Source organism: Phoca vitulina, unplaced genomic scaffold, assembly GCF_004348235.1.
Source record: "Phoca vitulina isolate PV1807 unplaced genomic scaffold, GSC_HSeal_1.0 scaffold63, whole genome shotgun sequence".
NCBI lineage: Eukaryota > Metazoa > Chordata > Mammalia > Carnivora > Phocidae > Phoca > Phoca vitulina.
In genome coordinates, this window is record NW_022589766.1 from 2,895,769 (window position 1) to 2,952,839 (window position 57,071).

General features: G+C 44.3%; 4 protein-coding genes across 7 annotated transcripts; 1 reads left to right on the forward strand and 3 right to left on the reverse strand.

Annotated features, from left to right (window-relative positions):
* Positions 1-4,533: 4,533 nt before the first annotated feature.
* Positions 4,534-21,868, reverse strand: WDCP (WD repeat and coiled coil containing). 2 transcript variants are annotated; one of them, XM_032391621.1, is made up of 4 exons: positions 21,789-21,868; positions 8,735-10,583; positions 6,200-6,317; positions 4,534-4,853 (listed from the first exon to the last, which is right to left on the reverse strand). In XM_032391621.1, the coding sequence occupies exons 2-4, from the start codon at positions 10,562-10,564 to the stop codon at positions 4,726-4,728; spliced, it is 2,076 nt and encodes a 691-aa protein (XP_032247512.1). In that variant the 5' UTR covers positions 10,565-10,583; positions 21,789-21,868; the 3' UTR covers positions 4,534-4,725. The 2 variants fall into 2 exon arrangements, with proteins under 2 accessions (XP_032247512.1, XP_032247513.1); XM_032391622.1 differs by lacking the exon at positions 6,200-6,317 and having other exon boundaries at positions 4,727-4,853.
* Positions 21,869-23,507: 1,639 nt separating this feature from the next.
* FKBP1B (FKBP prolyl isomerase 1B) lies at positions 23,508-34,736 on the forward strand. Of its 2 annotated transcripts, none has more exons than XM_032391667.1 (4): positions 23,508-23,696; positions 27,378-27,425; positions 32,926-33,038; positions 34,088-34,736. In XM_032391667.1, the coding sequence occupies exons 1-4, from the start codon at positions 23,660-23,662 to the stop codon at positions 34,130-34,132; spliced, it is 243 nt and encodes an 80-aa protein (XP_032247558.1). In that variant the 5' UTR covers positions 23,508-23,659; the 3' UTR covers positions 34,133-34,736. The 2 variants fall into 2 exon arrangements, with proteins under 2 accessions (XP_032247558.1, XP_032247557.1); XM_032391666.1 differs by having other exon boundaries at positions 34,133-34,736.
* A 3,688-nt stretch (positions 34,737-38,424) lies between these two features.
* Positions 38,425-49,728, reverse strand: SF3B6 (splicing factor 3b subunit 6). The gene is made up of 4 exons (XM_032391649.1): positions 49,454-49,728; positions 46,154-46,272; positions 38,845-38,983; positions 38,425-38,680 (listed from the first exon to the last, which is right to left on the reverse strand). Exons 1-4 carry the CDS (start codon positions 49,481-49,483, stop codon positions 38,591-38,593), a joined length of 378 nt encoding a protein of 125 aa, XP_032247540.1. The 5' UTR covers positions 49,484-49,728; the 3' UTR covers positions 38,425-38,590.
* A 168-nt stretch (positions 49,729-49,896) lies between these two features.
* Positions 49,897-56,861, reverse strand: TP53I3 (tumor protein p53 inducible protein 3). Of its 2 annotated transcripts, none has more exons than XM_032391594.1 (6): positions 56,515-56,861; positions 56,084-56,235; positions 54,441-54,708; positions 52,795-53,007; positions 51,304-51,500; positions 49,897-50,531 (listed from the first exon to the last, which is right to left on the reverse strand). In XM_032391594.1, coding segments are annotated over exons 1-6 (1,014 nt in total). In that variant the 5' UTR covers positions 56,516-56,861; the 3' UTR covers positions 49,897-50,348. The 2 variants fall into 2 exon arrangements, with proteins under 2 accessions (XP_032247485.1, XP_032247486.1); XM_032391595.1 differs by having other exon boundaries at positions 56,084-56,385.
* Between the last annotated feature and the right edge of the window lie 210 nt (positions 56,862-57,071).

Below are 57,071 nucleotides of genomic sequence, written 5' to 3' on the forward strand. Positions count from 1 at the left end.
AGCAAGAATCCGAAACAAAATATTAGTAAACGGAGTCTGGCAATGTCTAAAAAATAAGCGCATCATGAACACACTGGGTTTATTCTAAGAATGCCAAGTTTGTTTCACACGAGAAAAATCTGTCGAATGAAACTTACCACATTAACAGATTAAAGGAGGAAAAAAATTGTGTTCTCAATAGATACAGAATCATTTGATAAAAAGCTAATACCATTTCATGATAAAAGTACTAAGCAAACCAAGAGGAAAAGGAAATTTTTAAACCTGAGAAAGGATATCTACCAAAAACCTATAGTGAACATCATTCTTAATGGTGATATAGTCCCTTTAAAATCAGGAATAAGGATACCCACCATCACTGCTTCTAGTCAACACTTCATCAGCAGATCTAGCTAGTGTAGTAATAGTATAATAATTAGAAAGGAAGAAACAAAATTGCCATTATTTGTAAATAATACGATTACCTACACAGAAAACCCAAAAAATCTACAAATAAATTATTAGAATAAGGGAGTATAGCCAGATAATTGGATATAAAATTAACAAAAAGAAATTACATTTGTATATGCCAGCAACAGTTATAAAACATAATTTTTAAACAGTAGCAACAAAAAATATAAAATACCTAGAAATAAATGAACAGGTTGTGGAAAGACTTTGGCTTTTGGCCATGATGGAATAGTAGAGACCAGACCTAGCCTCTCAGCTGAAGCAATAAAAAAGAAATGGAGAGAATATATGAAACCACAGTTTTCAAGATGCTGGACATGAAGCAACAAAGGAGGAATCTCTGGAAGATGGGAAACAAATGAGGTGAAGCTTACGATTTACCCCAGCTTATTGCCTTGAGAGTTTCCAGATGACACTGAAGAGAACCATTTGGAGCCCAGAGGACTCTCAGCTGAGAAGATGAGTTTGGGGAGACCAAAGTGGCTAGAGTTTGCAGGACAGAATATTGAACAGGAGTGAGCTACACAGAGAGAAAACTCAGAGGGTTCCCCTCAAGTACCCAACAGAATGTTGATTAAAGAAATAAATGTGAGGGGTGCCTGGGTGGCTCAGTTGTTAAGTGTCTGTCTTCGGCTCGGGTCATGATCCCAGGGTCCTGGGATCAAGCCCCACGTCGGGCTCCCTGCTCAGTGGGAAGCCTGCTTCTCCCTCTCCCACTCCCTCTGCTTGTGTTCCTTCTCTTGCTGTGTCGCTCTCTGTCAAATAAATAAAATCTTAAAAAAAAAAAAAAAAGAAAGAAATGTGAAAGGCAAACCTTTCATAAAAGGAAAGATAGATAAATGTGACTTCCTTAAAATGAACAGTTTGTTCAACAAAACACACCCTAAAGAGAAAAGACAAGACACAAAATGGGTGAAGATATTAGCCACACATAGTAACAACATCTAGAATATAAAAAGAATCCCTAGAACTCAAGAAGAAAAAGACAACCGGATAGAAATTGGGGCAAAAGAAACAAACAGGGGTTTTGCAAAAGAGAAAACTCAAATGTCCAATAAACAGATGAAAGATGCTCAATTTCACTGGTGGTCTGGAAGTAAAAATTAGGATCACAATGAGAAACAATTTAAAACTACTCCATTGTCTTAAGTTAAGAAGCCTTGAACATGTAGAACAATAGGAGCTCTGATACATCGCTGCTGGGAGTGAAGACTGATGTGACCACCTGGGAAAATAATTTGAATTTACACACCCCTTGTGCTCCAGCAATTCCACATCTATGTCAAAGACCCCAGAGAGGAGACATGGGTGGCTCAGTCAGTTAAGCGTCTGACTCTTGATTTTGGCTCAGGTCAGGATCTCAAAGGTCCGCCCTGCATGGGGCTCCGCGCTCAGCATGGAGTCTGCTTGAGATTCTCTCTCCTTGTGCAACCTCCCTCGTTCACACGGGGCTCCCTCTCCCTCAAAATAAATAAAATCTTTAAAAAAAAAAAAAAAAAGACCCCAGTGAGACTTTTCAAATACTTGCATCAGGACATACTTAACAAGAATATTCAAGGCAATATTGTGTATAATTGCAAAAATAAAACCAGGGAACGGTGCAAATGTGCACAGCAGGAAAATGGATATATTATGGTAACTCAAAACAGTGAAAATAATAGAACAAACACCTAACAAGCATGGTTCTTAGAAACAATAGTGAGTGAAAAACATTAAGCTGCAGAGGACTATATACAATATAACACCATTGTATAAAGCTCAAAAACAAGGGGAAATAAACACTATGTTGTTTAGGCCAATGTGTATAGGTGGTTGTGGTAAAAAGAGAAAGGAATGAATGATCATTACAACAATCAAGAGATCAGTTACCTCTGGGGTGCAGTTATCTCTATAGAGAAGGATCCAGAATGGTTTCTAGTAATGTTCTGGTTCTTAAGTTAGGTGGTAGGTGGCTCATTTTATTATTAAGCCTTCCTGGGCACCTGGGTGGCTCAGCCAGTTAAGCGGCTACCTTCAGCTCAGGTCATGATCCTGGGGTCCTGGGATTGAGCCCTGCGTCCAGCTCCCTGCTCAGCAGGGAACCTGCTTCTCCCTCTCCCTCCGCGCTGCTTCTCCCTCTCCCTCCGCTACTCCCCCTGCTTGTGCTCTCTAATAAATAAAAAAAAATTTTTTTTTAATTAAGCCTTCCTATGCTTTATATGTATTGTGTGTATCAAATAATAAATACCCATACGAAATTTAGAAAAATTTGGGCACCAAACGGGATTTGTAAAGAAAGTCTTTCCTTATGCAAAATATTCTCAACAGAACATTAAACAATAATTAAAAGATTATAGCTCTTCTGTCCCTGTATCCAAAGCCAGCAAATACTGGATTAACTTCTATTGCTCCAATGACTATAATAATAGCAGGGGCCAAGGAAACGTTCTTTCGTAGGAGAGTTGTCATGGAATCAGATTTGTTGTAAAGAAATACATAATTTATGTGCCAGACCGTCCACCAGAAGAAATACAAAGACAATGTCCACAAACATGAAATCAAGAACTTCTCTTTATGCCAGCAATAATCACAGAGAAAATACCATCAAAACATTCACAATGGCCACAACAAGCTTTAGGGACTTTATGGACTCATTCACAGGAATCTGACCAGGGAAATGGTGGATATAACCTGTACCTTGACGCACCCGCCCTGAGATTACTACGGGGTCCCCAGGCCCCCCAGGCGTCCTAATAGTGTGCTTTCATCCCACCCAGACACTTCCTCTGCAAATGGAGCCAGGCCTCAGGCTGTCCTCGGCCACAGCTCTCAGGCACCTGATGACAGACCAGCAGCCTCCACTTCCATTATTCCAGCAGCCGCCTAATGCATTTGAACCACAAAATGGGCCCTTGCCTCTTTCCTACCCCAGCTCCATCTTCATAAACGGTAACAGATAGACAGGAGTCCCCAAGGGCACGAAACCTTTCTTTTCAGATAATTTTCAAGGAAAGGGGGGAAAAGATGCCTATGTGCTAATGGAACCTCTCTGGCTGAAACACACTCATCAATTTGTCAGGCTGCCGTCACTGAAATTTATGATCCTGTTTGAGAAGTGGTGTGTCCATCTGAGGTTGCATTCAGGGCTCTTTCCACTTTACTAAGTTGGCACTTCAGCCCATAATTATAATAAGCTGGTACTTTTTACCTACCTCAGATTCAGTGAAATTTCCAATTTTCTGAACTACTTTCTCTCAGAGACTCTTTGCTGGTCTCTAAGACTTGAATGGAGGGAAAAGAGAAACATCAAAATGAAAGTGACAATTTAACTAAGGGAGCTGACTACTGGGAGAAAAGTAGGATATTTTTATGATCCCAAAACTGGAAAAAGAAAAAAAAAAAAAAGGCATTTCAGGGAGAAAATCAGGAGTAGCCACAGCATGAAATCATGCCTTAGATGTCACCTGGGCTTGGCATCGCACTATTAGCATAAGCACATGTTCCAGTGGGGTCCAGAGGGGTCAAAGCACTTGAAATTTCATTTGCAATTTGCCCAGGGCTAGTTTTTCGGACCTTAATTGGCCAGAATTTTTTAAGGAAGCAAGAGAGTCAGGTTTAAATCCTGGCAGGTCCAGCCAACATCAGAACTACTTCCTGTTCTGCCCTGGGGACAGAAGTCAATCGATTTTTTGTCTTCTTTTGAGCTCTGCTGATTCCTGCTGGTTTGGGGTAAGAAGGATATGTCGGAGCGTATGTTCTCCAGTACCTCTTACTCTCATCTCTAAGCCAAGGAAATGATCTGTAACAATGCTGAAGTACCTTTTAAGTGCTGCTCTAACACAGCTTTAACAGTTTTGGGTAAGGGACAGAAAGCCTCAGAGAAACCATAAAACACAATCCATATGGCACCAGAATACTGTTTTGTTCTGGGAATTCTGCCCTTAGACCAAACCACACAGCCATGAATACGTAAACAACCACTTTTTGAGCCATCTAACAAAGACTGAGTTCTGCCAGAGAGCAGGGAGCCGCAGCCCAGGGCGGTGGGGGTGGGGGGGGGGGGGGGGGGGGGGGGGGACAAGGAGGAAAAGCGGCCGAGCCAACCACAGCAGGAGCTTCACCTCTGAGCGACTGTGCAAATCCCAGCTGAGGAGAGTCCACGGTGGAAAAGAAATATTGTCTGAATGGCCTCATCTGAAAGGGTATCAGGCCATACTGCCTAAATGGGTAGATCAGCCGGTGGCGTCTACACTCTTGACAGTCAGGTCTCTCAAGACTTCAAGAGAAGGAGCAGGATTAAGACTCTGAGACAGAGTCCGTGAAGACATTTGCGCTGCCATCTCTGATGGTTATTTCCTGGGTGGCCGTGAATGTTAACGGGATGAAGCCTTCGCTATCAGCACAGAGAAGGATCCAGTGCGAGTCTGCAAAGTGAAATAAACACATAGAAAATTTAGGATATCTCATCTTATTCTATGAAGAAAAAGAAGGCAGATTTTTTTTTGAGGGTAAGAATAGAGTAGTTGATAATATTGAACTGATCATTGTTAAGACCGTGCAGACAACTGGGGAGACAGAAGGACTGAGTACTACTGAGGGTGACGTTATATGGCAGGAGCGGGTATTGATGGCATTGACGACGTAGGCATAGCTAGGGGACATCCATCTTTACCCAAGCGAGGCATTTATCACTCAGTGCTATGCATCTGATTGTGTATATAGTGCACATGTGTTAGGGGTTGTGTGTGGAGTGTCCCTATCTACTCGCTCTTAAGCATTTCTCCAGAAACTATGTGAAGGTGGGAACAGCTACTCTCTGGAGGAACCTTTACTCTTTAGATCATTACCAACCTCTAGACACCTAAGGACGCTTAGCTGACTACTGTTAGACTAGAATGGTCCAGATAATCCTGAATGGTTTATTCTGCAGTAACCTAGGGCCAGTGGCCTTAACACATGCCCGGACCTTCTCTGGTTCTTTCAAATCTACTGTGCCTCACCTTTGACCCTGTAATTTCACTTCTGAAAAATCTATACTTTCCACGAACAACATGTAAAATATGCAGAGAGGTTTTTATCAGTGCTATGTATGCTGCTGAAACTGGAAACCACTGGAAGGTCAAAGAAAATATGGTGAAGTGAAATATGGTACACCCGGAATGGAATAGTAACTCCACCCAGGACAGATGACAATTATGAAATCATATCACAGATGCATGTGTCAAAACAAAAAAATGCTGGTGCTAGAAACAGATCTCATGTTCAACATGGTGGCTACCATTAGAAGAATGAGGCATAAAAAACCCACCACGCTGTGCGTTTGAAGAGTAGGCACAGCTCAGTTCACTGGCATTTAGGGATACCCTTCTCATCCCATGTTTGCTGCATATTAAAATGACCAACTCCTTTAAGAAATATTCTGCAATGCTGCTATGATCTTTATGTTTAGTGCAATAGGTATATATGTGGTTTTAATGTCATTCCTTTGCAGCTGTTATATATTGCTTTGTAACTCTTCCAGGTTTTTCCTGTGTACATTTAGGTCTTCCAGCTAGGCTGTAAGTTCCTCAAGGGCAGAACCCCTATTTCCCATGTGTTTCGGTACCCATGATAGACTTGGGTATACAGTAGGCAATGAACAATTCTTGTTAACTTTCTCGTGAATCACTGAATGGTTTGTATACTTCACCTTTATTATCAATGAAAGTTACAAAATAGATGGTAGAGGGAGGGAGTGTGGGGTAGAACCAATTTCTTGAATTCTACCTACCATGGAGCATTTCGACAAGAGAGAGGCCGAAAGTCTGCTGGACTGTACTGAGCCTTAGTTTGCCATTGCAGAGCAGTACGGCTCTTTTTTCAACAACAGGACCTACATAATAAGATTTCTTCAAATATAAAAATAAAAGTTGTTAAACTGATTGCAGAAGCAACAGAGTTAACATTTCTTTTTTTTTTTTTTTTAAAGATTTTATTTATTTATTTGACAGAGAGAGACATAGCGAGAGAGGGAACACAAGCAAGGAGAATCGGAGAGGGAGAAGCAGGCTTCCCGCTGAGCAGGGAGCCTGATGCGGGGCTTGATCCCAGGACCCTGGGATCATGACCTGAGCCGAAGGCTGACGCTTAACGACTGAGCCACCCAGGTGCCCCCAGAGTTAACATTTCTTAAGAACAGAATGTGTAAGTAGTTTTTTAGAATCCTATTTACTATCATTATAACTAAACCAGCTGTGGGGCGCCTGGGTGGCTCAGTCAGTTGGGCATCTGCCTTCGGCTCGGGTTGTGATCCCAGGGTCCTGGGACTGAGCTCCACATGGGCTCCTTGCTCAACTGGGAGTCTGCTTCTCCCTCTCCCTCTGCTCCTGGCCCCGCTAGTGCTCTCTCTCTCTCTCACTCTCCCTCTCTCAAATAAACAAATAAAATCTTTAAAAGGAAAAAAAAAAACTAGAACAGTTGTAAATAAGGAGCTTTTGGCTACATTATTTAACACAACAAAAGGATTAGATCTCAAAATATTTATGGGTTAAATACCATGACATTCCTACTTAAAATATTTTAGGAATTTAAAAAAAAAAAAAGAAGCAATTATGGCAAAATGTTAACAACTGTTAAATCCAGATGACAGATATTAAAAGGATTTCATTATGTAGTCTTTATGTTTACAATTTTTCATAATAAAGAGTATGTTTGAAATTTTTCACAATAAAAAAATTTTAATTCAGTTTTAAACTATTCTTTGGTTCATTTAAAAACCTACATCCTGAGTTGGTCAAACAGTAGTATTTTTTTTTAAGATTTTATTTTTATTTATTTGAGAGGGAGAGAGAGAGAGAAAGCAAGCAAGAGCACAACAGCAGGGGGAGGGAGAAGCAGATCCCCTGATGAGCAGGGAGCTGGATGCGGGGCTTGATCCCAGGATCCCAGGATCATGACCTGAACCGAAGGCAGCCGCTTAACTGACTGAACCACCCAGGCACCCCTATTAATTTCTATAATCTACAAAAACCTCTTATAAACTGATAACTCGGGGCGCCTGGGTGGCTCAGTCGTTGAGCGTCTGCCTTCGGCTCGGGTCATGATCCCAGGGTCCTGGGATCGAGCCCTACATCGGGCTCCCTGCTCTGCAGGAAGCCTGCTTCTCCCTCTCCTGCTCCCCCTGCTTGTGTTCCCTCTCTCGCTGTCTCTGTCAAATAAATAAAATCTTAAAAAAATAAATAAATAAAAATAAAATAAAATCACTCTTAAAAAAATAAACTGATAACTCAATAGGAAAAAAATGAGCAATAGGCAATTCATATTCAATTGGCCAAAAACCATGAAGACATACTAATAGTAAAGGAAATACAAATGAATAAAAGTGAAAAGCACTTCACACTTATCAGATTGGTGGGGCTGTGAGGAAAAGGACAGTCTCCTAGGTTGAGTAGGGGTATGTGATGATGCATTAAGTAAAAAATCTTTGAGAGGCAATCTGGCAACTCTGTGAAAAGTAGAAACATATATATATATATATACTCTTCAAATTAGCACTTCCACTTCTGGGAACCAACCCAACAGAAATAAAAGTAGGAATACAAACAGCTACATATAAGGGTACCACTCAGGACTGGGAGTGACTGAAGAGAAGTGAAGAGCTAAAGGCAACGTGAATGTCCACCAAGGGCCCAGCTACATAAACGGTGTACTCTCAGCACAGAGAGTGCACCCTATGACCCCATTTTTGTAAAACACCACCACCCCTGCATCTATAGACCTATGTATACAAAGAAGTGTGTAAGATTACAGGAGTATGAACTAAAATAATGGAGGGAGCCACGTTAAGCCGTGAATTAAAGTGAGTTATGGAGGGGGGCAGGGCCATGTTCAACGGGGAATGAAAATGTTCATGATAAAAACAGATCAGCTATGATCCCATTCATGTAATATGATATATTTGCACACGCATTAAATCTTTCTAAATCGACCTAACCTTTCTCTCTGCAATGCATAAGGAAAAGTTTCCCACAGTGAAATAGCACAATAAGGAGAATTCTTTTTTTTTTTTTAAATATAAATTGCCAGGATGAGTACAATCATTCATATTTTACACCATGCAAGTGACACAATCCCAGCGTACGCTGGTATGCGTGCCCATCTGGCTGGCAGCCAACCAACCTAGAGGTAGAACTCGCCCGTAACATAACACGCAGCTCATGAAGTTCAGCTACAACACCATCTTGCTCATCAATGAGCTTTTCTCGTCAGTACCCACTGGCTGCAGGAGCTTTCACGTACACGGGCAGCTCCTCAAAGGAGAAGTTACCTGATAAGCGACGTGCACATAGGGCGGGTCCTGAGAGAGTGGATACCCAGGAGAGGACTTCTCCTTTTGTAGAACGTCTGTGAGTTCAGAGAGACGTCGCTGCACTTCAGTCAGGGTCCTAGATAAAATTTCCATTTCCTTAGACAGCCGGGAAATTTCCTTTTCCCTTTGTAAGTTCTTGCTTGGAGGCCAATCAGGAGGTTCAGGAGTTGGGGTGTGGTGGGGTGTGCTGCTGGATCTGGCCAGCGTTACCGAGCGGTTAATGGGCTCAGCATCTAGAGCGTCAAGGGCGATGGGGCCGTCACAGACACTGGTGGGAGGACTTTGGATTTCTTTAATAAGGGTTTTTCCAGGTCTCCCGCTTTGCCCACTGCCATTAGCTGTTAAGAGCCCTCTGTTTGGGTGACAAAAATCTGGGGAAAGACTTTCAATTAGCTTTTTTCTATCTGTTTTATTTAATAGAGTACTGAGAGTAGAGCCTCCACTCTGGTTTTCACTTGCTGTTACTGGAGACTCTTCTTCCAATGTTACTTCTCTAACAATCAAACGAATGATATACTGATCAGTCTTCGAAGAAGGAAGAAATGCTGAATCAGTGGATTTTTGTTTTCCTACCAAAATCAGTAATAACTTATCTGTCAAGAAGCATATGCCTTTCGGCTTTTCACTTCTCTCTAACTGAATCTGCCGGATATTTGGCACACACGATGGAATGACAGAATAGATAAAAATGACATGGTACGTATTGGAAGCCACCGCCAGCACCTGTGCTTTAGGATTAAATGCTATTAGATCGGGAGCCAGAATCCCGGGAATGGTGACTTTTCTGGTCTGGGTGACCTCTTTCTCAAAGGTCACAAGGACCAAATGTGAAGAATCCAGGCCGGTTCCTGTCAAGTAGTCCTTTTTTCTTAGACGAATAAGAGAACTACCCTCAGATTTGGCGGTACTGGAATGTATATGAGTTAGATCCAGAGAATCTGAAAAGGAAGAAGAAAAGGGAGAAACTGAGGTTTCAAAGTGTGTTTTGGAAGCAACCGCCCCTTGATCCCCGGTGGGTGCTTCATCAGTAGCCGGTGAAGCACACAGACGAGTGTCTTCCCCACCAGCAGGAACATCAAAGGCTTCGGATGCATTTAAGCCACAAATCTTAGCTAGTGGAAGCTCAGTCGCCACAGCAACCTGTGAGTCCGCGGTGGCTCCCATGGAGCGCACGTAGCTGTCCACAGCAAACACCGGGTAGAAGGAGCACCTGCAAAGAGTCTTCTGAGCACTGTCCCAAATATAGGAATGCAGGCTGCTGCCAACTGCCACCACCAGCCTCCGGCCATCCTGGGTCCAACAGGCACAGTGAATGAGGCCCCCCGTGTCGACGTCTGCTTTCACCGGGGGACCGTCACCATGGACGCTTGGGAGGACGGACACATCCTGTGCCGTCAACACAGCCAGGACAGGACTCTTTGGATGCCACACACAGCCCTGGGGAAGGACAGGAAGTGATTCTCTAATCTCACAGGTCTGCGACATCAGCCATCTGCTTGTCTCCGTAGTGCTGGGACAGAGCCGCCACACAGTGACATGCTTCTTGTGCTGGATGGCGAGCACGGTGGGCACGTCGGCCACAGCAGGGGGGGCCCAGGACACTCCGTACACATGTTCAAACTGTCCAATGACCTTGGAGTCCCCAAACCTGGCCTCTCCACCGTGAAGCTGTAAATCAGTCAGGACTACCTGACGCCCATCAGTCCAGACAAGGCCATGAACTGGGTGTATTGCCTGATACAACGCATTCAGCCCTGTCCTGAGAAGTCTTCCTTTTCCCAACTCCATCCTTTTGGATACAGGTTGTCTGAAATCAGTAAAAAGGAAAGATTTACCAGGAGAATATAATCAGACAAATCCAAAATGTAGGACATTTTACAAGACAATTGGCTTAGGCCTTTCACAGGTCAGTATTTCAAGGGGATAAAAGGATGAAGGAATTTGACAGATTAAAAGACACTACTGAGCCATAACAAGCAAATGCAATATATAAACTTTGATTGGCTCTTGAATTGAGGAAATAAAATTTTTTTTGAAGATTTATTTATTTGTCAGAGAGAGAGAGAGCGAGCACAAGCAAGGGGAGTAGCAGGCAGAGGGAGAAGCAGGCTCCCTGCTGAGCAAGGAGCCCGAGGTGGGGCTCGATCCCAGGACCCTGGGATTATGACCTGAGCCGAGGGCAGACGCTTAACCGACTGAGCCACCCAGGTATCCCAAGGAAATAAAATTTTCTATTAAAAAAAAAAAAGATATTTTTAGAATTGGAGAAATTTGAATATGCAACAGATATTAGAAGATATTGTAGAGTTATTCATTTTCTTAAGTGTGAACATGGTATTGTGGTTATGTAGGAGAATGTCCTTACCATTAAAATATGATGCTGAAGTATTTGGGGTAAAGTGTCATGATGCCTACAGTTTGCTTTCAAACGGTTTAGCAAAAAACAAAACCATGAAACCCTATACATTTGATATAGAAATGCAGAGAGATCAAACAGATGTAGCAAAATGTTAATAATTCTTGAATATAGATTGAGGCTATATTGGGTATGGTACTTTCAACTTAAAAACGTTTTCAAATTAGGGGTGCCTGGGTGGCTCAGTCGTTAAGCGTCTGCCTTCGGCTCAGGTCATGATCCCAGGGTCCTGGGAAGGAGCCCTGCATTGGGCTCCATGCTATGCGGGGAACCTGCTTCTCCCTCTCCCACTCCCCCTGCTTGTGTTCCCTCTCTTGCTGTGTCTCTCTCCGGCAAATAAATAAAATCTTTAAAGAAAAAAAGTGTTCAAATTAAAAAACTGAGGGGTGCCTGGGTGGCTTAGTCGGTTGAGCGTTCAAATCTTGATTTCGGCTCAGGTCATGGTCTCGGGGTCGTGAGACGGAGCCCCGCGTTGTTGGGCTCTGAGCTCAGCAGGGAGTCTGAGGATTCTCTCTCTCTCTCCCTTTCCCTCTGCATCTCCCACCACTCACATTTTCTCTCTCTCTCTAAAAAAAAAAAAACAAAGCAAAACTGAGAAAGACTTCTTTCACCATCTAATTTCTATTCTTTTTTTTTTTTTTAGATTTTTTTTTTAATTTGAGAGAGAGAATGAGAGAGAGAGGGAGAGCACAGGAGGGGGGAAGTGTTAGAGGGAGAAGCAGACTCCCTGCTAAGCAGGGAACCCGATGTGGGACTCGATCCCAGGACTCCAGGATCATGACCTGAGCCAAAGGCAGTCGCTTAACCAACTGAGCCACCCAGGCGCCCTCTAATTTCTATTCTTTCACTGCCAAACTGCATTAATTGATATTCACATCCCTGACTTTATTAGCACTTATTTCCTCAACTCCCTTCAAGAAGGTTTTTACCTCCACAGTGAAATGACACTCAACAAAGTCACTGTTGTCCTTCCTACTTCCTCATATTCAAATAGCACTTAATAATTTTCAGATTCCCTATCATTTGCTCCTTGCAACAATCTTTCACAATAATGCAAAGTTAGGAAAGTATTATCTTGCATTTTCTCATAATTTTTTTCCAGGCATTTAAATTACTAAAGTAGTACATGCTCACTGCAATGAAATTCAGACAAACCAGAAATGTCTAAAATAAAATGAAACGTTTCTTCCTCCCCTATGCCAACACCGCCCCTCCCCAATCTCAAATCCTTGATAAAAGCACTGTTAACGATTTGGTGTGTAGCCTTTGAAACCATTAAAGAAACCTACCAAAAAATAAAAAAATAAAAAAAATAAATAATAATAAAAATAAAGTAAGAAGAATTTTATTATGTGCTAAGTTTTTTTCCTTTTATTTATTTTTAAAGATTTTTTTATTTATTCACATTTGAGATAGACAGAGTGAGCAAGAGCATGAGCAGGGGGGAGGGTTAGAGGGAGAAGGAGACGCCCCCACTGAGCAGGGTGCCCGATGCAGGGGTAGATCCCAGGACCTGATCATTACCCAAGCCAAAGGGAGATGCCCACCCGATTGAGCCAACCACGTGCCCCAGTTTGTTTTTCTTTTAAACAAAAAGTGGGGGTATAAGTCAAAGTTCCTGGGTACTAACAACAGAGACCACTCTGGCTAATTTAAGCAAAAAAAGGCGGCTTGAGAACCAGGCTCAGAAAACAAGCAGGAACCAAGTGTGGCTAGGCAGAATAAACCATGGCCATCACTCTCTCCCCCACACATTAGCACCTGAGAATCTAACTTCACTGCCCCTTCTTTGATGGCAATTGCTTAAGATGCCGAATGGGGGTCCAGGGGGAAACCTCCCACTGGCTAAGCCTAGCTTCCATGCCCTGCTCTAGCTGCCAGGATGGAGAGAGGGTCTCCCCACAAAGGCTTCTGTGATAGGGTGATGGGACTCTGCCTCCCACCAAGACTCACACAAAGGGCAGTTGCCCCCAAATTAGGGAAGGGGTTTTCAAAAAATGACAATTACCACAAGGATCATATGTTACATACTATTCACTAATTTATTTTAAATCATGGGTACCTTTCCAAGTCAATAAAAATAGAGCTCCCTCAATCTTTTAAGTAGCTGCAAGGCATGCCATATTGTATCCAATGATTCCCCTGTAGGTGGGAATTCAGCTTTTCAATTTTTATTTAGATATGGATAGAGTCCAAAAGTTTGGTACTCAGTTCTCACCACTGTTTTCCCTTTTCCTTCCTTCCAATGTCACCTACTCTCGTGTTGTTATCATCTCTGTTTATTACTGTCAGGCCTCCATCTCTTCTCCTGGCTTCCTTGCTGAGCTGCAGTGCTATTCGTCTATCTGTTAGGCTTCACATTATGGCTGATATTAGCCCTGCCCACACTCATTTCAAACCGGATGTGCATACAAGAAAAAAAAAAGGTTTTTTTGCTCTCAACAGCAGCTCCTTAATGGATATCACCATTCTCACATTCACTCAGGCTAAAAACTCGGGACTCCATTTGACTGCTCTCCTGTACTCTCAGTTAGTCGTCAAATCCTACTAATTCTTAGAACTGTTTCTGAATCCAGTCCTTGTCATTCCCACCAGCACCCTCCTGAATCAATCACTGGCACCTCTAACCTAGATGACTGCAATAATCTCCTCCTACTTGGTTTCCCTACCTCTGGCTTTCTTCAGTCCATCTTGTGCCAAACCAATCCTAAAATGTCCTTTTAAGTATATCATTTATCAGCTTAAAAATTGGCAGATATTAAAAAAAAAACTGGCAGACGTTACCTACGGCCTAGAGCTGCGCTGTTCAATACAGTAGCTACGAACCGCGTGTGTTTTGTAAATTTAATTAAAATTTTAAAAAACCCAGTTGCTCAGTCGCACTAGCCCTTTTTAAAGTGGTCCACAGTTACATGTGGCTAGTGGCTCTCATATCATACAGGGCAGAAAAGAACATTTCCATCAGTGAGGAAAATTCTGCTGGACAGCACTGGCTGAAGTCTGAATTCCTCAGCTGGGCATTCAAACCCCTGCCCAGTGTGGACCTACCTATCCCTCCAGTCTTACTTCTGTTTATTCGTCTTCACAGTTACAATGGCTGGCCCATTCAAAACACATAATAAATGACAGGTGAAGTGAAGGCCCAGCTTAAATACCATCTCCCCCAAGAGGTCTTCCTTAATCATCCTGCTAAAGCTGATACTTTCCTCCTCTTAACGCCTATAGCCCTTATAGTCTAAAGCACTCGTGTGACATCTTCAGTTTATTACCTGCAATTACCAGTCCCTCTTTCATGCACTACCTCAAATTTCACAACTCACACACAAAGTCCTTGCGAGTAGAAACCAGACTTAACTTTTTTGCCTGTCAGTTCCTAGCACATTTCATTAAGTGCTGGCAAGTACTTTCAGATGGATTGCTCCATATCCATTATATCCTAAAAGGAGTCTCCAATTGGGTCATGGTATTGCCAGGGGTTGTGTTGTGATCACATTTTTGTTTGTTGCTTTAGGCTCTTATGATACTGTCAGTAAACCTCTTTGAACTGTATTTGGACGTTCTTTCTAAGTCTGTTAAATAATCCAGGCTCTTCAATAACAACTAAAACGATGGGGGATATATATTAAGAGATATTTCCCTCCCCTACAGGGCCATATAGTCCTAATGCAGCCATACACTAGCATTTCTCATTTTTTGTGATTTAAAAAAAAGAATGGTTAAGCAACCATACATATTAGCACAAGTTCCCAGGTCTTAAAGAACTCATAGTCCCAGTTCTTAAAGAACTCATACTGTCATTTAAATCATGAGGACAATCAAACAATATATTTATATAATTTTTTTAAAGATTTTATTTATTTATTTGACACAGAGAGACACAGGGAGAGAGGGAACACAAGCAGGGGGAGTGGGAGAGGGAGAAGCAGGCTTCCCGCCGAGCAGGGAGCCCGATGTGGGGCTCGATTCCAGGACCCTGGGATCATGACCTGAGCCGAAGACAGACACTTAACGACTGAGCCACCCAGGCGCCCCTTTATGATATAATTTTAACATTCTATAAAACTAATGTAGGATTTTGCAACAATCAAATGTTTCCTTCCTGGGGTAGTTCCAGGGGGGAGAAACATCTTTATTTCTGGTGATTATTATAATGTAGAGTCTATATCAGTGCCACGGTATGAAAATTTTTCCTTGAATCATCTTATGCACAGAACCTGGTTTACTGTTGCTTTAGTGAACTTCAAGTTCAGATGCACCAAAAGTTGGCTTTGCCTTAGTATTCAGCCAAAATCTACTATTTGGCTTGGATTTCAGCCTTTGGAAAACTGAACAGCCTAATGCTAGCATCCCTGAACAGTGTGTCCACACATATCTAAGATAATGAGGTCAGATGAGAATAAGGCAGTAATGAGAATAAGCTGGATATTCTAACTTATCTAAATGATAAGTATTCATTTTCAAATATAGACAAACATGACAAGCATTCTTTATTTAAAAGGCAAAAAATTGCCTCAGGTACATCCTATTTCAAAATTCTACCAGTGAGTTGATATATATATATATATATATATATATATATATATATCTCAGCTTGAGATCATTGAGTGTGTATATATATATATATATATATATATATATTGGCTGCAGGAATAAAATGTTGCAATAATAAATGACTGTGACAGATTAGTTTTAGGACAAAGACAAGAACTTTCACACAGTTGACTTACTGAGAAATAGACTAGCATAATATAAATATTAAAAAAGAGTACATTAGGTAACTTAAAGAAAAACATTTTTTTGATCAACAGATGTCTATGAAATTTATTTTTTTAGATTTATTCATTTACAGAGAGAGCACATGAGTGGGGGGAGGGGCAGAGGGAGAGGGAGAGAGAGAGAGAACTTCAAGCAGACTCTCTCCTGAGCGCAGAGCCCAACACAGGGCTCTATCCCATGACCCATGAGATCAGGACCTGAGCTGAAATCAAGTCAGACACTTAACCAACTGAGTCACCCAGGTACCCCGATGTTTATGAAATTTAAATAAAAGTATAAAGCACAGTGATAGAAATTAATTCTAATTCTAATCTTGGTAAAATTGTTCATTATGTTAGTATTCATTAAACAAAAATATTTAAGAACTGTGTTTAAGGGCGCCTGGGTGGCTCAGTCCTTAAGCGTCTGCCTTCGGCTCAGGTCATGATCCCAGGGTCCTGGGATCGAGCCCCGCGTCGGTCTCCCTGCTCCGCGGGAAGCCTGCTTCTCCCTCTCCCACTCCCCCTGCTTGTGTTCCCTCTCTTGCTGTGTCTCTCTCTGTCAAATAAATAAAATCTTTAAAAAAAAAAAAAAAGATTTTTTTAAAAAGATTTTATTTATTTGAAGAGAGAGAGACAGTGAGAGAGCGAACACAAGCAGGGGGAGTAGGAGAGGGAGAAGCAGGCTTCCTGCTGAGCATGGAGCCAGATTTGGGGCTCGAACCCAGGACCCTGGGATCATGACCTGAGCTGAAGATAGACACTTAATGCCCAGGCACCCCCCCCTTTTTCTTAAGATTTTTTAAAGTAATCTCTATATCCGATGAGGGGCTTGAGCTCATAACCCCAAGATCAAGAGTCACAAGCTCTACCCACTGAGCCAGCCAGGCACCCCTAACTTTTAGTCTTTAAATTCTATTTAGCTATGGGTCATTTAAGTAAACATCCTAACTGGGAATTATTCACAAGTTGTGAGAATGAATTAAAGGCAGACAGTGAACTCGTCACCAGTTTTCATGAGGTGGAAAATCTCCAAAATTCCTGATAAATCATTTTCAGTCCAGACATAATAATGAAAAAGAATGAAGGAAAAAGTGTTAAATAAAAATGAGGTACCCAAAATACCTTGCAGCTGAAAGGAAGTGGCTTTTTAGCACTGAAAGTGTGTAGTTTGGTGACCACAAGTACAATCCAGGAACACCAGTATTGCTGAGAAATTATTTTTCCTGTAAAATAAGTTCAAACCTTTGAAATGTAATGATGACTATAATGTTGTTTTTTTAATAATGTTTTAATAATAAATTCTTAATAACAGAAATGAAATTTCAGATTTTTCTTTTGTCTCACAGGTTCATTTTATGATTGCCTCTGTGGAATACTAGTTTTTACACTTGGCCATTTATGCGCCCAAAATGTATTTTTTGGGCACCCCTAGTTCAAACTTCCCTGATCACAAACAAGATACTAAAAATCAGTAATTTAGGCAAAATAATAGCAATGCTCATGGTAGCAGTTCTTGGTTCAAAGTTTCAAGACACTAACAGGAATCAAGTAAACAAAAAATGTGCACTCTGACTACTAATCCTGTGTCTAAGTTACTGTAATCACAATTTTTGGGTGTAGCCTTGCTATGATGCTATGATGAATTGGGGAGAGCCAATAAAATATGCAAGATGCACTTAAAGCCTGAAATGAATCAACTCATCATGGATTCATCATGGAGTTGATCAATACAGTAGATGGCTGCCCCAAATCCTTTTTGTAAATACATTATATAACAACTGTATATAATATCATAAATGTGCATAAAGATTAAAATCTTATAAAATTAAATGCCAAAATCTAATTCCAAAACACACTGTTATTTGACAGAGTGATCATTTTTATTGCAATTCAGGATCCAACACATCTTAAAAGAATCTCCTTTTTAAGGTTTTCAAATAGTTTTCTTTCATCTATATTCTTCCTTTAGAAGAAAAAAAAAAAAAGAACCCAAACATGGGTATTTGTATATATTTACATAAAGATGCAAACAAAAATCGGGAATGATACACACCAAAACTGTTCAAGATAGATAACTAAAATGGAGTGGGGTGATGTAAGATGGGACTCTTTTATTTGTGTTTTTGAAAAAACTGTTTTATAATAAGCATGTATTCAAATAGACTTTTTGTGATTGGAAGAAGGAAATAAAGATTTAAATGTAAAAAATACTTCATAAAGAGCTCTGGGGCACCTGGGTGGCTCAGTCGGTTAAGCAACTGCCTTCGGCTCAGGTCATGATCCCAGAGTCCTGGAATCCAGCCCCGCATCGGGCTCCCTGCTCGGTAGGAAGCCTGCTTCTCCCTCTCCCTCTGCTGTTCCTTCTGCTTCTGCTCTCTCGCTTCTGCTCTCTCAAATAAATAAATAAAATCTTAAAAAAAAAAAAAAAGCTCTTTTGAACCAAACACCTGAATTTTAAAATGGCCAAAGGATATCAATAGGCAATTTACAAAATAATACAATGATTAATAAACATCTTTAGAGTGACATTCAATCTTACTAGTTATCAAAGAATTGTCTGAACTTGCAGTGTCCATTCCTTCACCACTTTTCTTTTTTAAAGTAATCTCTACACCCAGCCTGAGGCTTGAACTCACCACCGAGATCAAGAGTGGAACACTCCACCAACCAAACCAGCCAAGCACCTTCTCACCACTCGCTTCTTAACCCACTCCAAATTGACCCTATTACCACCTTTTTGAAATAGCTTTCACCAACTCACCAGTGCCATCGATGTCAATGAACCCAATGGATATTTTTCAACCCTGTTTTACTGAGGTAGCATGTATCAAAGACAGAACTTGAGAAATCGCCTTCGGACCCTAAATCCACAGAAATGCAGTCTCTACCCAGTGCCTGAGTCGTACACATGGTTCAGTGTCCAACTCTTGGCTTAGGCTCCGGTGGTGATCTCGGGGTCATGAGATCCAGCCCCATGTCAGACTCTGCACTCAACGGGGAGTCTGCTTGCGATTCTCTCTCCCTCTCCCTCTGTCCTCCCACTCATGCTCTCTCTCTCAAATAAATAAATAAACCTTAAAAAAAAATGTATTCTCTACCAAACTGCCTGGTGATTTGCTTTTAACTTATCTGCAACTTATTTCTCATACCTCTTTGCTAGCCTTGTCCTTGCTTGTAGAGTCTTTTACTAAGGAAGACCGGTCAATTATGCTTCCCCATGATGTCAGATTAAGTGGGTCTGCAGTGGCTTGCTAAATGGAGGAATAAGTCCCCTGTTATTACTAATGAAGAAAACTGCCATCTCTAACCCACTGGTGTTATATAAGATAATATATGTTTTCCTCTAATATCTACTTATGCACTTTTAAAGACTTTTATTGATAAATAATGCATGATACATTTTCCTGGGCAGAGAAAATTCCTAATGGGCAAATTAGATCAAAGGCAATTTATATGGTATGTTTTAGGCCACCCAAGTCAGTCTAATGTCATTGAGGGTATGTATGGCCAGGGATAGCACAGGGTAAGGATCTGTAAATAAGAGAAAGACAAACATGATTATGTTACTGAGATTTTTACGAGAATTAATTTTAGTATTTTCATCCTTAGTAACAAGAACAAATTTGGCATATTTTTCTAAAAAATCTAACACAAATTACAAAAATTGGTTCCAAACCTTTGTACTCCACTGCTAGTTCAGGTCTTGATCACCTCTCCCTTTTTAGTAGGGCAGATCAAGGAGAAATTCTCCAGACGCCAGTCTCTTCCTTCCCACAGAGCTTGGATGCTCTAAGTGATTGGGCAGAATCATCTCTTTTATTTTTTAAGATTTATTTGAGAGAAAGAGAGAGAGAGCACGTGGGAGAGTTAGGGGAGGGGCAGAGGGAGAGAATCTTCAAGCAGACTCCCCCTGAACACAGAGTCCCACGTGGGGGCTTGATCCCAGGACCCATGAGATCATGACCTGAGCTGAAACCACGAGTTAGATGCTCAACTGACTGAGCCACCCAGATGCCCCAGGGCAGAATCATCTCTTTAAAAAATCACAGCTATGGTCATTTTGTTCTTCTGCTCAAATACTTTGTCTCTGCAGTCTACGTATATTAAAAAAGTTCTTTCAAAATGTCTTAGCAAGGTATTCCAGGCCTTCTATTTTCTGAGATCAATATACCTTTCCAATCTTATCTCCCTGATCATAAAGGGCCTGCTGAGGAATTAGGAGGAACTAGCACACATTCATGTGATAATGTGCAGGATGGACCTGAGAAAGAAGAAGACTGATAAGTTTAATAAGGGGCCACGAAATAGTTTGAATGTCACAGTGAGAAAGAGAGCCAAGTTTGTAGCTACTTCAGTAGCGAAAGAGGGCCTGATTTAAGAGATATTTCTTTCTTTTTTTTTTTAAAAGATTTATCTGACAGAGAGAGAGAGTGAGCGAGTTCAAGCAGGGGGAGCGACAAGAAGAAGGAGAGGGAGAAGGAGGCTCCCCATCGAGCAAGGAGCCCGATTCAGGACTTGATCCCAGGATTCTGGGATCATGACCGGAGCGGAAGGCAGCCACTTCACCGACTGAGCCACCCAGGTGCCCCTCAAGAGATATTTCTAAGGCAGATGGAATAGATAATGATATCAGGTAGGATATGAGTGGTGAGGAAGAAAGGAGAATTAAGGACAACACGCACATTTTTTGCTTGGGAAATTGTTGAACCATTAATCAGAGATCTATAGGGCAGAGTGTGCTTCAAAGGTAGGAAGGGTGTGCAGTGTGTGATAATTTTTGTATTAGATCTGCTTCATCTAAGATGTCTATAGAGTAGCAATGTACCTTAGGCAGTCAGAGGTTAAGGATCTGGGAGTCACTGTCACGATGGAGGTAGTTAAAGCCAAAGCAGTGGACAGCCTGGCTGTGAAAGATCAGAGCCAAGAGGACAAAGGCTGAAATAGCCTCTCAACCCTCAGACTATAAGATTTCAGGGAGTTTTAGGGAAAGAAAAGCTCACTGTTTCTTTAGTTCAGGGGAGAGATGGTCAGAACCAAGACCTGGTGCTCAGCCTGTGGCCATTTAATTCTGGTTTTAATCTTCTTTAAAGTCAACTCTGGGCTTAGGCGAACCGGACCACTTCCTAGTAGGTTTAAACAGAGCTACACAACCCCCAATTTGTTTTTCTGTTTATTGTGTTTCCACTATAAAATAATTTCAAGTTCTTTACACTTTTTTTTAAATTAAAACACAAGAAAGGTAAAAAGGTAAATTCACAAAAAGCCATTCATCCAAAGGAAAAAAAAAATTATGATTACATCCCTCTGGGCTTTTTTCTACGTAGTTTTGGTTAATTTTTTTTTTTCAATCATACTGTATAATTTCGTATCACGATTTTTCACTTATATATTACCGTTTTTCCGTGCCATTTAAATTTTATAAATTATTTTTAGAAGCCACTTAATATTCACTAAGTGAAGTCGCATAATTTTTCCTCACTGTTGAGACGCCTGATTTTAAGGTTTTAAAGCCAACTTTACCTTATTATAAATAAGGCTGTGATAAAGGTCTTTATGCATAAAGCATGTTCTTCATTTCGGATGGCTTCCTTAGGATATATTCCCAGAAGTGTCACTAGTGAGTCACATGGAATATATTCAAACCTTTAAACCCACCCCTCGCTCGTCCTCAGCCGCCAGTCCTTCGCACGCGTACCTCCTACTCCCATTCTCCCCATCTTCTCTGCACGCCTGGGTCTCCTCCCCACTCCCCAACAAGTGCCGGTCTCTCCACCTCCCTCCTGGCCCACCGACGGCCTCCCAACACCAGCTAAGCTGGGCAGCAGCAAAGACAAAATACCTTTAGTAACACTGCCCACAGAAAATAAGTCTCCCGGGTGCCGCGGGATCCGGAGCCCAGGGCGAATACCGGAAGCATCGGCTCTCAGGCCTCTGATAGGTGAGCGGTAGCGGGCGAGCCCCACAATGTCCTCTGCCTATTGGCTTTTGCTTGTGTCACGTTAGGGGAGGGTCCTTCCCCTGACCAATAAGCTCGGGACTTGCCGCACAGATCTCTGGGAGTAGTAGTTTCTGTGAAACTCCATCTACAGTAAATCAGCCACACTTTAACTCTCCCTTAAGGGTAGAGTCTTCCCCCACTTCTCCTCGATTCTCTTAGTCTAAGAAAGAGTACAGGATCCCTAGAGTCAAAACGGTTTCTTAACTTTTTGGGGGGAGGAGGAAAGGGGTCAGGGGGTGAGAAGGTGTTGAGGACTTCTTTAAAATGTGATACAAAAATGTTCTTATGCGTATACAAGATATTGTGCATTCAACTGAAGCCGCTCCAGGGACCTGTCCGAGTTACAAACCCCTGTTCTACACTTACCCCAAGAGTGCCTCCCCATGGCCATAGTCCAAGGACCTAGTGCGTCACTAGTCTTTAGACACCTGGGAGACTCTGGGCCACGCCGTGAAGCAGCCCATGGGGAATTTCAGATGCTGACCCTCATAGTACAGTTGACTATCATCTTTTTTGAACAAAACAGCCAGTACTCCTTTAGCGATGCTGATAACCTGAAATCTGACCTAACCACATGGGAGAGTGGGGGCGGGGGGCGGGAGGGGAATGGAGGAAGAACACTCTAGGGCCCACTCTGGATGCCTCTGCTCAGGCTTTTCTCCCCGTGCCTATATTCCAGTACCACTGGTCAGAATCTGCTTTCACGTCAATTTTTAGAACACTGCAGGGAAAAATGAGAGAAAAAGAGAGGGAAAAATTAAAGTTCCATTCATTCTTCAAGCAAATGTTATCTCCTCTACAGGTATCTTTCCAAATTCCTGGAACACTTTTGGGTGGAGGTGAAGGGTCTGGCGTGAAGAGGCGCTCAAGGTACAATTTACTCATTCATCCCACAGCACGAATCACTCCACGCTGTAACTAACTCTGCGTCCCCACCCGTCACAAATTTCGTTCTTTGGCGACAGCGATTCTGCCTTAATTTAAATGGTATCCGCAGGGCGCAGTTCTTTGCCTTGAAAGGTGGGACTCTACCTGTGAGTGGGGCAGAACTACGCGTGATGGTGAAGAGGGGTTTAGGGTGGTTGCCGTAGGGTAATGACTGGTTTCCTCCCTCCCTCCCATCCCCCTCCGACTACCCCCCCGACCCCCACCCCGGTGCCTCCCCCAGAATGCTCCTACATTCCGGGCAGTCGAGCTAGGGTAAGTACCTCTCACGTGCTTCCATAACGTTCTGAACTCCAGTGAGCGCATCTATTTAAAGTGTTGGTTTAGTTGCCGGCTTTTCCCTAGTCTGTGGGACCGGGTTGACTCCCCAGAGCTTAGCACAGAGTAGATGCTAGATAAATCTGTGTTGAACGGATGGATAGATCGATGGATAAATGGATGGACGGATAGATGCGCGTGTGTCTCATGCCTCCCTCACCATCCTCCCCAGTTAATGACCGTTAACCTGGCCAAGCTCGGGAGCAGCCGCGTCAGGGTCCCTTCCCCCGGGCCCCGCCCCAGTCGACCCCACCTTTCCGCGCCGCTCCGCCCCGCCGCCCCCTTCCCCGTGGCCCCTCCCCGCGCAGGTCCCGACTCCCGCCGCACCTCCTCCGGCTCTGCAGTGGCGGCGGGGAGGCGAGCCGGAGCGCCAGCGGGGCCAGGGCCGGAGCAGAGCCGGGGTCGGGGCAGCAGCGGGGACCCTCGGAGGCGGGGCCAGTGGGACTGCGATGGGCGTGGAGATCGAGACCATCTCCCCGGGAGACGGTACCGGGCGGCGGAGCCGGGGGAGGAGGAAGGGTCCCGGGGCGGAGCCGGGCGGGCGGGGGTCTGATTCCGAGGTGGCGCGGAGGGTGCTGAATCGGGGGCGGGCATAGGATGGGGGCGGCGGGAGGAGACCCCAGATAGGATTGTTGGGGGTCTAGCAGACGATCCTCCACCATCCCCTTCCGCGCCGGCTCACCTAGGGGATCGAAGGCGGCGGCCAGGAGGCGGGGGTCTGCGGCCCGCCACCGCCCCGGGGGCCTCGGGCCGCCGCTGCCGCGGCTGGAACCTCTCAGTTATCTGCTACTGCTGATTACCCAGGGCACGGCTTTAGCTCTGCTTTCCCTGCCCTGCTAGGTGAGCTCTGGGGAGAGCTGGAAGGGATCCCTTCAGCTTGGGGCAACCTTTTCTAACGCGCCCCCCTCCGGGCCTCCGGTCGGGCGGCCCCTGTGGGCTGGGCGGTGAGACGTTGTGGGGACCCAGCCAGTCTGGGAAGGAAGAAGCGCTCCCTCCGCCGCCTCTGCATCTTGCTTTATCCTCCCCGCCCCACTCAGCCTCTCCAGCCATCCTGTACACTCCCATGGCTTTCATTACCGTCTGCAAACCGATGGCCTCCAAACTTAAGCCTCCAGCCCAGATCTCCGACCCGAGTTCAAGGTGGTCCATTTATCCAGCTGCTGCTCGACCTCTACCTGGATGTCCCACGGATACCTAATTCAGCAAGTCCAAAACAACTCATGTTCCTTGTCCTCCCCACTCCCAAGCACTCCTCTGTTACTCCCTTTTCCCTGCCCCCAGGACTGGCACCACTCACTTTCCCAAGCCAGGCATCTCTTGTATAACTGGGTCTGGATGTGCAAGGAATAGACATTTTTAAATTTTTTAAATGAAACTTAATCCAGTCCAGAGCCCCCATTTCTGCAGAATTTGACAGACAAACTTCATGTGAGGTATAACTGTCAACCCCCACCCATCCTAAGAAATTGGAGGACCTCTTGGTTCCAGGCCACCCTCCTTGTTAAAAGGCAGCGGTCCCTAGAGGTCCCAGCCCCTACCCCTATCACGAGGCAGTACAGGTTTCTTTGCCCACGCTGGGAACCTTGCTGCTGGGTCCCAGGAAGCATCACCCTGAGACCTCGGCACATCCCAGAGCACTGCCACTGAGTCCTGCCAGGGGGCTGGAGGCCTCTTCTCTCTTCCCTGGCTCAAAGTAGCCTTTAGAATTTTCTCTGGTTATCCTCCCTCCCTGGCCAAGGACAAGGGGCATTTTCTCTTGAGGGAGATTAGATTTTTAGAGAAAGCCTGAAAGAGCTTTGGCCTTCTGCTTTTTTTTTTTTTTTAAAGATTTTATTTATTCATTTGAGAGAGAATGAGATAGAGAGAGAGCATGAGAGGGGGGAGGGTCAGAGGGAGAAGCAGACTCCCTGCCAAGCAGGGAGCCCGATGCGGGACTCGATCCCGGGACTCCAGGATCATGACCTGAGCTGAAGGCAGTCGCTTAACCAACTGAGCCACCCAGGCGCCCTGGCCTTCTGCTTTTAACAGTCTAAACCCTTGAGTCAATAAAGCACAGAAGGGCCAAGCTACTGTACTGTTAACACTGGGGACACTGGGTCTTGGTTGAGCCCCACAGCAAGTCTGACAGAACTTGGTCCTTCTGCTGAAAATCTCTAGGCTCCATCCCTTTAGCCCCTGCCCTGGTTTCGGCCAGCATCATCTCTCACCTGGATTTCTGCACATCCTCTAAACTGGTCTCCCCACCTCCAGTCTCACCTCTCTGCCTTCCATTGGGTCTCCCTAACTCACCACCTAGTTTCCACACCATAGCCTGAGGACCCTTTAAAATGCATGTTTGACTGTTCCCATCTCATTCTGCTCCCCCCACCCCACCCCCTGCCTTGTGTTTTAATGAGCTTCCCTTTCCTTCTCCAGACAGATAATCCAGTAATCTAGCCTAGTCCTACCTTCCATAGGAGAGCCTCCTCTCTTACTACAGCCCCTGCCCCCACCACCACCTTTTTCTCTAGCTTCAGCAAGCTGCCTGCAAAGTGGTTAAACACACCAGTCATTCCGCAAATATTTATTGAACATGTACTATGTGCTAGGCCCTGGGGTTGCAGCAGTGAGCCAGACAGGGCTCCCAATAGTGCTCGACTCTGGGCATTTGAATGTGTTGTTCGCTCTTCCCAGATTATCTCCCTTTACTTCCTCTGGCAAACTATTAATCCTTTAAGACCCAGTTTAACCCTTATCTCCTCTCTGATGCTTTCCCTGACTCCCTGTAGAGTCCTCAACATGTTGGCTCAGTTGTTAGCCTCCCGGAGCTTTGTTATCCAGGCCTGTGGCTTTAAATTCCACCCAGATTTATACCTCCAGTGCAGACTCTCCATCTGCCTACTTGCAATATAAACTCAGATGTCTAATAGGCATTTCAAGATTGCCACCTGCTCAAATCTGCTCCTCCCCAGTCTTTCCCACCTGGAATTAGTTCCACTGTCCATCCGATTGCCCAAACTGAAAACCCAAGCATTGTACTTGATTTCTCCTTCTCCCTCATCCTGGACCCCATCTCCACTCCATTAATGTACCCTGTCAGCCCCATTTCCCAAATATATCTATTTTGCTCTCTTCTCTGCTGCTACCACATTAGTTCAAGCCATAATTGATTTCCTGTCTGGATTATGGCAACAGGCGCCTAATCGTCCATCCTACACACAGCAGCCAGAGTGATCTTATAAAATCTTAATTCAGATTATGTCATTCTCTTGCTTAAAACCCTCTAGTGGCCTCCGCGATGCCCCGCATGATCCGGCTCTTTCCCACTTGTCTCCCTCTCCCTCTCTTCTTTCCAGTCACTGGGCCTTCTTTCTCTTCTGCAAATGCACCAATCCTTTCCTGCCTCAAGGTTTATGCACTTGCAGCTCCCTCTTCCTGCAGTGCTTTTCCCAGCATCTTGCTCATCCTTCAAGATTCAGCCCAAATGTCACCTTTTCTGAGAGGCCATCCTGGACCACCCTTTCTAAAATGGTCTGTCCATTGTGTCTCTCTTTAACTTGTCATTGTGTTTCTTTCCTTTAGAGAATTATCATAATTTATAATTGTCTTGTTTGTTGACTACTGTTTGTTTTCCTCCATTAGAATGTAAACTCCAGAGGAGCAGGGATCTTGTCTGTATGGTTTACTGCCGGGTCCCTGAAATCAGGCCCAGGCTTCACGTAGAGTAGGTATTCTGTAAATATTTGTGAATGATTATGCTTATTAATCCTTGATTGCAGTCATCATCCTGCATTATAATCTGTTATTTATTTATGTGTCTGTTTCCCTAACTTCCCCGTGAGTTCATAGATTGCTCTGTGTTTCTGGGATCTGGTCCAGGCACATAGTAGGCTGTCAATAAATGTTTGTGGAATGGATGAAGGAAAGTAAAAGGAGCAATCAAAGAAAGGAAAATAACAAGGAGAGAGTGGAGTTGAGGAATGCAAGGGAATAAAGTTCAAATCAAATAAAGAGAGGTGAAGTGACTAATCTGGCTCATACGAGGCACACAGCCAGAACTAGAACCATGGGCATCTCCATGGTGTGGAGGGGAATGTGGGCCAGACCTCTGGGTCAGTCACACCTGAACATCCCAGGTGACTTTTTCCAATAACTTATTCATTCATCTGCCCTCATGTCTCCTTGCAGGAAGGACATTTCCCAAGAAGGGACAGACGTGTGTGGTGCACTACACAGGTAGGCTTTGCTCCCTCAGCCTTCACCCAGACCTGCCCCTTCCAAGGGAGATCTCTCCTCTGATACTCCTCTCCAGAGGTATCTGCTCCCTGGATCAGGCCCAAAGCCTAAGACAGCCAAGTCTCCCTCTGTCCAGCTGTCCCCCCACTTCTCCGAGCCAGCATTGTGCGTATGGGAAAGGAGGCTTGCAAGGTTACCCCTTCCCCACTTGTACCAGCAGGAGCCGTCTGGGGAGCCAGCCTCTAACTGAGCCACGCACCTCCATTCTCTTCCCTCTGTTGTGGGCAGCGTGGAGCCTGGCCCTCCTGGTTCTGTCTGATATTTAGAAATCCCTCCTTAAAGCTCTGAGAGCCCTGATCTTCCCTGCAGACTCCTTTTTCCTCCTACAATATTATTAGAGAAGAGGAGGTTGACTTCCTCAGCATTTCCTTTCTTTTTTCAAAAATAGACTATTCGACTCACCTACTGTTAGTAGATGCTGTGCTGGGCACTGGGGACACACGGATGAAAAGGGAGGATTCCTTCCTTCTTTGGGGCTCTGGGGAGTGGGAGAGACCAGTGATCCAGAGGCTCTGATGCAGTGTGTTTGGGGGGGGGGACAGCAGGGCCTGTCTCAGGGTGCTGTGGGAGTGGGAGGAGGGCCCCACATCTCTGCTGATCCCTCCTGGATGCTCTGTCTTGGAAGGTCAGGTGGGCTGAGGAACATTCTAGATGGAGTTCCTGAGGACTGCTGGTAGGAAGATCACGAGCAGGTATTTGTTCCCAGAGGGGCGAGTGCTCTGCCTTGTGACCTGCTTCCCAATGTGGCAAACTTGGTGACAACCACTTAGCAGACAGCAAGGCCAGTTTAATTCCTAGGACGTATTCAGATGGGCCATTTTTAGCAGTTCTCTGGGCCAGTGCGAAGTGCCAGGTTAAATCTAGGCAGACAGTGTGGGTATTTCTCAACAGCTGTGTTGCTGGTCGCTGACGTCAGTGGGCTAGAGCTGTGTTTTATCTCCCGGTGGTGTGGCCTAATTACCATGAGTCCTCTGGGGCCTCTGACCTGTGTAATTGATTTATCTGTTCTACATGTTGTAGACAGAGCAGTACTTATCAAGTTACTAAAACCACAAGATCCTTTTGCAAAGACTTTTCATAGTAGATACAGAGAGCAGGTGATATGCATTAAACACTAACATCAGGGGCGCCTGGGTGGCTCAGTTGGTTAAGCGACTGCCTTCGGCTCAGGTCATGATCCTGGAGTCCTGGGATCGAGTCTCACATTGGGCTCCCTGCTTAGCAGGGAGTCTGCTTCTCTCTCTGACCCTCACCCCTCTCATTCTCTCTCTGTCATTCTCTCTCTCTCAAAAATAAATAAAAAATTAAACAAAAAAAATAAACACTAACATCAGCCATGAGTGCCTCTGGTTTGGGGAGGGACTGTCTCATCAAACCCAGCAGGAGACTGTATGGGACTTTTTAGTAAACTTTTTAATTAAACATAAACACAGTAGAGAACATAAATCTAAGATGTACAGCTGAATGAAATTTGTCAAAGTGATTACACTTATATATAACCACTACCCAGAGCAATACATACATTTCCAGAACCCCCAGGCCCAGGCATCTCCTTCATGCCTCCTCCTAGTCATTACATCTCCTTGAAGGTAACCAGCATTCATACCTTTGTCCCCATCAGTTGGCTTGACCTGTTATTGAGTATCATATAAATGGAATCATAGAATATGTACTCTTTTGTGTTTGGCTTATTTTACTCAATATTATGTCTGTGAGATTATGTCTGTGAGAGTGGTTTGTTCTTTTTTTTTAAGATTTATTTATTTATTTGAGAGAGAGAGACAATGCACACATGAGTCGGGGGAAGGGCAGAGGGAGAGGGAGAGAAAGAATATCAAGTAGACTCTGCGCTGAGCGTGGAGCCCGACTCAGGGCTCCATCCCACAACCCTGAGATCATGACCTGAATTGAAATCAAGAGTCAGATGCTTAACTGATTGAGTCACCCAGGCACCCCTGATTTGTTCTTTTTTATTCCCATACAGTTCATTGTATGATGAATATACTATAATTTATCTTTTCAACAATTGATGAACATTCGGCTTATTGATAGTTTTTGGCTATTATGAATAATATTGCTTTGAACAATCTTGTAGGTGTCTTTTGGTGCACATATGTACACATTTCGGTTGGTATACACCCAGAAGTGGAGTTACTTGGGCATAGGGTTATATACCAATGCTCAGCTTTAACAGATACTGTCAAACAGCTTCCCAAAGTAGTAATGCCAATTTCCACTGCCACCAGCCATGTATGAGAGTTCCAGTTCTCCTGCATCCTCATCAACACTTGGCGTCATCATGTTTTTGTTTTGTTTTTGGCCCACTGAGGTGGGTGTCCAGTGGTATTTCATTGTGGTTTTTGATTTGCATTGCCCTGATGACTAATGAAGTTGAGTACCTTTTCATGTGCTTACTGGCCTTTTGGATATCCTCTTTAGCCTGCTCAAGTTTTGTCCAATTATAAAAATTGGGTTGGCTGTCTTTTTCTTATTATGGGAATTATTATTATTATTATTTATTATTTTTTATTTTTTTTAGAGAGAGAGAGCATGGGGTGGGGGGACAGAGGCAGAGGGAGAGAGAGAATCTTAAGCAGGCTTCATGCCCAGCACAGAGCCTGACCTGGGGCTCAATCTCACAACCTTGAGATCATGACCTGAGCTGAAATCAGGAGTCAGACGCTTAACTGACTGAGCCACCCAGGTGCCCCAGGAATTCTTTATATATTCTAGATATGAGTCTTTTGTTAGTTATACTGATTCCAATCACCTCCCATGCCAGGCCTTGTCTTTTTACTCTCTTAATGGCATTTTATGAATAGAAGTTCTTTATTTTTTTTAAGGTTTTGTTTATTTGTCAGAGAGAGAGAGAGAGAGAACACAAGCAGGGGGAGCGGCAGGCAGAGGGAGAGGGAGAAGCAGGCTCCCCGCTGATCAGGGAGTCCCATGTGGCACTGGATCCCAAGACTCTGGGATCATGACCTGAGCCGAAGGCAAACACTCAACCGACTGAGCCACCCAGGCATCCCTATTTTATTATTTTTTTTAATATTTTATTTATTTATTGGACAGAGAGAGAGCACAAGGAGGGGGAGCAGCAGAGGGAAAGGGAGAAGCAGGCTCCTGATGCGGGACTCTGAGATCATGACCTGAGCTGAAGGCAGACGCTTAACCAACTGAGCCACCCAGGCATCCCTAGAAGTTCTTAATTTTAATGAAGTTCTACATATCGGTCTTTTCCTTTATAGTTAGTACTTTTGTGTTCAGTTCAGGAATCTTATTTATTTATTTATTATTTTCATAGACCTCCTTCCCCCACTTTTGTGTTTTATTTATTTTTTTATTAACATATAATGTATTATTTGTTTCAGGGAGTACAGGTCTGTGATTCATCAGTCTCACACAATTCACAGCGCTCACCATAGCACATACCCTCCCCAGTGTCCATCACCCAGCCACCCCATCCCTCCCACCCCCCTCCACTCCAGCAACCCTCAGTTTGTTTCCTGAGATTAAGAGTCTCCTATGGTTTGTCTCCCCAGTTAAGAAAGCTTTGTCTGTCCCTAGGTCATGAAGATATTCTTGTTTGTTATCTTGTAGAAGCTTTATTATTTTATTTTTCATATTTAAGTTTGAGATTCATCTGGAATCGATTTTTATGTGTGCATAAGTTAAGGGTCTAGGTTCATTTTTTCTCCATAAAGATATGCAGTTGATCTAGCAACATTAATTTAAAAAAAATCATCCTTTATCTGTTGCATTGTCATGACACCTTTGTTGAATCAGGTAACCATATATATGTGGGTCTGTTTCTGGGCTGCATGGTTTTGGCTGAACTTGTAGCAGTGGATAACTGTGCATGGCCTGAAGTATATTAAGTCATATGAAACCTGAAGAAATTGGGGAATGAGAAAGCCAGTCTTCAAAGGGAGTGTGTGTGTGCATATCCATATGTGTATTTGTCCAAGTATGTGTCTTTGTGAATGTATGTGGATTCATGGATCTAATTTCTTAGCATCTGTTTGACCATTAGGGTCTTTCTTCTGAATGTGTGTACATAAGTGCCCAAGAGCACGCATGGGTATCTCTGAATATCTTAGTAACCTGTGTGTATGCATGAGTTTGTATCTGATCTCCTTAGTATCCATTTGTATAGCCACAGGGTTTTCTCCTTTGCCTGATTTCGTACCCAGGGCAAGAGTCCATTTCATTCTACGCAGAAAGTAGGAAAATGAGACTGTGCCTCGTATACATTTATACATTTGTAGGAATTAGGAAGTGGAGTCACAGATGCTCAGACACTAAGCCTGTCCAGACCTCCTATGTTAAACATGGCAAATCTGAGGCCATGACAAAGGAAGTGATTTGCCTAACTTTACACAGTGAGTTAGTGCCAGCATGAAGTCAGAATCCAGTCTCTGAACTAACAGGCCAGATCTTTCTCTGGTCTCAAATTTGCCTTTTGTTGTGGTCTGTGGACTGCAGGAAGAAATCGTGGGAGAGCATCATTTACAGAAGGTCTGATCTTCGAGCCAATCACCAGTACGAACTAAAAACAGAAAAACAGCTCTTGAGCCTTAGACAGCAGAAATGAGACAGTATTTGTACATCAGGGATGACAAGGCAACTACATCTGGAGGCTCAGGGATGCTCCAAACTGCTGGAGACAACATTGAGGTGTTCCGGGTCCAAACAGGCCCTTTTTATGGGGTCTGGAGGCCACCCTTGACTGGGTCACTTTGCTCAGTTCATTGCAGGAAGGGATGATATGGCCTTTGGGTTTTGCATGTTAGGGGAACCTTGTGAAAAGCAGGTAAGGATGCAACCTGAGGCAGAAACATCCTCGGGCTGAGGAAGTGGCACAGAAAAGGTTGGAAAGCGCAGAGGTATTTGAGAAGGGTGTGACCTGAATAGGACATGGGGGGAAGGAAAGGTAGGGGAGAGCAGAGAGAGGGTTATCAGACAGGCAGTCTCCGGATCTTGAAGTGCCTGTGTGCAGTGCAGGCATTTAGATTCTGCCTCCGGGAGCTATTGACATGTTTTAAGCAAGGGAGTAACATGATCAGATATATGTTTATAAAAGACAGTCACTCTGGAAGGTGTGTGGAGGCTGGAACGGAGGAGTGAGAGTGGAGTGGAAAGGCCATTTAGAGGGTGTTCCCTACACAGGTGAGACATGATGGGGACATGGTGCAGACACGGGGTGGTGGCAATAGAAATGGAGAAAGTAGGTAGATTGCAGAGATGAGTAGGACTTCATGCATGTGGGGTAAGGCAGAGCAAAGTATCTGGGTTTCTTGCTTGGGTGACAGGACAAGTGGGGAGATTGGAAGAGGCGCAGGTTTGTGCAGAATAGGAATTCTATTTTAGACATGCGGCCCCAGACCTGGGAGTTAACTCATGACCGGTGCTCTTCTCCATCCTATTCTTGCTTTCACAGGAATGCTCCAAAATGGGAAGAAATTCGATTCGTCCAGAGACAGAAACAAACCTTTCAAGTTCAGAATTGGCAAACAGGAAGTCATCAAGGGTTTTGAAGAGGGTGCAGCCCAGGTAGGATGGGAATCCTCAGTAGGGGGGATTCAGGGAGTTGGAGCCTGGACTCAGTATGCTGCCCTTGCCCTATCACAGACCTCCACAGCTTTGCCCCTGCTGCCAGGGACGCCATCCAGATTCCGTCCTTGGCTTTGTGCCCCCACCCCATCCCTCTCATTGCCAGCATGACTCCTTTAAGTCACAGGGGGCTCTCATTCCAAGCACATCCCTCCAGGCTTGCTCAGAACTAGCTTCGGAGGCCTGTGAGCTACCAGCTCTCTGGGACTGAGGCAGCAGGAGAGTTGGGGGGTGGAGAGGCCAAGGTTTTTTTTGTTTGTTGTTTTTTTTTTTTTAACTTAAAAATTTCAGACTTGCAAAAATATCACAGAAGTAATTCCCATGTATTCTTTGCCCAGCTTCCCCACGTGTGAACATTTTACATAACCATAGTACAATGATCAAATTACATGAGTTTGTGATCAATTACACATTAACACTGATACAGTACTATTAACCGATCCATTCAAATTTTTGAGTTGACTCTTCAAAATTTAAAGATCGATTTATTCAAATTTCACCTGTCCCACCAGTGCCAGGTGTTCTTGACGACTGCCGTGATGAGCCCCGGTTCATGCCCTTCTCCCTTGGTCTCTGAAGCCACACGATGCTCTGTTAGAGTAGGTCTCTCAGCCCTCCCCACCTTGCGGTGGCCTCTGATTACTTCACATCTTTAATGTGTTCCTGTTACCTCCTTGAGTGTGTACTTTACGTGCCCTACACCCTCTTTCGGTTCTTTTGGAGGAGGGTGAGGAACAATTATGAACAATTCGAAGTGTTGGGGCCATGCACTAATTGAATAACCGGCAGTGGTTGCTGGATGAATGAATTTGGGACTACTTGGTAGAAGTTATTGCCCCACAGTGAAGCCTCTGCTAGTCTGAGACTGAATCTAAATTCTGCATCACTACAGTGTGCCACATAGAAAATTCATCTCAGATCTTCAGAGTTACCTTGAGGATGGTGTGGGAAAATGCCATAGTTATCTTACTTTTTTCTTTTAAATCAAGCTGGGTCCTCTTTCTCCTCTCCCCATCTGCCCCCATCCCTGCTAGATGAGCTTGGGGCAGAGGGCGAAGCTGACCTGCACCCCCGATGTGGCGTATGGAGCCACGGGCCACCCTGGTGTCATCCCTCCCAATGCCACCCTCATCTTTGACGTGGAGCTGCTCAACTTAGAGTGAAGGCAGGAAGGAACTCGAGGGGGCTGGAGTTGGCTGCTGCTCGGCCTCCTAGCCTGCTCTGCCACTGGGACGGCTCCTCCTGCTTGGGGCTCTTGATCAGTGCGCTAACCTCACTGCCCCACAGCATTATCCATGCTCTGCCCAAGTTGTTCTGTATGTGTTCATCATCGTTCACGCGCATCTCTGCTTGAGGAAACTTTGGTTGCCGATCAAAACATTTCAGGTTGTGCATTTTGCGTGATGCATGTCGTAGCCATTCCTGACCACAGGATACAGATTTCTTGTTCGCACAATCTACACTGCCTTACTTAAGCCAGACCCACAAGGTGCTCAGACATGAAATGTACATGGTATACACAGAGGGACTTGAGCCAGTTACCTTTGCTGTCACTTTCTCTCTTAGAAATTCTGTTGGCTGCTGACTTACACAATGTCCTCTTTGGAAATGATATGTAAAATAAAGGCTCTGTGCTTGACAAATTCCTGTCCATCCTTATTGTAGGAAGGAAGTGCTTTAAGGACTACATAAGCCAGTTGCCCTTGGGAACGAGTGGAAAGGAGCCTTCCAAGTAGCCAGCAATGATGATAAACATAATAGCTATGATGTGAGTTTTGTACATGCTGGGCCTTGTTCTATATATTTTTAAATAAAATTGCCACCAACCCTCTAAGCAGCCCTGCCAGGTAGGTATTAACTTGCCACTCGCCTCAGAGGCTCAGAATTCTCTGAATGACTGAAGGAATATACTGTGTTCAAACCCCATAGCCTAGCAATCCAACATAGGATTTGAGCACTTACGTGACCTTGCAATCTCTGTGTTTGGACTTGGAGGGACGAGTTCCCCTCACCCAGAGGGAAAAGAACACCGTGCCTGAACAAAGGAAGGTGTGTTAGGTCTTGGAGCCATACATTAACTCACACTGGGAAGTTACTTTTGAAAGAATGTGTGGTTCTGAGGTTGTTTTTGTATTTACTTCTTCGTTTCATCTAGTTTTGCTCTTACATTGGGGTATTATTTCGGAGAAGGTATGATTCTGAGCTTGTTTCCATATACACTGCTTATTTTCATCTATATTCACTGTAACTTATGGGAATTCCCAGTTAGGTTTTATAATCAGCCCACTTACTGGTGTGGGTTGTGTGTTTGTGAAAGGAGCCTGGGGCAATGTGGCTAAGAGATTTTTTCTTTTGACATAGGTGAGGAAAGTTCTTAGCCATAGTCAGGGTTATTCTGTCAGTGAGGACTTGGAATTAAGATTGAGGAGAGGCTGGTGGGTTAGTACTTAGTTTCCCGCATAGATTCACTGATACATGTCACATAATGTCATACATATGATACGGGTCCACCTCATCTTGGCTGCTTTGTCTACCCTTTTTGTCTCCAGGAAGCCCTGGCTGTATTCTTCTGCTGAGGATCGAGGAGTTAAGAGGCAGTGCTTTAAGATGGAGGAAAAGAAATGAGAAAGGGGGTGCTTTGCTTTTAATCACCCAATCCCTGGTCTCACTTCTGTTGTGGGAGCAGACCAGCCAGAGGGTGCTGCACTCATTCCTTTCTGGGGTTTTTCCTTCAGAATGTCTTAGTTCCCAGCTTTTCTCAGTGACACAAATGGTCCGATAATTTCTCAGAACTTTGCCTGTATAAGAGACATACTCTTGTTTTCTGCTGTGACACCAATAGGATAAAGTTAAAAATGGCATCAAGGACCACTTCAGGTGTCCACTGTGGAACTGAAAAAAGATCTTAGTGTAGAGTATTCATAGGCTCGGTGGTCATGGGAGACACCTACTAAAAGAACCAAAACAAACAAATGCAAATAACTACTGACTAGCACCTGGAAAGGATATGCTAGGCTTTGTAGGCCCTGCTTTACTGGCGCTCTTACAAGATGATGCAGAAAATTATGAGACAGTATGCTAACAAGTTTGGACGTTGTCCTGTGAGAGCCACCGAGTTGTTAAGGAGAGTGGTAATGAGATCTATGTCATATCAGTCATTTTCAAATGTCCAGTCTACTCATACAAAATCTTAGAAACTCAAAATTTAATCTAGGTGAATGTAAAGCCACTCTGGCACACGTCCATACACATTCATGCACGTGAACACAATCATCCCTTGTACTCTTAAAAGCAGAGTGAAAAATACTCTTAGATGCTTGGTGTAGAAGACTGATTAAAAGTATATCCTCAGCATCTTAGCACACACAGAGACCTGGCACAGAGTAGGTGCTCAATATTTATCTACAGAATTCAAGTTCTTTTAACTGGGACAGGCCACAAAATTGCCAAACAATTGGAATTTTTGAAGATTTTATTTTTAAGTAATTTCTACACCCAGCGTGGGGCTCGAAATTATGACCCTGAGATCAAGAGTTGCATGCTCTACTGACTAAGCCAGCCAGGCGCCCCACAATTGGAATTTTTAATTTTTATAGTTCTTTTCAAGATTTATTTATTTGAGAGAGAGTACAGGGGGAAGGGGCAGAGGGAGAGGAAAAGAAACTTAAGCAGACTCTACATTGAGCGTGGAGCCCAGCATGTGGCTTAATCTCACGTTGAGATCATGACCTGAATTGAAACCAAGAGTCGGACACCCAGCCGACTGCGCCACCGAGGCGCCGTAGACAATTGGAATTTTTAAAACTCTTAGCCTTAGGTCATGAAATTCAGCTAACAGATGTACTAATCCAAATGATGGGACTGGCCATAATGGTCAATAGAAGCAATTTCCCCTTGTTAATAACTTAAAAAAAAAACTGCAGTAGAGCAAAGCCAGTCCGTCACTTAGACAAAGCACGCTCGAAGTCTGTTTTCCCCTTACAAGAAAGTCTTTTAGACAATTATTTTTACGTTGGCAAATACCTAAAGGCATACCATGCATTACACAAATTAATAAGGAATTCATAAAAGCATTCAGAAGAAAATTAAAGTTATGGCTCCTTTGTCATCTCCCTGTCCTTCTTAGAAATGGTTCTTTCTAGTCTTTTACAAAGTGCTTTCAAAAAGCACTGACATAATAGGAATAATTTCTTCAATTTCAATAGTAGGCTTTGAGAAGACAGTACCAGAAGTATAAAAGAACATATTATCTTTATTTTATTTTTTGACAGAGAGAGAGAGATGGCGAGAGAGGGAACACAAGCAGGGGGAGTGGGAGAGGGAGAAGCAGGCTTCCTGCTGAGCAGGGAGCCCGATGCGGGGCTCGATCCCAGGAGCTGGGATCATGACCTGAGCCAAAGGCAGACGTTTAATGACTGAGCCATCCAGGCACCCCAAGAGCATATTATCTTAAAGTATAGATATCAAAGCTAAATGCATTTAAAAGTGTAGAATAGATGCTTTTTGTCCATTTAAATGATTAAGTGCTTGTACCCTTCAAATTGATTTTGGGTTATAGTTATATACAAAACAATTGGTTCATGTTTTTCCATTTGGCCCATGCCTAAACTATAAAAAGAAAATTTTAACTATCTCCTCCAAGCTGCCAAGCTATGATGAATGTGGTAATAACCATACTATTTACACGCCATGGGAGTGTATGATTATAAGAATAAGCATTAAATATTCTATTTATGGCAAAGATATACTATGAGCTAAGGTCCAAGATATTCATAGACACTTACTAACTAAAGGAAAAGACTGCATAATACAATCTTAGACATGTAACAACCAACACCACTACCCAAGAAGCATGCTCTGAAATTTTAACAATGTGCTGTCATCTAAATGGCCACTTCTAGAACTGACTTCTCTTTAAGGATGGGGTACCCATATCGACAAAGATGTTTTGTTAACTGTAGGGCAAGTGTTATTTAAATGTACTAGTGTGGTTAGGACTGGTTGATGTTACATCAACTTTTTATGTAAACATTTTATTCATTCAACCAACACAATGAGTTTTGGTTTCCTTATCTGCAAATACCTACCTTCACTGAGTTGTTAAGATTCAATAAATGACAGCACTCTAAAAACTTCCCTTGATGGCTAAGCACTGGACTGGACATCAGAGGCATTAAGAATACAAGAAGCTCCCTGCTCTTAAGAAGCTTGGTCTCTGACCACCTACCACCAAACAATTCTTCATATGGTTCAACTGCTGATCTGTTTTCTGGTATCAAATAAGAAGGGAAAGTTTAAGAGAAAACACTGAAATGTTTTACAAAAAGTTACAAATTTATTCACATAACATATTCTAACACGTATCAAAGTTTCAAGCAGGTCCTTTTGAATCTCGAATAAGAAATTACAACATTCAGCATTAATTAAAAATAAGAAAAGGGTGATGGTAATCATTTATGGGTTTTAGTCTAAAATGAAAATGCAGAGAACATTTATTTTGGTGGATCTGTGTTGATGCCATATTTCTCCTTGAGAAGCTTCAACTGCTCTTCCTTCTTTTTTGTGTCCATCTTCTGAAATGCCTAAAATGTGGTAAGCACCAGAGTTAACAGTTACTGATCTGCAGTCAAATGAATTTCACCAATAGCACTAGCGAGACAAGAACTCACAGTATACTCTTCCCCTCATGGTACACTACTTCTTAACATGGGCTCCCCATGCAATGAGGACTGTGGCTAATACTTACCCTGTTGGCATTATAGTACAAAACCACCAGGTATCTGTTACAAACATTGAATCCTGAAAGGTGATCACATGCGTTCTTGGCATCAAAGATGTCTTCATAGACCACATAAGCTGTTCCTCTAGTTTCGGGTGTGTTCCCCCTGCAGAGTGAAATCAGACTTAATTAAAATACACATTTACCGGAGTTAGGAAGGACACTGGGTTTGAGGTCGGGTGTTAAGGAGAATAGCTACCATGACTTCCAGGGCTTTGACAAAACCTCAGATGGGAGGCCTTCTGGCCAAGCATCTGCGATTTCATATTGTTGGAGCATTCCCTGGGGGTTGCAACTTTCTAGAAGTTTGCTGTGGCCAAACCAAGAAAGAAGGATATGCAGATTTCTACAGAAATCACGATTCTATAAGAGATTTTGAGGAGATGAAAAAGGCTGGTATCTTTCAGAGTGCAAAGTGATTTTAGAATGTAAAGAATTTCTTTGGGGTGAGTTCCATGGAAATTTGTCACTGACCTGTGTTCCTGAACTATGATACATGATTGTTGAGCTATGGAATAGTTTCTCTTTATAAATAAATAACAAATACTGTGGAAAAAAAATACACATTTACCTGAGCACTGATACTTGAATAACAGAACTGTCTTTTAAACCACTAACCACAGATGATTAAAGACAGTGAGTTGAAGTTTAAGTCTTTTGAGATCAACCTGAACACTGTTAGAGGAAATAAGCATTATGGATAGGTATGCTGGACAAGCCTACTATTTCTTGAATTAAGGTTAATTTTTGTTTTCTGTTTTAAGTAAAAGAGCTACAGGTTAAACTTGCTTGGTCAACACTACTATTACAGCTATCAGAGTACTAGCAGCAAAGAACTAGCTTGAAGCTTTGTCCCAGTCTTCATGTGCACTGTTCGTCTTTCCTACTTCTCACACTAAGAACTAATTCTAAGTCTTTTTTTTTTTTTTTTTTTAAGATTTTATTTGAGAGAGAGAGCATGCGTTGGGGGGCGGTGCGTGCACAGGGGCAGAGGGAGAGGAAACAGACTCCCCGCTGAGCAGGCAGCCCAACTGGGCCTCCATCCCAGGACCCGGAGATCGTGACCCGAGCCAAAGGCAGACGCTTAACTGACTGAGCCATCCAGGCACCCCCAATTCTCAGTCTTAAGCTGGAAAGTACAGTATTTAAGAGTGATGGCTATTAATCAGCAATGTCAAGAATGAGGTTTCTCCTACTGCACATTTATGCAACAGAACCAATACTTAAATTATTTACCACACTATTACCTGGTAACTAGTCCCTTGTTTCTAAACATTTTAATTTTCTCCCTCACTCATTTTAAGATTTAACTTTTAAGTAATCTCTACACCCAGTGTGGGGCTAGAACTCATAACCCCAAGATCAAGAGTCATGTGCTCCACCAACTGAGCCAGCCAGGCTCCCCTCCCTAACTCTAACTTTAGTTTCAATTGTTAAAGACAATAGAGTCTCCATCAATGTAGGAAACAAATGTTTCTGAGAAGTATTTTACTAAGGTTTATCAAATCCATAAAAATAAGAACTATTTGTGTCTGTAGAGGGGGTGGTGGTGAAAGCCCCTATGAAGAAGATGGCAAAATTATAAATGGTATCTAGGAAAACAGTATCCTTTATGGCCAGGAAAGGATGTAAAGAGTTAATGTGGTTTCTCCCACTTAGAAGATCGACTGCTCTAAAATGTGGTACGGTCAGCTCCCAACTTTTTGTACATTCATTTTTTTTTATTTTTTATTTTGAAGATTTCATTTATTTATTTGACAGAGAGAGACACAGCGAAAGAGGGAACACAAGCAGGGGGAGTGGGAGAGGGAGAAGCAGGCTTTCCGCGGAGCAGGGAGCCCGATGCGGCTCGATCCCAGGACCCTGGCCCACCACGACCTGAGCCGAAGGCAGAGCTTAATGACTGAGCCACCCAGGCGCCTCTCATTTTTAATAATATATGCACTCCCATGCATTATGCAGCCCTGTTTGGCTCGAGGAAAAGGGCAGAGCTTTGGCAGACATGGGTGGGAGGGAGTGTGCTTGTGGGAGGGGTTATCTGCAGGCCAGGGTAGAAGGTGGCTAGAAGTGGAAGCTGGACCTTGCTCGTGGATATGGAGCTGCTGCTTGTGTAGGTTTTCCTTGCCACCTCCTCTCTTCACCTCACCAGCTTCCTTCCGCAGGGAGGTAGGGAAGTGTGAAGAGCAACAAACTGCAGGCAGCAGATGGCCATGTGCTTGTCAGTGGGGGCAATGGGCACAGGTCCCACTCAGCTTATGCTCCCAGTGTGATAAAGATGGACCCCTCCATCTGTGTTCTAGCCACCCAGTGCCAACTGTGGAATAAAGTTTAAGACCGTGGGCTGCTTCTCCATCTGTCATAGTCCCCACATAGGGTCAAGCAAAGGTAGCAGGCCATGGGAAGGGGAGGTACCTGTTAAAATTTGATCTCGGACAAGACTACAGAGTTGGGCCCTGGTCAGAGCTCACTTCATGTAAAAGGGGATGGGAGAGGTACAGAGTGCTGGGGTGGTCGGAGGGTGCCGGTGTCCTTGAATGCTTACAGGCCGTCAGGCTGAATGGGCCCAGTGAGGGATTTTATAATATTCCTTACTCTCTGGGAAGAGTCCAACAACATCTGGACCTTTTTTTTTTTTAATTAATTAATTTAAGTAATGGCTACACCCAACATGGAGCTCAAACCCCACGATCAAGAATCGGTGTGCTCTTCCTACCAGCCAGCTAGACACTCCAACTCTTGGACTTTTGACTCTTAATTTTCAAGAATGCATTAGCTTGAAAAAAAAAATTTTTTTAAATTTAAACAAATTTAAAAAAAGAGGGGCGCCTGGGTGGCTCAGTCATTGGGTGTCTGCCTTAGGCTCAAGTCACAATCGAACCCCACATTGGGCTCCCTGCTCGGCGGGAAGCCTGCTTCTCCCTCTCCCCCTCCTTGTGTTCCCTCTCTAGCTGTCTCTTTCTCTCTGTGTCAAATAAATAAATAAAATCTTAAAAAAAAAAAAAAAAAGTAAAAGGTATGAAAGGGCTTTATTTTTTTTTAAAGATTTTATTTATTTGACAGAGAGGGACACAGCGAGAGAGGGAACACAAGCAGGGGGAGTGGGAGAGGGGGAAGCAGGCTTCCCGCTGAGCAGGGAGCCCGACGCAGGGCTCGATCCCAGGACCCTGGGACCATGACCTGAGCCGAAGGCAGACGCTTAACGACTGAGCCACCCAGGCGCCCCGAAAGGGCTTTAAAAAGTTCAAAGCACCAAGTGTCTGCTACATGCCAGGAAGGGTGACCATGCATCCCTTTTGCCCAAAACTGTCCAGGTTTTAGTACTGTAAGTCCACATCCCAGAAAACCCCTTGGTCCTGGGCCAACTGGGAAGGTTGGTCACCCTAGTTTTAGGTGCCAAATATGTGATAAAGCATGATCACAGCTAGGGAACAAAATAACGTGTTTCTCAATCTATAATTTAGACCCAAATTCATGCTTTTGTGAATTTATTCAATAAATATATATTGTGTTCTTTCTGTATGAGAGGCACTGGAAATAGAATAGTGAAAAAGACAAGCATCATCCCTCCCTTCAAGGACTTTATCCAAGTGGGAGAAAGACAGATAAATACAGATGAGAAATAATATAAAGGAAGTAGACAGCGGTGACAGGGATTACTGGGAGGACAAGGATGACTTAACTCTAGGGTGGTCAGGATAAACCTCTTTGAAAAGGTGACACTGATGTGGAGACCTGAAGAATGAGGAGCTGGACAGGAGATGAGCTGGGTGAAAACCATTCCAATGGAGGGACCAGAGTACAAAGGCCCTGCGCTACTCCGCACCCTTCTAAAGATGCCACTGCTTGATTATCTACCTTGGCTTTCTGAAACACTCTCTAACTTCACTGATGTAAGCATCTCTTAATTGTGTACTATCAATAAATTTTGTTAACACTTTCAGAAGTCAGTCACAACCAATTTCTGTATTATTCATTTACTTATATACCTGGGGTGTTTAACATGTATCAGGCACAACAACTATCAACCCACAATAAAAAGACGGTATGATGCCTGTCCTGGAGTAGCTCACAGGCTGGCAGGAGAGACAAGTACACAGACAACAGCAAAATCATGTATTAAAAGTAGAAGGTGCTGTGGGAGCAGAGAAGAGGGGTGGCTAATGCACACTGGGAAGGAAATACTCCATGACAAAGTGCTTTCACAGGCATGATCTAATTTGATCCTTATTAAAATTCTTTTAAGCTGAAGTGGAGGGGGGTGGGAGGGATGGGGTGGCTAGGTGATGGACACTGGGGAGGGTATGTGTTGTGGTAAGCACTGTGTATTGGGTAAGACTGATGAATCACAGACCTGTACCCCTGGAACAAATAATACATTATAGTTAATAATTTATTTATTTTTTTTATTTTTTTATTTTTTAAGATTTTATTTATTTATTTGAGAGAGAGAGAGAGAGAGCACATGAGAGGGGGAGGGTCAGAGGGAGAAGCAGACTCCCTGCTGAGCAGGGAGCCCGATGCGGGACTCGATCCCAGGACTCTAGGATCATGACCTGAGCCGAAGGCAGTCGCTTAACCAACTGAGCCACCCAGGCGCCCCTATAGTTAATAATTTAAAAAAATTCTTTTAAGACAGTAGGTTAGGAAGATTGTGTTTCATAAGTAACTGAAGCTCAGAGGGATTAAATATTTTGCCCAGTTGTACATGACTAATCAATGTCCAGCTAGTATTTGAACTCAGGTCTTACAACCAATTCAGTAAATTTATCATGCTGCCTCCATGTTAAAAGCTGAAAGGCACAGTCTATCTAGATTATCTTACAAGTGAGAGAACAGAAAACCAAGAAGCTAGACAACCTGTCTACGGTTGCAGGGCCTGAAGCAGAATCCTATCTCCTGGTCTCCAAGTCAGGGGATCTTCTGTATACCATTCTTTTATGTTTAGAACAGGGTTTCTTTTTTTTTTTTTAGATTTTATTTATTTATTTGAGAGAGAGAGAATGAGAGAGAGCACATGAGAGGGGGGAGGGTCAGAGGGAGAAGCAGACTCCCTGCCGAGCAGGGAGCCCAATGCGGGACTCGATCCAGGGACTCCAGGATCATGACCTGAGCCGAAGGCAGTCGCCTAACCAACCGAGCCACCCAGGCGCCCCTAGAACAGGGTTTCTTAACCTAGGTTTCATGTACCCACTGAAATCATATGCAAAATGTTTCATGTATTGTTCTGTTGCAAGGATCCAAAGCTTTTATCAAATACTCAAAGGACTGAGACTTCCTAAAAAGGATGGCTGGTCTGTAACACTTCATTTCCATCCCCACTTGAGTACCAATGATGATGTATTGCTAGCATTTGGTTTACTTTCTGGAAGGAAAGTGATGATTTAAAAGGAGAGTCCTCAAGATCTCAAAGAGTTCTAAAAGCCAAGAAGCAGCTCTCAGTTCATAAAAGAAAATTTATTAAGAAAGAGATATTCAGGGGCGCCTGGGTGGCTCAGTCAGTTAAGCGTCCAACTCCTGGTTTCAGATCAGGTCATGATCTCAGGGTCATGAGATCAAACCGTGTATCGGGCTCTGTACTCAGTGCAGAATCTGCTTAAGATTCTCTCTCCCTCTCCCCCTCCCTCTGCTCACGCGCTCTCTCACTCTCTAAATAAATAAATAAATACATCTTAAAAAAAAAAAAGAAAGAAAGAAAATAGAAAGAGACACTCAGGGGCGCCTGGCTGGCTCAGTAGAAGTGTGTGACTCTTGAACTCAGGGTCGTGAGTTTGAGCCCCCATGTTAGGTGTAAGGATTAATTAAAAAAAAAATAATAAGGGGTGCCTGGGTGGCTTAGTTGTTAAGCGTCTGCCTTCGGCTCAGGTCATGATCCCAGGGTCCTGGGATTGGGCCCCACATCGGGCTCCCTGCTCCGCGGGAAGCCTGCTTCTCCCTCTCCCACTCCCCCTGTTTGTGTTCCCTCTTGCTGTGTGTCTGTCAAATAAATAAAATAAAATCTTTAAAAAATAATAATAATAGGGGCGCCCGGGTGGCTCAGATGGTTAAGCATCATGACCTTCAGGTCATGATCCCAGGGTCCTGGGATCGAGTCCCGCATCAGGCTCCCTGCTCAGCGGGAAGCCTGCTTCTCCCTCTGCCGCTCTCTCTCTCTGACTCTCATGAATAAATAAATAAAACATTAAAAATAAATTAATTAATTAAATTAAATAATAATAAACTTAAAAAAAAAATCCAGATGAACTCTTAGGTAAGTGGCCCATGTATACTAATTACAGTATCATTGGCTATGGATCTGGGTAGTGTAAATATTCAATTTAGAATCAGAAGATTTTATCACTAAATAGTTGTGTGAAGCTAGAAAAGTACTTGTACTCTCTGGACCTTGGTAGTCTCACTTGTAAAACACAATTATCGGGGCGCCTGGGCAGCTCAATTGGTTAAGTGTCTGACCCTTGGTTTCAGTTCAGGTCATGATCTCAGGTTCTTGGGACTGAGCCCCATGCTGGGCTCCGTGCTCAGCGGGTCAGCGGGGAGTCTGAGGATTCTCTCTCCCTACGCCTTTCCTTTCCCACGCTCGCTCGTGCTCTCAAATAAATAAATCTTTAAACAAAACAAAACAAAACCCAATTATCACCTCCACATAGGGTTGTAGTGTTGGTGATACAAATAAAAGCACCTATTACAAAAATGGCATTTTGTAGATGTTTAATAAATATCATCTGAAGATATGAACCCCAATTTTTAGATTTAATTAAAACCTGAACTTGTGTTGCAATTATTCTCCCATATACTTTTAAATCTTCAATAGGAAAAATAATAATAAAAAATAAATCTTCAATAGAAAGCTGTAGTTGGGAAAAAAATCATTTTTCTCAGTTACTTTTATACCTCCTTACTCAGTTTATTCAGGAATTCTGGAGTCAGTAAAGGAGATAGGAGAGAAAATTAGAGTTAATGCATATAAAAAACACAGTATGTTATCTGACTTTACAAATAACAGTCATGCAATAAATGTTCTTTCTCTTCCCACCCATTCCCCTCAAACCATTCATTACTACTTCATGCCTTCTCTAATTTCACAACTATTATTCTTGGCTCTCACTGAGCTAGATCAGGAAGGTCTCATTTTTTTCTGTACAAAAAAAAAAATCTCATCTCCCAGATTTCAATCCATTTAGTCTCTAGGCTTTTGGTTAGGCCTTGCTGTCAGCTATAATGCTGAGATTATACAATCATTTTCTTGAAACGACATTTCAAAAGTCTCAGTAAGACTCACACTCGGATTTGACGAATAGGTCCATATTTCCCAAATATATCATACATTTCTTCAGCTGTGATTTTGTATGGCAAATTTCTTATATACAAAATCCGATTTACTTCAGGTGGAAGTCGAATCTAAAATGAGAAATATATACTATTATTGTAATCAGGGCAGGAGTGCTACCACTACCATTATGAGAAAAAAAATTCTCATAATAAACTCTCACAGTAAAAACAAACAAAAAAACCCCACATAATAGGCAAGAATAAGAATTATTTAAAAAAATTATAATCTGATGTTCCTGAAAATGACATCCTTTTCAGAAAAGAAACTGGGCACGAGGAGGACTATTAGTAGTAACTAGTAAGGGGCTACTATAAAACCCAGGCTTCCAGTCACTGCAGTTAAACAAGGATCTCCAACCTCATTTAAAAGTCCTCAATGCCTCAGACATATATGGGAAAGAACAAAGGGAAGTGTTCCTGTTTCCTAGACAATAAAACTCCTATTGATGACTCTTATCTGGTCTTTTCAAGAACCTGTTGAATCAACAATATCTTCTCTCTCTTGAATTTATAGTCTTTCCTTCATCATTGGCTTCTATTCCTTAGGTGAGCAGCTTTAGTCCTGACAATTGTCATGCAAAACAAAATAGTCATTTGTATCCCTCTTCCTTCATTCAAGAAATATTTACTGAGCACCTTCTTCATGCACCTATCAGGCTAGGTATTAGGATTACACAGTGAAGGGAAAAAGCAAGGTTTCTGCCTTCCCTGAACTTATCAGCTCTCTACTTACTATCCTATTTTGCTTTTCTCTTTTCTTTCAGTAAAGCATCTGGAAAGATAGTCTATACTCACTTACCTCATATTCTTTACTTCACTGACACTCATCAACCTACCACAACCCAGCTTCCACCCCAGCACTGATGAAAATACTTTTATGCTAAGACCTTTTTTAAAAAAATCTTATAAAAAGGGTGCCTGGGTGGCTCGGTCGTTAAGTGTCTGCCTTCGGCTCAGGTCATGATCCCAGGGTCCTGGGATCCAGCCCCTCATCGAGCCCTGCATCAGGCTCCCTGCTCAGCGGGAAGCCTGCTTCTCCCTCTCCCACTCCCCCTGCTTGTGTTCCCTCTCTCGCTGTGTCTGTCAAACAAATAAATAAAAATCTTTAAAAAAGAAAAAAAAATTGGGCGCCTGGGTGGCTCAGTTGGTTGAGCGACTGCCTTCAGCTCAGGTCATGATCTGGAGTCCTGGAATCGAGTCCCACATCGGGCTCCCTGCTCAGCAGGGAGTCTGCTCCTCTCTCTGACCCTCCCCCCTCTCATGTGCTCTCTCTCTCTCTCATTCTCTCTCTCAAATAAATAAATAAAATCTAAAAAAAAAAAAAAGAAAGAAAAAAAAATCTTATAAAAAGATTTAACAAATCTTATAAAAGGGGTGGCGAGGGGCAGAGGGAGAGAATCTCAAGCCGTCTCTGTGCTGAGCACGGAGCCCAACATGGGGCTGGAGATCAAGACCTGAGCTGAAACCAAGAGTTGGACACTTAACCGACTGAGTCACCCAGGCACCTGACATTAAGACCTTTTAACTGCGGTATTCAATTATCATCACACTTAACTTCTGAGGCTTCTGACACTGTTGACTATTCTTGACACTTTATTTCCTTGGCTTGCTCCTACCTCTCTGGCTAGTTCTTCTCACTCTTGCCATTAAAATATCCTCTTCTACAGAGTTTTACTTTTAGACTCCTTTTTGACCCTTTGTATACTCTCCTTAATTCTATACCCTCTTTCATCTCTTAACCACACACATGGTTTCCACAGTAAGTTGATGACTCAAATATGTATCTCCCATCTAGAGTTCACTCCTGTGTTCTTATTAACATATTCAGTTACATACTGGATATTAATTTGCTCAATAACTATTAAACTCTCAGCTTTTTAAGGCATTAAGCTAAGTGTTGTATAAAAGGAAAAAGAGGATACTTAATCCCTCCCCTCAAACTAGTAGTGCTGACAAATAGTCAACAAGTAAGTACAATAAAGTTTTAGATTTAAGATTTCAAACTGAGTTCAAATAGACAATCAACACTTCCAATTATAATACACTTCTCTCATTAATCTGCTTTCTCACTCTGTAAGACACTGTATCACACTTTCTCTTCTTAAACCTTACCACCACCACTCCCTCCACCATCTGAGTTGGGCTGTAACCTTTTCCCTGCCTATCCCAGGAGTTGATCTTGCCTCTTGCTTATTGAAGAAAGTATATATGACCGAATGGTAAGTACCTTATATTCATGTCACTAAACCCAACAATCTAAATTCATCCATATCCACCCCCTCTCCCTCTCATTATTGTCTACTCCAAACCTTCGCTCCTGAACTTACCTCATCCTTCTCCCACATCATCAATTTCTCACACTTTATCAGATCATTCTCACTGACATACAAATACACCTTATACCACACATCTTAAAGGAGGAAAAAGTCAACTATCATCCAATCTCTGTACTCCCTATTTACATGAAAACTTGTGGAAAGAGCTGTCTCAATTTTCTTAACTTCCATCCTCTTTTCATCCCACTGCAACCAAGTTTTCATCCACTGAATGATCATCAAGGTGACCAAAATTCTGCATCTCACCATGTCCAATTTTCTGTCTTCATCAACCTATATCTCTCTGCCTTACAGTTGACCTAACCTCTTTTTCTTAGGTTTCTATAATACCCCATTCTCTAACATTAGAATGTAAACAGAAGGGCTTTTTGTTTTATTCACTGTTGTATCCCCAATACGTACACTAGTGTCAGGCACACAGTAGGTATTCAGTAAATTTAACTTCTGAATTATTTCCTATCTCTCAATTCTGGTACATAGGTGTTCAAAAATATTAAGACATTAATGAAGGACCCAAAAAGCCCCGTGACTTGAGGAGAATCCCAGGCTCTGGCTGCCTGTCAAGTATTAGGTTACTTATTGGGGACTCGTCTGTGCTACTGACTTTAGGGCGGAGAAGATCCTGTCGCCAAGTCCTAGGTGCAGATCAAACAACAAAGACTGTAGGGCCAACACTATCACTGACGCCAGAATAAGAGATCGAGGGAACTCTCAAAAGGGGTGGAGGCGGAACTGTGGCTCAAGAAGCATATCCGTAACGATGGGGCCAGGATGGAACTCCAAGTGATAACACAGTAAATTCTGGGCTACTGTGGCCTGGGGAACCCAAGAGGGGCAAAATACACAGCTCCACACCGTTAAGAAAGTCCAGGAGGGAGGTCCCCCCCTCTTCCGCAGAAGGCCCCGATACTCACGTTCGCCCTCTTGGCCGCTTGCATCGCCATCTTGGCGGGCTGATAAGGTTACCGCAGCAAACACTGGAATTCCTCCGGACACCTCCGGAGCTCGCTTTACCGGACCGCAACACCGCGTCAAGGCCAGGACATCAACATCCAACCTCCGCCGGAAGCTTTACAACACGCCGGATTATCGCCGTCTCACGCCCAGACGTGCTGACGTAATACCCCCTTTCGAAAAGACTCCGGGGCAAAACAAACATGAGACGAAAAACAGGCCGGAACGATGAAAGGTGAGCATTCGAGACACTTTTATGAGCTGCGCACCGGAAAGGGCGGGACCTGGGCTTAAGAAGGGGCGGTGTTCCTGTCGGGCGGCCCTGAGCAAAGGAAGCTGGACAGGGGGGGCGGGCCTAGGAGAGCCGGACGAGGTGGGGCTGCGCCCAGGTGAGTTGCGGGAGAGGGCGGAGCCTGGCCTCTTCGAGGTGCGCTTCGCGGGAGCTGGGGCGCTGATGGGTGGGCCCGGGCCTCTGGTGCTGCGCAGAGGGGAGCTAAGGGAGTTGTGGCACGTCGTGTGGTGGCCGACGCTGTTCCCGTACCCGGAACCCTCGGCTCTGGAGCAGCCCGAGTTGAGCGCCCACTGTTCGGGCGTTTGCTGTAATCCCTACGATGGCGGCGGTCGCGACACCCACCCCACTCCCGCCCTGGCGGCCTCAGTCCGCGGTCTGGGGCCGCCACAGTGAGAGGGCAACCCTTCGAATCTACTCTTTATTTTCTCAGATCGGCTTTACACGGATCAGTAGGCGAGGCTAGGGGAGGGCCAGTGGGTTACAGGGTGGCCCGGAGTAACACGCGATCTCTTTCCTGCGTACTATGGACTTTTATCCATTTTGTCCTAGGAAAGCCTTCTCCTTCATTGCGGTAGTTCCAGGACGATTTTGCCCACGTTCCTGTTGCTCTCCATGTATGCATGGGCCTCTTGAATTGCAGCCACGGGGTAGACTCTGTCCAACACCGGGAGTAGACGTTGGGGGCTCTCCGTGGAGAAGTTGGGCAGGATTTGTTTTGTGAAAGCCTCCACCAGCCTTTGCTTGTACTTAAGATAAAAGGAGATCATCAGTCTAGACGGAGACTTCACCTTGCCGCTCCCCATCTTGCTAATTATTAGCCTTTGTGCTCTCTGAAATGTAGACGCCATCTGAAAATGCACACATGGGGTACCTAACCCCTTCCCTACCAGCACGTATGTGCACGCCCCCAAATGTATAACCTCTCTTCTGTACCAGAGAAAAGACTGAATCCTGTACTAAAATATTAGTGGTACTGACAACAGGGCTTAAAGCAGGCGGCAGCCACAGACAGGACTTCTATAGGCTCAGTTCAAAAGGGATTAAGCTCTGCTACCGCACAGGTGTGAAACCCTAGGTTGGGAAACATTCTCCAGTCTGGCACCTGCTAGAGTACCACAAAAAGATTCAGTAACAATCTGTTGAAGGTAGAGCCTTAACTAACCTTATTCACCTTTCTTATAACACTGAGAAGAGTTCAGCCTTTGAAAGACAACATCTTGGTACTATGAAAAATATATTTCCTAGTATTGTCAATGCTTTGTTCATTCTGTTATAAAGTTTGTATGTGAAATGTTAGCTACCTTCTTTCCAAGATGTTGAGACTTCTGTTGACCACTTACTAATTGAGTTCTGTGAAAATGGCTACTTATTTATCCATGGGGGGGGGGGGGAGCAGGTTTCTACATAGGCTCTCTAACATATGATGTGTCAGGTCTTCCTTTCTTGGAGCTACGTAAATGCACCACACTTTTGTGGGTAATAATTACATCACATGTTTTCTTTTCACTCATCATTCACCTTTTTGTCCCTAGATCTCAGCAGAGTGGTGATGAGACTTCCTCGTTTAAAAAGTAGCTTTGAAAATAGAGGTCCACTGACGTCAGTTCCTCCCATCAGACCATAGAGAATCCAGCGACCGTCAAGAGCCAGGCAGCTGACGTTTTTCTCCCAGTAGGATCCACCTATGCAGTCTAGAATAAGGTTGACTCCAGCACCTTTCACATGAAACACAGATTTGTAAAGCTCATCAGACACAGAAGGCTTTGTGCAAAGTGATTCCACGGTATATTTGTGAATATATGGGTATATATATAGGTGCAAGTGGTAAATCTATAGGTTGGAACTAGAAACACCGCTCATGGAAACACTGTTGTAGGGCGCCTGGGTGGCTCAGTCGGTTAAGCGACTGCCTTCGGTTCGGGTCTTGATCCTGGAGTCCCTGGATAGAGTCCTGCATCGGGCTCCCTGCTCGGCAGGGAGTCTGCTTCTCCCTCTGACCCTCCCCCCTCTCATGTGCTCTCTCATTCTCTCTCAAATAAATAAATAAATAATCTTAAAAAAAAAAAAGAAACACTGTTGTAGATGGAGTTTAGGTAGCTGAACTCTATCATACATGTGTGCTGTAGTTCATCTTTTATGATTCCTAGCCACAGCAAGAGGAAAATGGGGCAACACCATGACCTGGTATCTCTCTTGATCCCTGCGTTAAGTACAGAACCCACTGGCACCCAGGCACGAATGAGAACAGAACAGGGGAGAGCCACCCAGTCTACTGGGCAGGCGCATTCGCATCTAAATTATAGTGTCTGCACTGGGTTATCTGAATCGTAGTTTTTTTTTTTTTTTTTTTTAAAGATTTTATTTATTTTTTGACAGAGAGAGACACAGCGAGAGAGGGAACACAAGCTGGGGGAGTGGAGAGGGAGAAGCAGGCTTCCCGCGGAGCAGGGAGCCTGATGTGGGGCTCGATCCCAGCACCCTGGGATCATGACCTGAGCCGAAGGCAGACGCTTAACGACTGAGCCACCCAGGCGCCCCTGAATCGTAGTTTTACAAGCTTTGGTTTCATGTCTCCTTTTTAACTCCTGTGGAAAAATGGAAAGAGATGAGCCAAAAATACACAGATTTGGCTTTGGAATACAGAGGCTCACCCATTTAGAGAGCTACCATCCTAACCCTACTATGACCACACTAAGCTCCTATTAACTCATTCCAGAGTGACTTGGAAGAATGGCTCCTGGATAATTCTAGTCCAACTCTCTGTGATTCATCCGGTTTCTAAAAAGTGTCTAATGTTATCACTTACAAGAACGCACACAGAAACATTTTAGTCCTAAACACTGCCTGCCTGTCTCCAGAGATCAAACGCCAGGGTGCTAGAATTTGGCTGGGCAGCTGCTGTGCATTTAGCAGAGGCAAACCAGATCCAGAGCACTGGCAAACTTCAGGCTGGTGAGGATTCTGAATCATCTCCGAAATTCCTGTTGGGCTGCAGGAGCTATTGTTTACCTTTGGTGAATTTCAGTGTTGCTTCAGAAAAATCCTCTTCTTTGTAATTGAATCCTGCAGCTGCTCCAAGCTTTTCTGCCATCTGAAGCTTGTGCTGGGAGCCAGCTGTGACTAGAGGAATAGCTCCAGCCATCCGGGTGAGTTGGATGGCAGCTGTGCCCACACCACTTGATCCTGCATGGATTAGCACAAAGTCTCCAGCCTGAACGTTTCCTGCGGCACAAAGTACAGGAACCCTTGTCTTTACTTTGCAAGTGCTACACATTCCGCATGCAGGCATATTCTACCATATGCACCTGGCCCCGGACCACAAAATGCCAAATCTCTTGCTCTCTTAAGAGAACAGGACAGCTCTTTTTTGTTTTACTGCCTCTTGTCAGAGTGGGAAACAACCTTTTGAAACAGTTGTTAGCAGTCACATCCATAATCTCTTTTACTTATGAAATAATCCCGAGACGCACATCTCTGACATATACCTTAATAAGAATTAACTATCATTCCCACTGTCAGTCACCACCTGAAGCCAGTTCCTCTTCAGTCTGAAACTGGTCTCCAACTGGTCTCAATGATCCAGGCACCACACACAACCACCAGGCTCCTCTTCCTAAAATGGAGCTTTCATTATGTCACTTTCTCCTCAAAATATAAAGTGGTTCTCACTTGGTTTTTGCATCAAGTCCAGGCAACGTGCCATTCAAGGCCACTAAAACCCAGTCCCAGTCTCATCTTTCACAGATGATCATCATCATCCTTCACTCTGAGTGGAACAGCTGATTTCACCTTGACACTCTCTTAAGCCACCTTGGCCTGCCTTCTGTCACATCTCAACTTTACCCACCCTTCAAGTCCTTCTCTTCCAGAAAGCCCTCTCTGACCACCTGTGCCCACACTAATTGTTCCCATTTTGAGTTTTTTTTTTTTTAAGATTTTATTTATTCATTTGCAGAGAGCACGAGTGGGAGGGAGGGGTAGAGGGAGAAGCCGACTCTCCACTGAGCAGGGAGCCTGATGCAGGGTGCAGGGCTCGATCCCAGGACCCGGGGATCATGACCCGAGCCAAAGGCAGATGCTTAACCGACTGAGCCACCCAGGCACTGCCCCCCCCCATCTTGAGTTTCTGTTGTAGAGACAAGGCCATCTTCTGAACTCTAGGGTTGTCTAATTCCTGTACATGCCTTGTTTTCCCAGGTTTACTGTACTCCCTGACAGCAGGGACCTGGTCTTTTTAGGTTCCCCCCCCCCCCCATTAGCTCTTAGCTGGCTTCAGGGGGATTGAGGAGGAATAAAAGTTGATTGACTGGTCCCTTCTACTGCACTAGGGCTCGCAAAGAGAAGCTCAGCAGGACTTTGAGCTGCTGGGACTACTGGTGGGTCTACAGTGTGAAGATACACACAGGTCTTCTATCCAGTGCTTTCCAGGCTTTCCAACTGCTAACCATGATTTTCAGCCTCCACATCAGGCCATTGCTAACATGGTATGAGGAGGACCTGATACTATTGGTAGTACATTAGGGCGAGGCGCTGGGGTTGGGTGTGGCTCAGCGGCCAGGCCAAAGCTGCGCCAGAGGACTGCTGGGTTTTGAGGTGGCTGAGTCATGAAGTAACTGAACCACACTGTATGCAGTGAGCATGGGGGGCCTCCTCACCCAAGAGATGTAACAGCTGGAAGGCGGTAAGCCAGGCCTCCGGGATGGCTGCAGCCTGGGACAGGGTCAGTCCTGCTGGGATGGGCATGAGGAACTCTTCAGGGACAGTGACATACTGAGCCTGTCCCCCGCCGGGCAGCAGAACCATGGCTGGGTCCCCAATCTTCCAGTGCCCCCGGCAGGCAGGCCCCAGCTCTGCTATGTGTCCAGATGCTTCCAGGCCCAAAATGCTGCTGGCCCCTGGGGGTGGGGCATACTGGCCTTGTCTCTGCAGAAAGACGGGTGCACTAAGTGGTGAGCATGATCAGAAATGTGTGTCACCATCCCTGGCCCCCTTACAATAGTCCCTCTTTTTCTCAGAAAAATTGGGATAATGTCAGGTTTTGTAAGTCAGGAAAAGACAGGAGAAGTAATTCAAATAAGGTAACTGGTAGGGTCCTTAGCTATTTACTTTATCTAAACGTTTTGTTTTACAAATGGAGAAACTGAGACCAGCACAGGGAAACGCCTTGTCTGAAGTCACAAAGTAAATCAGTAGCAGGACTAGGAACAAAACCATGGACTCCTTAATGATAGTTCTCATATATTAAGTGCCAGGCTTTGGACTCATTGCAATCCTCAGAACCTCTGACTGGAGGCTTCAGAGCAGAGGGGCTGAACCAAGACTGTGCCCTAGAACCATCTGAGGAGCTTTTTCAAAGTACACATGCCTGGGTTCTGGTCATGTTTATTTATTTATTTATTTTTCTAAAGATTTTATTTATTTGACAGAGAGAGACAGCTAGAGAGGGAACACAAGCAGGGGGAGTGGAAGAGGGAGAAGCAGGCTTCCTGCGGAGCAGGGAGCCCGATGCGGGGCTCGATCCCAGGACCCTGAGGTCATGACCTGAGCCGAAGGCAGACGCTTAACGACTGAGCCACCCAGGCGCCCCTGGTCATGTTTATTTTCGAAAAGTGCCCCAGGGGCGCCTGTGTGGCTCAGTTGGTTGGACTGCCTCTCCCTCTGCTGCTCCCCTTGTGTACGCTCTCTCTCTCAAATAAATGAATAAATAAAAATAAAATCTTTAAGAAAAAGTGCCCCAGGTGATTCTGGCACTCACTTCTCAGTTACCCCAATCAATGCAGCTGGCTCAGTTTAGCGTTTCAAACAGCAGAAAAAAAGAAGATTCCTAGAGTACAGTCACTCCCCTGCCAGCTCCGGGAGCCTCAGTGTGGAAAGAATGCAGACTTTGGATCTACAAAGCCCTGGATTTGAATTACAGCTGCCCCGATTACTAGTGTTGTGGCCTTGAGCGCATTGCTTAACCCCTGACTCTTTCTTTATCTGGGTAGTGCGAATGGTAAGCAGGGGTTGCCTGAGAAGTAAATGAGATAGAGCAAGGCCTAATACACAACCCCCTGAACAAATGGTAGTTCGCATCTCCTTATCTGGAAGCCTGAGCAGATGATGGATTAACACAGGGTAGATGCTGCTTTGTAAATATCCCTGTATATTGTTTAGAACCCCCAGCACACATTCTGCAGACACATCTTGATGAAAGTTACAGGCAGTGCCCTAGGTCATTCCTTCATCGGTCTGGTGAATGTTTATCGAAGGCCCTGGAGTCCCACCCTGCCCCAGCCACTGCCTGACCCCTGGGTACCTGGAGTAAGTCGGCCCGGTTCAGGGCGCTGGCCGCCACCTTCAGGAGGACTTCACCCTCTACTGGGCTGGGCTTGGCCACCTCCGTCAAGTAAAGGTTTTCTGGTCCTCCCGGCTTGTCGAAGTGCACAGCTAACATGTTCTCTGAGGACACTGTAGAAGCAAGGGACGGAGCCCGAGGCCCTTTGCGGAGCGCAGCGCCCCCTGCCGGCCAGCAGCTTCCCTTTCGGTCTCCACGAGGTCTGACCCCCGCCGCGCCCCGCCCTCCTTCCCGCGAGGTCCCTTCAGCCTCCAGACGGATCCCTCGCAGAGAACACAAGTTAGGACCGGGGGAAGTGGGGACACCGTCCCGGCTGGGGTGCAGCGGTGGAGCTGCGCTCCCTCTGAGTTGGAACCCCCCACAGGCCCGGGTGTGAGTTCCTGGAGACTTACTGGGGCCCCGCTCTCCGCTGCTCCCCGCCTCGGGTCCCTGGAGGAGAACCCCGAAGCCCAAGATGGCCTCAGCTGCGAGCACGAAGGACGGCCAGGGCTGGGTCTGACCCGAACCTACGCTCCACTTCCTTTTCCTCCTTACCCCCTTTAAGACGCAAAGTTAGTGACAGCGAATCAGGTTCTTTCTTTCTTTCTTTTTTTTTTTTTTTTGAGCCTGGGAAACTAATCTTTGTTCGGGTTGGCAGATGTTCCAGCCCTCACTGCGAGAAGAGAGAACTTCCTCTCTCTAGGGAACTAGAGATTTTATTCATTTATTTGACAGAGACACGGCAAGAGAGGGAACACAAGCAGGGGGAGTGGGAGAGGGAGAAGCAGGCTTCCTGCTTGAGCAGGGAGACCCCGATGCGGGGCTCGATCCCAGAAACCCGGGATCATGACCTGAGCGGAAGGCAGACGCTTAACGACTGAGCCACCCAGGCGCCCCTAGACTTGAGCTCTTGACCGGCAATTGGTCCATTTTCCGGCCAGGCTTTTAACTCATTGAGGCTGTAAGGCTG

Excerpts from the sequence above, each read along its gene's own strand:
- TP53I3 (XM_032391594.1), bottom strand. Across the intron at positions 53,008-54,440 it reads CCAGCTGTTACATCTCTTGG|GAAACGTTCAGGCTGGAGAC; the intron begins GTGAGGAGGCCC and ends TTTGTGCCGCAG. Across the intron at positions 50,532-51,303 it reads TGAGATCTAGGGACAAAAAG|TACAAGCAAAGGCTGGTGGA; the intron begins GTGAATGATGAG and ends TTTTATCTTAAG.
- SF3B6 (XM_032391649.1), bottom strand. The coding sequence starts at position 49,483 with ATGGCGATGCAAGCGGCCAAGAGGGCGAAC. Across the intron at positions 38,984-46,153 it reads CCTATTCGTCAAATCCGAGT|GGGGAACACACCCGAAACTA; the intron begins GTGAGTCTTACT and ends TTCACTCTGCAG. Across the intron at positions 38,681-38,844 it reads TGTACTATAATGCCAACAGG|GCATTTCAGAAGATGGACAC; the intron begins GTAAGTATTAGC and ends ACCACATTTTAG.
- FKBP1B (XM_032391666.1), top strand. The coding sequence starts at position 23,660 with ATGGGCGTGGAGATCGAGACCATCTCCCCGGGAGACG. Across the intron at positions 23,697-27,377 it reads GACCATCTCCCCGGGAGACG|GAAGGACATTTCCCAAGAAG; the intron begins GTACCGGGCGGC and ends GTCTCCTTGCAG. Across the intron at positions 27,426-32,925 it reads GTGTGTGGTGCACTACACAG|GAATGCTCCAAAATGGGAAG; the intron begins GTAGGCTTTGCT and ends TTGCTTTCACAG.
- WDCP (XM_032391621.1), bottom strand. The coding sequence starts at position 10,564 with ATGGAGTTGGGAAAAGGAAGACTTCTCAGGACAGGGCTGAATGCGTTG. Across the intron at positions 6,318-8,734 it reads ATGTGCACGTCGCTTATCAG|AAATCTTATTATGTAGGTCC; the intron begins GTAACTTCTCCT and ends TTATATTTGAAG. Across the intron at positions 4,854-6,199 it reads TCTTGTCGAAATGCTCCATG|ACTCGCACTGGATCCTTCTC; the intron begins GTAGGTAGAATT and ends TTCACTTTGCAG.